This window comes from Hyperolius riggenbachi, chromosome 8 (genome assembly GCF_040937935.1).
Source record: "Hyperolius riggenbachi isolate aHypRig1 chromosome 8, aHypRig1.pri, whole genome shotgun sequence".
In the NCBI taxonomy this organism is placed as follows: domain Eukaryota; kingdom Metazoa; phylum Chordata; class Amphibia; order Anura; family Hyperoliidae; genus Hyperolius; species Hyperolius riggenbachi.
The window spans coordinates 29,514,006-29,586,094 of record NC_090653.1 but is presented as its reverse complement, the minus strand read 5'-3'; the positions used below and the strand labels follow the sequence as shown (position 1 = coordinate 29,586,094).

The 72,089-nt window shown below is 43.4% G+C and overlaps 2 protein-coding genes across 2 annotated transcripts in view; both read left to right on the top strand.

Moving 5' to 3' along the window:
• Nucleotides 1-8,237, top strand: part of PPP1R11 (protein phosphatase 1 regulatory inhibitor subunit 11) — a 15,024-nt gene extending 6,787 nt beyond the window's left edge. Inside the window, exon 3 of the mRNA XM_068250149.1 lies at nt 4,448-8,237. Coding sequence (XP_068106250.1) covers nt 4,448-4,623 — 176 coding nt within the window. The 3' untranslated portion in view covers nt 4,624-8,237. The remainder of the gene's footprint in view (nt 1-4,447) is intronic.
• Nucleotides 8,238-34,918: 26,681 nt separating this feature from the next.
• LOC137527256 (fap1 adhesin-like) lies at nt 34,919-51,520 on the top strand. The gene is made up of 3 exons (XM_068247762.1): nt 34,919-35,078; nt 39,086-51,459; nt 51,515-51,520. Exons 1-3 carry the CDS (start codon nt 34,919-34,921, stop codon nt 51,518-51,520), a joined length of 12,540 nt encoding a protein of 4,179 aa, XP_068103863.1.
• The last annotated feature ends 20,569 nt before the right edge of the window (nt 51,521-72,089 follow it).

Below are 72,089 nucleotides of genomic sequence, written 5' to 3'. Positions count from 1 at the left end.
CCAAAGAGCTAGCATGCGTCCTATTGGTCGTGTTGCAAGCCTTACTGGCGTACTTTCTCCTTCAAGCCGTAAAGGTGAAAACAAGCTCATCAGAAAAAGACTCTGTTTCCACCTGGGTTCAGCAATTGTAGCTCACTCAGATTTACATTTTGAAAATTATCACAGATGGCAGCATCTTTAACCTCCTGGGCGTTACGGACGAGCTCAGCTCGTCCAGTAACGCCGCAGTGCATTGCTCAGGCACTGGTGGCCCGATTTGCATAATTTTTTTTTCAAACACGCAGCTTGCTCTTTGCTAGCTGCGTGTTTGTTGCGATTGCCTCCGATCCGCCGCTACCCGCCGCGAAAGAGGTCCCCCCCGAGTAGACCCCTGGCGCAGCCTGGCCAATCACTGCCAGGCTGCGGTATGGTGTGGATAGGGACCCATAAATGGCTTTTAAAGCACAAGCAAGTAAACAAATACTCAAAATAATTTTGACAGTGATTTCTCACCTACTTTTTGCCTTTTTTTTTTTTTTTCCCATTGCGAAGTGCTAAGGAGAATTCTGCATAGCTAAACAGCCTAGGCTAAGCGTCTCTGGGAGGGCGTGGCTGCAGACCAATAAACCGCAATATATAACTATAGGAAGTGTTTCTGATGCTGAAACCAGGATAGTTGCTGTAAAAGTGGGTATTCTGAATCATTTACTGCATTCTTCTATGTCACTACAGGGCCTCTTTAATAACCGGCTTTTCCTCAGTCTTGTGTTGAAATCTGACTTTGTATGGATGGGCGTCCTTGAAGTAAAGTATGCTGCCTGATTTTCTTACTGATGCAGTGCTGGGTTTGGTCCGGTTGCCATAGAAATGGGCATTTGTCTAAATCAGGAGCGCTTTAGATCATGTTAACGCTTCCAAGCTCTTTGCAGCCTGATCGGCGAGCACCGAAGTCTGCGATTCACCGACTAAATGTGGAAGCTGGAGATTTGGGAACGCATTGGATGGTGGGCGGTAGTGACAGATCTCCAGGATATCGCCATGGTAACGTGTACCCTTCTCATCTGCTGCTCAGAGAACCAGCTTGTCACATTTACGTGACTGAACTCCTTTCATTCTCCTGGCAGCATCGTTCCCATGATGAGGCCCAGCTACTGCGCTTCCATCAGAGGACTGGCCACCCTTCTGTGATAAAGAGGGTCTTAAAGGGAATCTGAAGTGACAATAAATGTATATGATTTGTATGTGTAGTACAGCTAAGAAAGAAAACGTTAGGAGCAGAGAGATGAGTTTAATATTGTTTCCAGTACAGGAAGAGTTAAGAAACTCCAGTTGTTATCTATGCAAAAGAGCTATTGAGCTCCACAAAGTCGCAGAGAGCTCTGTCTTCTGAAGCTTGTTATCTCAACTGTCAGTCACTGTATTTTCTTTTTCTCTTCAGAGGACAGGTCAAAAGTTCACTGGCCTGCTCTGTAAAATCATTTAGAATGCTGAGTAGTGTGTAAACTGCAAATATATTAGAGAATGATGCAATGTTATAAAAAAAAACACAATAGAACTGAACATAAAAAAATATGAAAATATTTTCTTTGCTACTAATGTTCTAGTAGTTATCTGTACTACACAACCAATTCATTATACTATCTGCAAACAGCTAGTTTATGATGATTTATTCCTATGATACAATGAGGGCAGCTGTGTTCTGTTTGTCACAGGCCTGAGGGCTGGAGATGCTATCAGCTTGCCTGTGTGTAAATTCAGTGCCCTGTCCTCCTCCCTCCTCCCCTCTGCCTCTGAAATCAATGGCTAGTAACCTCCTTGTCCTCCTGCCCAGACTGAGCTCCCATAAGTCCCTGCAACTGTCTGAAAATGCCAAGGCACTGTGAAAAGCTGTGGGCAAGGCTTGTTTAATTTATAGGGAATTAGAGTATTAAAACAAAACGAACAAGGTAATTGGCTTGAGGAATGCCCTATAAACTATACAGTGTTCTCCCCAGGGCTAATTAAGTGGGCGGGCCGCCCGGCTGATTTGAAACCCCGCCCGCCTGTTTTAAAACCCCTCCGGCGCCAAGTATTTACCCTCTGCTGAGCACCGATCCTCGAGAAAATGGCGGCCGCGCAGCCTCGAGCCAGGGACACTTTTGACGAAGTTTCCTCACAGTGGAGTAAGCTTCTCTCCCAGCGATGAACTGGGCGGGATGAGTCGGCGTCCTCCACCAATCAACGCGCATCCGCCCTTCCCACCGGCCAATAGGAGACTGCCTTGCTGGGGACCCGCCCCTATGTGGTTGGCATGCACGCCGCTGGCAGAGACGGATGGTGGGATATCAGCCGGGAGAATCAGCAGGGATGAGTGCCGCAGCCTGCGCCCTGTCTGACAGCAAGGAGCGAGTGCTGCAGCTGGGGGACACGCTCAGGAAGCAGCCGAGGATAGGATTCTCACACCACACGATGTAAGGAGCAACCTGCTGCCATGCCACCCACCCACCCTACGGACCTAATTACCCACCCACCCTACGGACCTACCATCCACCAGCCTTACCTACTTTGCCACCCACCCCACTAGCCACCAGTCTGACCTACTTTGCCACCCACCCCACTAGCCTGACCTACTTACCCACCCACCCCACTAGCCACCAACCTGACCTACTTACCCACCCACCCCACTAGCCAACAACCTGACCTACTTACCCACCCACCCCACTAGCCACCAACCTGACCTACTTACCCACCCACCCCACTAGCCTGACCTACTTACCCACCCACCCCACTAGCCACCAACCTGACCTACTTACCCACCCACCCCACTAGCCAACAACCTGACCTACTTACCCACCCACCCCACTAGCCACCAACCTGACCTACTTACCCACCCACCCCACTAGCCACCAACCTGACCTACTTACCCACCCACCCCACTAGCCAACAACCTGACCTACTTACCCACCCACCCCACTAGCTAACAACCTGACCTACTTACCCACCCACCCCACTAGCCACCAGCCTGACCTACTTTGCCTCCCATCCACCTCACTAGCCACCAGACAGACGTACTTACCCACCCACCTACCCCACTAGCCAGACGTACTTACCCACCCACATACCCCACTAGCCACCGGCCTGACCTACCTGCCTACCCATACCACTAGCCAGCCGCCTGACCTATCTAACACACTAATCCACCTCACTAGCTACAAGCCTGACCTACCTGCCCACCCAACCAGCCTGACCTTTTTGAATTTCTGAGTAATGGTTTCCGCATTGGACATCTGGTGTAATGGAAATGCTGCCTTATATGTTGTTTTTGTGGGGGGAAACAATGTTTAATTTTTAAAACCTTTATGGACAATTTGCCTAACTGTATTTTGGGGGAAAAGCGCCCTTTTGAGTTACTGTTACAATACAGTTGGCTACGCAAATGTCATTGCCACACCCATTTTCCAGCAAGTCGTGGCCACGCCCATTTTACACCACCCGGCTACTTTTTCATGCCACCCGGCTGGAAAAAAACTCTGGGGAGAACACTGCTACATGAAAGGAACAATTATGCAATGAGTAAAAGTTTTTTTTTTTATCTCGGATCCACTTTAAATTTATCAGAGATGCCGGCAACCATAGTGCTGGCAAGGTGAATTACTAGGATTTTTCTTCCCCATGTAGTGAGCAGTTGATCTCCCAGAGTGCTCTGGGGCAGAAGACGGTGTGATATCATAGCCTACGCGAAACATCACTGAGAGGGTGGAGCTAGATATCAATACCAGAAATATTTGATAGTCCTTGAGATTGTATCGTTAATGGCTACCTTAACTATTCAATTTCCCTCCAACAGAGGGGAAAATAAGCAATCCAATAAAGGGTAAAATAATTGTTCTAAAATTTGAGTCAACGGAACGATTGCTAGTGCGATCACCAGCACCGTTAACGGCACCCAATCTGATCGCTTTTTTTTTTTTTTTTTTTTTTTTTATGGTTGATAATTTGGGGTTTGTATCTTAAATGGACAATTGTAAGAGGAAAAGGGTACTTAATTGATAAAAAACAAAACTGTACTATAGGGAGCAGATTTTGATGTTTGTTGTTGGGCAATCTTACTAAAGCTGCGTACCCACCTGGCGGTTTTCAAACTGTCGCAAGGTGGGTACAGGTGCACGATAGTGAACGTCACCTAGCCTTGCACTGATGATGCCGGACCGTCACGGCGGATCGGATCTTTGAGATCCTTTACGACACCGCACAAAGTACCGCGATCACAGAAGTCTCGCTCGGGCCACTGTGTATGTCGCATGACCTCGCACTTTAACCCACCGTCAGGAAGAGGCGTCGCTGACGGCCGTTGTCAAGGGGGCGGTGATTACGAAGCTTCATGTCACTGTAGAATCTTTAATCATTGTGTAAACTCCTAATATTTCTCCTCCCCGCACCATCGTAATACAAAATGATATCCTGACTGAATGTATGTCTTCCTCCGCAGGCTGTTGCATCTACGAGAAGCCCAGAGCATTTGGCGAAAGCTCCACGGAGAGCGAAGACGATGACGACGAAGGCTGCGACAGCGCCCACTGCATCAGAGGCCACAAGAAGAGGCACTCCGGCTCCAGGGGCGTCCAGCCACCAAACCACGACGGCTCAGGCGCCATGCAGCACTGAGGAGGCCGGGAGAGGGCGATGGTGCATTTCAAACATAGAAACATTGCTGTAACTTCCTGCACTGCTGCTGCTTCTCTTCCTGAGCGGCGGGGTGCCGGTTCTGCGTCAGTGTTGTTTATCGGGTTACCAGCGAGGGACACAGTGGGTGCGACACCAGGGAAGACAGTGTTTTGACCTCACGGCCAATGAGATTAGGTAGCGGTGGCAGCTGTCTTGCCGACAGTGCGGGCGTAACACTAAACATGTTTAATGCACAGTCTCTCTCCTCTTATTGGCTGGCGGCAAACCTCTCGTTTGCCAGGTAGCCTATCTCAGTGAATGTACGTGCTCGGAAGCCCCTCCCCCTCTTACGCCGCCGCTGTCTTTCGCTTGTCTAGTCACTGGTTACTCCCTGGTTCCATTATTATCGAACCCGATCGCCAATCACTTCTTCCCGTCACAGTCCCCGCCCCCTCTCCCTCCCACTCATAAAATATATAATCTAATGAATGTATTTGTCAACGAGATTTCCCAAGGAACAGCCTTATAAATGATGTATAGCTAATTCTCCTGCAAAACTAGTTTAATTTATTATAGCATACGGGAGGTCTGCTTGCATAGCTAAGTCATTGTGTCCTGCATCGCAGCCGACACGGAGGTACTGGGACCTACCGCTACTGAATATCTGGCAAAGTAGTATTGCCCATGGTGCAGCTTGGGTAAAGCAAGTGTGGTTACCAAGGGTTACATGCCTGTATTCTTAGTGCTGCCTGTATGTGTTTGGGTGTGGCTAAAAAGTGAAGCTGCCTCCAAGATGGGTTGCATTTCAGCATTGCTAAAGGTACGTACACACGTCTGATTTTTTCCAAACGACTTGTCGTTCAAACTGGGTGTTTGACAGTTAAATGTGTGTACGTTCGATTTTTAGACTGATCCACTTGTCGGATCTGTTGGACTGTCGTTCAGATGGTCCATACATGGTTCAAACGGTCCGTACATGTGTACAAACCACTTTATGTATTAAATGACTAATCAAACGACTTGTTGTTTGAATGTCTATTAGCTGGACACTAAAGGTACATACACAAGTTGGATTTTTCCAAACGACCGTTCGTTTAGACGTCCAATCGGGCATGTGTACAAATGGTCGTTCAACTGATAAGACTGGATTTGACCGATCCACCAAGCGGATCCGTCAAAACCAGCGTTATCAACTGAACGACCATTTGTACACAAGCCCGATTTTGACGTCCAAACGACCGGTCGTTTGGAAAAATCCGACTTGTGTACGCACCTTAATAGACATTTAAACAAGAAGTTGTTTGATCAGTCATTTACTGTAGTCCATTGCTTTATCCAGTCCATTATCAAGTTGGTTAAAGAGACTCTGTAACAACATTTTCAGCCTTATTTCTCCTATCCTGTAAGTTCCTATACCTGTTCTAATGTGGTCTGGCTTACTGCAGCTTTTTCTAGTTGCACTATCTCTGTATTATATCTAATTTTCCTTCCTTTATCGAGCCTTGTCAGCCTAGAGAGGAATGTGCTGTGATAGGGAGAAGTTATGCACACCTCCCCATGCCCCCTGCAGTGTGTGTGTGTGTCACAGACAGCTCTCTGCTCACAGACAAGCCTGTCTGTGACCTTGTGAACAGCTGTGAGTGCAGAAATATCAGTTCAAAGCCCAGACCAGCAGCCAAGGCAACAAGTGGGAGAAATATTACAGCATTAAAGTCACGTTTGAGAGGAGCCTCTGCAAACAGGCACCTGCTCTAGTGATATATTTCCTGTTTGGTGGCCATCTTCATTGTTTACAAAAATAATGAATAAAACTGATTTTTTTTATCACCAAGAAAGCAGCAGGAGCAGCGAAAATGTCAGAGGGGGCTAGGAGAAGACTACAAACAGGCTGGTACTTTTATTTATGTAAGATTTTCACAGTACAGATTCTCTTTAAACAACGTGTAAATTAGCATATCAGCCACTTTGTTGGTCAGTGTGTACATGAAGTCTGAACGACTTGTTGTTTGCACTACAAGTCGTTCAAACAACAAGTTGGTCGAAAAAGGTTGGACGTGTGTACGTGCCTTAAGAGGTAGGTGGAGCTTTCCTGCAAATAGTCTATTTAACTTCTAGCAGCTAGTCAGTATGCTCCTTATCATGTTGTTATCAGACTTGGTGACTGGTAAGAAAAAAAATAAAATAAAACTTAGGGCTACTTCACACTGAAAATCGTGGCAATTTTCTTTGAAAAATTTCTGTAATGGCTTTCAAAGTGCTGCAAGCAGAGCTTTTGCAACCACAAACGCTGCAGTTTTGTGCAGTACTGATCTGAAAATCGATCCCGTTTTCGATCGGGAGCAGATGGGACTTGATGGAAATTATTGATTCGACCTGATGGGAAATTGCATTGTGTGTACCAGCTAGAAAATCCTTGCAGTGAGCTGGTGGCACTAGGGAATGGTCAGTGGGATGCACATCATTTTGAGTTGATGCAGCATTATGCAAATTTAGTATGCAAATGTATATAGCTTGAAAATCAACCAATCAAACCTCCTGAGGTAAAATTCGATTGGTCAGTTTTCAATCTGCATACATTTGCATAACCCTGCATCAATTTCAAATGATTTGCATTTCATTGACCAGTCCTAGTGTTAGCACCACACGGGAGCAGCGGGTCAATGAAAGGACTCCAGCTTGTGTACAGGTTTTATGCAAACTGTATGTGATTTGGAATTGGGCCAGTCAAATGCACTGCCTGTTCTTTTAATTGATCTAATTCCAATAAATTGCATTATATTTGCATGCAAGTCATAATAATTAGCCTCCGATTGGTCGTCTTTAGTATTCTGTCAGGAGAAGTCTCCACCCACAAGCTCAGGTAAATGGCTTTCCTGTGAAAGCCACACTATCCTTTATGGAACAGAGCTGTGATTGGCTGCCCCAGGCTATGCCTACTTGCTAGTATTTCTCTCTCTTTAGGACCGACTGTTGCCAAACTTTAATTGCTACCTCTATAGACGACCGGCATCTGAAGATTGTCATTAGTTTAGCTGTCACTCTACTGCAGGTATGTTAGGCGCGACCGTCTGACGCGTCTCGTCACTGCTTCCAAGCTGCCCATGTGACATGACACTTAGCAATACTGAAGCTCACCTTGTAGGCGGAAGCCTGCTTTAACTAGCTTCTGTAGGTTACAGTGGCCGCAACCTCTCATGAACATTCCTGCAAATAACTGGTGTGCGTGGCAGCCAATCGGATTCATCCAGAGCGGGTTAGAGCAGGAGAAATTTGATTGGCTGGCTCTGCCCAGCCCATTCAGAAGCTGTCCTACATCCATATCGCCATTTATTGAGCCGTATAGTATGCTTCGTACCACCCGCTTGTAGAATGCCTCAGCCTAAACATTTCATACGTCTAGCTGAATGATTCCATTTGATCTGTGCAGTCCTGGCGCCCTCTGCAGGCGCTGTGTGGGATGTACGGCTGTCGTGAATTTGGGCTTTGACCTTAGTGACCCCGTTAGCATGGGTCCCCTCTATATATGATTGTTCAGTTGCTCTTCATAGAATCTGTATATTGTGATATTTTTTTGTTTTTTCTCTTCTTTCGGGAATTAAACTATTTTTGTTTGGTATCAGTGTCTGTGTTTTTTTTGCTGCAATAGGGGGCTTAAAATGGACCTGAACTCCAGTACAGGACCAAAGGAAAACAAAGAGAAATGCACCCTGTATGTATTTAGAGTTTAGTCTAATTCCCCCTCATCTCTGTCTAATCACAAGTTGTAATTTGATCCGTCAGCTGACTGTCATGGCAGAGCAGCTAATTTGAAAGCACAGGATGTTAACAATATGTCTGCTTCCATGAAAGCAGGAAGTAGACTCACTGCTGAAGTATTGGAGAATTTGTATCAGCTGTAACAAAAATGTTTTTCTTTAAAGGTTATGCTGATGCTTATCTATACATATAATGGTCCGCACCACATCCAAGTATAAATCCGCTTCTATTGAAGATCCATAAAGCCGCTCAGCGGCTTGTAAAAGGGCATGTAACCCGAAACAGCAGGCTGTAGCTGCTACACAGCATTTTAGGGATCTTCCATAAAGGTGATTGATATACTTGGATGTGGTGCGGACCATTCTCTCCAAACAAGACGGATCTTCACCTGGTTGGTACAAGGGGTTGGTTCCAGCACACCCACAGAGGATTGCCGAGGGGCTGTTCCACCTCTCTTGAATCACTTATCTATACATATATTAAATACACATGGTCACCTACTTTACAAACAGGTTCTGACATTGTAAGTTGAGCACTGTTATACATGGGGAGGCATGGATAAATGTTTTAGGCCCCATTTACAGTACTGTATATGCTCGACTATAAGTCTAGGCATTTAGGTCTGACTCACTTAGCAAAAGTATAGGGGAGACTTATCCATGAGTCACAGGCAATGCTAATGAGTGTATTACTAGTGACATTACAGCAAAAGTATAGGGGCGACTTATCCATGAGTCACAGGCAATGCTAATGAGTGTACTACTAGTGACATTACAGCAAAAGAATAGGGTCGACTTATCCAAGAGTCACAGGCAATGCTAATGAGTGTACTACTAGTGACATTACAGCAAAAGAATAGGGGCGACTTATCCATGAGTCACAGGCAATGCTAATGAGTGTACTACTAGTGTCATTCCCATGTGCAGCAATTTACTCAGTGGTAAGTTATACTTGATGTAGGAAATGCCAAGAAAGCACAGGTCTGAAAGTCCTGGCCACAACAATGAACAAGGAAAAGGGCGAGGAGAAAATGCTGGGCTGCAGGAAGGGGAGTGACTAATTGCTGCACTTGGGGGCCTGGAGGAGGTATTGGCTGCACTTAAGGGACAGGAGGGGTTCATAGCTGCAATACTGTATGCAGTACAGTCATTAATCCCTCCTGGTCCCCAAGTGCAGCCATTAACCACTGAGGGGTTTTACCCCCTGAGCACCAGAGCAATTTTCACCTTTCAGCGCTCCTTCCATTCATTCGTCTATAACTTTATCATTACTTATCGCAATGAAATGAACTATATCTTGTTTTTTCCGCCACCAATTAGGCTTTCTTTAGGTGGGACATTATGCCAAGAATTATTCTTTTCTAAATGTGTTTTAATGGGAAAATAGGAAAAATGTGGGGAAAAAAATAATTATTTTTCAGTTTTCGGCCATTATAGTTTTTAAATAATGCATGCTACTGTAATTAAAACCCATGAAATGTATTTGCCCTTTTGTCCCGGTTATAAAACCATTTAAATTATGTCCCTATCACCATGTTTGGCGCCAATATTTTATTTGGAAATAAAGGTGCATTTTTTTAATTTTTGCGTCCATCCCTAATTACAAGCCCATAGTTTATAAAGTAACAGTGTTATACCCTCTTGACATAAATATTTAAAAAGTTCAGTCCCTAAGGTAACTATTTATGTATTTTTTTTTTTTAATTGTAAATTTTTTAATTTTTTTTTAATTACAAAAAAAAAAAAAAAAAAATGGGGAGTGTGGGAGGTAATGAGTTAATTTTATGTGTAAAAGTCATTTATTTGTATGTGAAAAATGTGTAGGGTGTAGTTTACTATTTGGCCATAAGATGGCCACAGTAACTTTTTGTTTTAATGCGACCCCCAAGCTTCCTTCCGGAAGCTTGGAGGAAGTATAAGGAGGCTGGACACGTGAGTTTTTTCTCACAATAATCGCGCTGCCCATAGGAGAGCAGCGGATCATTGCGGGGCTTAGATCAACGAACGGGAATGGATTTTCCTGTTCATTGATCTCTGGGCGAGCGGGCGGCGGCGTGTTTACTAGCGGCGGGCGGCGTGTTTACGAGCGGGAGCGCGGACAGCGTCGGGAACGCGGAAAGTACGTATTTCTCCGTCCCTGGTTGTTAAAGGATGGGGCGGAGAAATACGTACGCGCGGGGGTAAAGTGGTTAAAGGATACCCAAAGTGACATGAGATAGACCTGTGTATACAGTGCCTAGCACACTAATAACTTTGCTGTGTTCCTTTTTTTTTTTCTCTGCCCGAAAGAGTTAAATATCAGGTATGTAAGTGGCTGACTCAGTCCTGACTCAGACAAGAAGTGACTACAGTGTGACCCTCACTGATAAGAAATTCCCTTACCTCTTTCCTTCTCTCAGAAGCCATTTTCTGCTAGGAAAGTGTTTTATGGTTTTGAATTTCTTATCAGTGAGGGTCACACTGTAGTCACTTCCTGTCTGAGTCAGGACTGAGTCAGCCACTTACATACCTGATATTTAACTCTTTCAGGCAGAGAAAGTAAAAAAGGAATATAGCCTAGTTATTTGTGTGCTTGGCACTGTACATACACATGTCTATCTCATCATGTCACATATCACCTTGGGTATCCTTTAACTTTGCTGGGTAAACAAAATTCCAGTTTAATAGGGTCAAGTATTGGAGTCGACTTATACACGAGGTCGACTTGTATTTGAGGATATACGGACTGCATTGAAGAATAGTTTTGCCTATAAAAGTCACTGGGGCTGTTCTCAGTGCTGCACTGTAACAGCTCACATTATTCTTACTTGCTGCATTCAGGCTTTGAATTACATCTTATGGCTAATTTTACCATCCCCACGTAGTATGAGGGGTTACCTGCACAATCTGTTCAAAGTCTGCTGGCCCTCCTATTACATGCGGGTGGTAAAATTAGTCAGTGATTGGCAAATAAACATTTGATGTGTGTATGTACCTTAAAGAGACTCTGAAGTGAGTGTTTTTTTTTTAAATATGTAGAAAGTGTTCAGCAATCCTATCCCCAGAAATCATCCGATCATCTAGTTGCCTAACAAGACCCATTAGGTTGCAGAAAAACCTACCAGGAAGAGGCTGAGCTGTTTAACCTAGCTCTGCCTCTTCAACAGTCAAACACCGCCTATCCCCCGCCCACTTGTAATCATTATGCCGCCCCTAATGCGTGTGCACTCAGCTGTACGTGCAACCAGACCACTGTATTCTGTGCACATCCATGCGCACACAAGCATGCACGTCCATGTGTGCACTAGTATCCTGACGAGCTGCGACCCGGAAGCAGTCACAGGGGTCATGACCATTTTATCCAAGATGTCCTGGGTTTTTTTTAACACTATAAAAACTGAGATGAAGAGGGGGCTGAGTGGAGGTAAGTGGATAGAAATAATCTATATTTTATTATCCACCATGTCATTTTTTTGGTAAATTTTCTGACTTCAGATTCTCTTTAAGACATGTAGGAAGAGTAGATGTGGCCCATGAGATGCCAATTACAGCTTCCTTGCAAATTAAATGCAGCTTGGAAATGGACCAATTAAATGCACTTCTCATTCTGATTGGCCCAATACCATGCTCCATAAAATTTGCATACAAATTGACCACTCCATTGATAAAAAGTTTATATTTTTTACTTTTATATAAATGTTGGACAGATTGGCTTTGCTTAACAGAAAAGTGCAGCGTTCTCCAACTGTGATGCATGTACTGAATAATAAGTGACCCAATCCAAAATGTCCTTTTCCCAAATTCCCTTGAAGGAAGTGAAGGAATATTGCCTGTGACCATTCTGGGAAATCATGCTTTCGTTTATCCTCACCCTTCGTGCCAGTCCTTGGCACCAGAGCCTGGAGCTTGTGTTTGCTCAATGACGATATTACGCCTTTATCAAAGAGTCCCTCCTTAAAATCACACTTAAAATATGCGGCAGGGTGGAGGTTATTGAGTCTTAATTATTAAAACTTTACTTCCTCACACTGGCAATTTCAGCAGCTTCTCGGTCTGCGGTGATTTTTTTTTTCTTTAATTTTAAATACATTTCCCAAGTAGAAGAGTCGCATAATTTCTGCCACGTTGCCATGGGATCATGTGCTGGTGCCAAGTTCTCCTGCGGATACCTACTGCTTTTCGGCATGTTCTGCTTCAACAATGCCTACGGTGAGTAAAATCAGTGGTGGCTAGGAGATACTGGGTGTGGTTAATAAGTCCTTCACAAGAATGATTAGAAAAAAAAATAGACCTTTTTAGGAATCCTTGGAAAGCACTGGAGAATGGGATACTTTTGGTATTCTAAACGGAGGAATGGAAAAGATGGGTTCTTTTTAGGACCCACAGGAAGTGACTGAAATGGTGATGATAGAACCTTTTCTGGATTTCAGACAAGTGACTGGAGATGTTCAATGAGATCCTAATTTTCCAAGGTTACTTTGTAGCACAATGGCCAGAGTCGTATCTAGAGGGGTGCAGGCATGACTCATGCCATGGGTGCCATGCCTACCCATGTGCTGCACCCCCATGTCTACCCTGGTGCCACCCCCTTACTCAGACCTCAGATCAAATTCTGTTATCTGGGGAACATAGCTACTTAACTTATGTATGTAGGGAGCACTTGGCTTAGTGTTAGAAAAGAGGACAGAGAGGGAATAAGAAGAGATATTTCCAAAAAAGTAACTTCAGCAATATCCTGTGCCCAAAAACACAAGCAACCATAACATGTACGCAAGAAGGGATGCTGTACTTAGAAGCAAAAGGGCTTTGACTGGGGGGGGGGGGGGGGGTTGGGGAGGCGGGCACAATTTCAGTGTTTGTCATAGGCTCTATGTTACCCTTGACACTTGCCCATATGTAATTAACTGTTTCACCCAAGTTTTCTCCCAGGAGATATTTTTTTCATCTTCTGTTTAAAATGACTTTCTACCACTTTCCAACTGAATGTACCGACAGTAGGTTAAAAAAGTACTATCAAAATTATGTTGAGTATTTTCTTGCTTTGCATAAAATGCATTGGCAAGTTTAAATATACGTATCACCTAGGAGAAAACTCAGGAGAAAAAGTTAATTGCATATCGGCCAAAAGCCCAGGGGATACATGAAATTACATCAACCGGTATCAAAAACACATTAAAACAACTGTGGAGCTCTTGTTCTGCATACCCCGCCAACATACATGCCTCAACCACGCTGGTAGCGGTACCACCAGTCTCTGATTTATCTTCAAAGTGGGGAGATAGAGTTTGCGAAGGTGTGAATGTACCCAAAAGTAGGTAAAAAGTAGTATCAACATTATTTTGAGTAATCTCTTGCTTTCTAGTGGCTTAAAAGGCAGTGCGTCTCCTCCGTCTCTGTCCGGCGGAGAATAGTATTGCGCCTGAAGTGATATCTATAAACACATCCACAGCATTCAAGGTTTTCATTTGCTGCCCATTTGATCCTTTTCTCATAATTCCCCCCCCCCAAAAAAAAAATCAGCCAGATAACGACCTAAGGAGAATTAAGGCTCTGGATCCTATATAGAATTTCCGCTCCAACCACTGTCCCCTCATTTAAGCGTTGGCTGCCCTGTTTGAATTCCCTGCACCAGGGGACTTAGGAAGTCTTTTGTTGCTGAGTGCTTCCGAAGACAGGCGGCTCTGTACTGCGCCTGTGTGAGCGCGTGGAGAGAGTGCTAGCGCAGGCACAACACGGAGCTGCTCAGCTCTGAAAGACTCCTGAAAGCCTCCTGCAGCGGCAGAGATAGCAGTATTTGACCAATTTGGTTGGATACTGCTACCGAGGGAGCCAGCGCTAGAAAGCGGGGACCGTGAGAGAAGCGGGAAGGCTCTATGGGACCCAGAGCCTTCTCTCTCCTCAGGTAAGTATCTGGCTGATTTATTTTTTTTTTTTTTGCTAGGTTACTACCGGTATTACCTGGGGCTTCTGCCAGCCCCTTGCAGTCTTCCTGTCCCGCGCCGGCCCAACATGATCCTCCATTCTCCCACCATCAGTTAGTTTCGGTGATGGGCCACTGCACCTGCGCAGCTCTGGCCACGCGTAGCTTCGCTCGCATTACCGTCCGCAATAGCACTGCGCAGGATGCTATTGCAGACGGGAACGTGAACAAGGCTATGTGTGGCGCAGTGGCCCATCGATTTGCAAGTCGACCGAAAAGAAACTAGCTGGCGGCAGGAGAACGGAGGATCGTGGAGGACCGGCGCGGGACAGGAAGGCTGCAAGGAGTTGGCAGAAGCCTCAGGTAAGCGAAACTATTTGTTTTTTTATTTATTTTCAGTTCCGCTTTAAGCAAATGATTATCAGGGCTTAAAAAAAAAAAATCTTGAATCAGATGCATATACTGTATACAATCATGACTGTCTTTTTTCAATACATTTTTGAGTACTGTAAAAAATGCTGATATTCTATTCACATTAATATTCGTAAAAAATAATGTTAAATTCGACTTTAAAGGCGTAAATGCCATCGAAAATCATGTTGTAATAAACTAAAAATTGTTTTTGCAGTTAAATTTATTTTTTTTTGCGCATTTTCGCCATATTGAGAAAATACAAGTTAGTTTTCCTCTACCAAGATTAAGTATCTGATGTTTTTGCCCTCAGGAACTCACAGGTTGATAAAGCAATTATCATACCGTACAGGTGAAACTCAAAAAATTTGAATATCGTGAAAAGACCATTAATTTCAGTTATTCAACCTGAAAGGTGAATCTAATATATGAAATAGACTCATTAACCACCTGAGCGGTCTGGACGAGCTCAGCTCGTCCAACACCGCCGGAGGTCGCCGCTCAGGCCCTGCTGGGCCGATTTTCATCAAATAAAAAGCAGCACACGCAGCCGGCACTTTGCCAGCCGCGTGTGCTGCCTGATCTCCGCCGCTCTGCGGCGATCCGCCGTGAGCAGCGGCGAAAGAGGGTCCCCCCAGCCGCCTGAGCCCAGCGTAGCCGGAACAAAAAGTTCCGGCCAGCGCTAAGGGCTGGATCGGAGGCAGCTGACGTCAGGACGTCGGCTGACGTCGATGACGTCACTCCGCTCGTCGCTATGGCGACGATATAAGCAAAACAAGGAAGGCCGCTCATTGCGGCCTTCCTTGTTTATTCTGGGCGCCGGAGGCGATCGGAAGATCGCCTCCGGAGCGCCCTCTAGTGGGCTTTCATGCAGCCAACTTTCAGTTGGCTGCATGAAATAGTTTTTTTTTTATTTAAAAAAAAACCCTCCCGCAGCCACCCTGGCGATTTAATCAGAACGCCAGGGTGGTTAAAAGCAAAGTGAGATATTTCAAGCCTTTATTTGTTATGATTTTGATGATTATGGCTTACAGCTTATGAGAACCCCAAAATCAAAATCTCAAACTGTTAGAATATTGTGAAAATGTTCCATATTCTAGGCTCCGGCCTCATTCACAGTGGGGCATTGGGGAGCTGGGTTATAAACTCTTATAACACAGCTTACCGCACTGCAATGATAAGACTATGGGACGTTCACAGTGCGACGTTAGAATCGCACTGTTTCGTGTAGCGTTATGGTAACACACTGCTTGCAGTGCATTACCTCTAAGCGCACACATTACCAGGTACAGGGAAGTATACTTTTCATTGCCTGTATGCTTTACTGTATCTACTGTATGCGACGGTAACACAGCATTAATGTTTGTTACAACTTTTTGTTGCATTGTAATGCTGCGTTGGGACTTTAACGTTGCATTACAACACAACATCTCACTGTGAATGAGGCCTGCAAGCGTCAGACTCTAATCAGCTAATTAATCCAAACCCAAAGGGTTCCTATTTCCGATATTAGTCTCATTTTTTAGGCTGGGATATGACATAGTGTGAAAAAGTAGCGTTTCCGGATGGTGCGTTTGTAATTTGCTATAGCGTTTTTACCGCGTTTGGGTTTGCTTTTTTTACGCAGATGCGGTTTGCGTGCGTTTTAATACTTTTGCGGTTTGCTAATGGAAAACGCAAATGCGTTTTATGTGCGTTTTTTTTTTTTGTTTTTATTTGCTTTCAATTTATGCAAGTCACTAGGAAGACAACAGGAAGCGGAAAAACATCACAGATCTTTACTTTTTATTTAAAGAGCATTTTAAAAAACGCATGACAAACGCAATGCATATGCGTTACCATAGACTTTCATTAAGTGTGTTTTGGCAGCCAGCCTGCATAATATGCTACACTACCAGCATTTGCGAAACGCATACTGTACAAATGCAGTGAAACGCAACTTCTGCGTCCCATAGACTAACAGTGCTGCATAATATTCAACGTTTCCTACTACACTAGCGTTTCTGCTTTGTGTGCAACCAGCCTCAAAGTGACACTGAAAGCGGAACTGAAATAAAGTAAAAAAAAAAATAAGTTTCACTTACCTGGGACATCTGCCAGCCCCCTGCAGCTGACCTGTTCCCACACAGCCACTAACTGATGCTCCGTCCCACCCCCCACCCCCACCCCAAATCTTTCACTTCACGCAGTTGGAGTGCACTGCGCCCGCACAGCCCTTTCCGTGCGCGTCCTCGTTCATGCTCCTGTGGCTGGGAGCGTACTGCGCAGGCGTAGTAGAGATTTTCTCGTACTGCACCTGCGCAGGACACTCCTGGCTACGGGAACGGGTATGCGAATATGCATGGCCAGGGCGCAGTGGAGACCGACTTAGAAGTCGGCATCCACTGCGTGAGAAAGTTGAGCCGCATCGGTGGAACGGAGCATCAGTCCAGGACGGCGTGGGCACAGGTTGGCTAAAGGGGACTGGCAAAAGGTAAGTGAAACTTTTTTTAATTTTTTTTTTTTTTTTACTTTATTTCAGTTCTGCTTGAAGCGAAAAAAACAAACCTTATGATATAATGCATTGTATGTGTAGTACAGATAATGAATGGAACATTAGTAGCGAAGAACAGAGTCTCATATTTTTATTTCCAGTTACAGTAGCTGTTTTTTATAACATTGCATCATTTTCTAATATTTGCTGTTTACACACTATACTCTGTATTTTAAATTATTAAGCAGAGCAGAGCTAACGAACCTTTGTACTTCCTGCAGTAAAAGCTTATCTGAAGTTGTCTTTCATGGTTTCTTTGATGTATAAGTGCTTTAGAAAACAGCACTGTGGCCGACCCTAAGTTGGGTCAGAGAAGCTCTTTTACATAGATAACTGAAGTTTCTTAAAGGTGCGTAGACATGCCTGATCTCTTCAAACGATGGTCGTTTGAAGAGATCATGCGTGTGTATGCACCTTAACTCTTCCTATACTGGAAACACTGGCTTCACTTCACTAAGCTTATCTCCTATCTTTAATAACGTTTCTGAGCTGTTTCTAGTGTTATCACCATGGTGATAAGGCATGTAGTATATAATTCTTCTGTCTTTAAGTTAAGGAGAAATCTCTAAAGTTAATTAACTGCATCTGAAAATAACTACAGAGGAGATAACTTAAAGTGAACCTCCAGACTAAAAATCTACTCAGCAGCACTAAAAAGGCTTGGTGTTTCTTTAATAGTTTCACAGCATCAAAACTTTGTTTTTCTTAACCCAAGCCTCATTTTTAGCTACACAGCAGCTAAGCTCCGCCCCATCAAAGAAATCTGCCTGAGCATTTTCCCCTGATGCTGTGCAAAGCATGACGTGATTTCTGATGTTGTTGTTCTCGGTCTGCTGTTTTGGCGCAGATTTGTTTTTTAAAATTTTGAGATTTGAACCCTAGCGCGCACAGGACAGTTGGAACTGTGTCTCATGCTCCCTGTCACTTCCTTTCAACCAAAAAGATGGCTGCCCCCATGAATCACAAACATTTGCCTGTTCTTTTAAAACGGTGGGTAAGAGATTATATTGCCTATCTATTTTAATATAACGTAATTTAATGAGAGTATGTTTGTTTAAGCTGAAGTTCCTCTAAAGCCCCATCTACACTATACAATTCCACGTGCGATCGATCGAATTTGATCAGATTGAATTTGGTTGGATCGATTAAATCCGACATGTCCGGTCGGGACTCGATCGATAGTTTGATCGATTTTGGTTAGTTATCAATGCAAAGGCGATCCCACTTTCTATCGAGTCACGATCGGACATGTCAGATTTAGGGCTCGTTTCCACTATTGCGGTGCGGAATCGCCTGGATTCCACCGCTGATGAAATCGCATGCGGATGCGATTCCCCATGCGTTTTTGCCGCGAATTCGCATAGGTGAGGGTATATGCGATTTTAACCATGTCGCTGCCTGCGTCAATTTACATTGGTACCTATGCGAATTCGCGGCAAAAACGCATGGGGAAAAGGCATGCGATTTCCCTATTAAATACATTGCATGCGATTCGCATGCATTCCACTCGCAGGCGAATTCTGCGGCTCTTTTGTGCGTTTTTTCACCGCTGAAAAAAACGCACCTCAACAACGCTACAGTGGAAACAGACCCGTTGGACGCATGCGGATTCGCAATAGTGGAAACGAGCCCTTAATTGATTAAATCGAATTTGATCGAATTCGACCGAATTCAATCGATTGCACATGGAATTGTATCGTGTAGATGGGGCTTTAAGGACAGAAATGATAAGATAACTCTCTCACTGTGAAAACGTATCTCTACACCTTAATAAGGCAAGATCGATGTGTGCTGGTAAGTTCTCTCTTGCCTTATTATCTCCAGCATGATCTTAGTGAATTGAGGCCATTGTGAGACTCATATCTTTGCTACTAATCTTCTATTTCTTAGCTGTACTACACATACAAATCATTATGTCATAAGTTTATTTTCACTTCAGATTTTCCTTAGGTTGAATTACTAAAATAAATGGACTTTGCATCATATTCTAATTGTTTAGGTTTCACCTGTATGTACAAGTGATTGATTATGGGGCGTAGATAACTTTATTCTTCCTGCAGTTGTTTATCTGCTCGGAGTGAAAGCACAGGCTGTTTTACCTACATAGATAAGATTTGGCTTCATTACCGGTGAGCGGGCGAAATTCATGGGTGAGCCGGTACTAATGACTAATTACTCACACTGCGGTCAGTCAAGGGAGAGGTGCAAACCCTTCCTCGCTCTCAGAGCCCTCAGCCCATACACTGGTTAATTTCAGCCATCGATCAGTCGATTCTATCAAATTCTCCATTTGATCGATTTGTGGCCGATTTCGATTGATTTTGATGGATTTGATCTATTTGACAGGATGGAAAATCTAGGTCCATCTGCTGCTGATAGCAGATTGATGGCCCGTAGAGTTGCATTGGATCTAATGGTCCAATAGATTTCATTCTGAAATTTATTGGAAATCTGTTCCTAGTGTGTGGAACATCAGATAGATTCCTATCAAATTTGACTTGACAGGCATCTGACAGAAATCTATCTGATGGTCGAATCTAAGATTAAGGAACTATGATTAAGGACCAGCAGGTCTGAAACATGTCAGCTGGAGATGCGTGATCATGTGTGTTGATTTTTGGATACGTCCATAATAAAGGATTTTGATTTTAGGACAATGGCCTCAATTCACGGAGCATTATCAAACGTTTATCAAACACTTTATCAAACGTTTAGTGAGATTTTACCCATGTGGTAAATTATCAAACGTTTGATAAAGTGTTTGATAAACGTTTGGTAATGCTCCGTGAATTGAGGCCAATGTGCGGGCCTTCCCTCTTTTTGCTGATGGTCGAATCTGCTGCAAATCTATCAGTGTATGGCCTCTTTAAGTTATCCAGTACAAACTACAAAGCTCTCCACAATCACTCTCCCCCTGTACATCTCCTCACTAGTTTCCAGGTACCAACCCAACCGCAATCTCAGATCTGCACATGATCTTCTGTTGTCCTCCTCTAGAATTACCTCCTCACATAGAGGTATACAAGACTTCTCACGTGCCTTACCCATCTTCTGGAATGCCCTTCCACAACACATCCGTCACTCTCCCACCTGTGCGATCTTTAAACGCTCCCACAAAACTCACCTTTTCCAGCAAGCATATTTTCTACCTTAGGCCATTTCCCCTTCAACCTCGCATCTAGTTTTATGCCTTACTAAATAACCTAATCACGCACTGCCTGTATACTTCCCCACCTCTTGAACACCCCCCCTATTCTCTCACCCTTTTGTGTCTTGGAATCTTTATTATAGTAATTTAACAGTTTGCACTCTGTAATACATTGTATTCATCGTGGTACATCTGTCATTGTAATCACCAGTTCTGTATTTTGTACCAGTGTCCATATCTGAGTTATATCATTGTCTGTATCATTATGCACCCTTTGTTTGTTTTCCTATTTTGTACAGCGCCACGGAATATGTTGGCGCTTTATAAATAAAAAAAAAATAATAATAATAATCATAGCCACTACGGATAGTCAGTGAGATGCTACGTTCAAACTGGTGCATTACATCGGACAATATAATCGCACTATCTGCATGGAGTCTGTATGTTCTCCCCGTGTCTGTGTGGGTTTCCTCTGGGCACTCTGGTTTCCTCCCACACCCCAAAAACATACAGAAGTTCATTGGCTTCCCCGTAAATTGGCCCTAGTCCAGTGATGGCTAACCTTGGCACTCCAACTGTGAGAATACTACAAATCCCATCATGCCTCTGCCTCCCCGAGTTATGCTTAGAGCTGTCAGAGTATTGCAATGCCTCATGGGACTTGTAGTTCCACCACAGCTGGAGGGCCAAGTTTGCCCATGCCTGCCCTAGACTATGATACATGCACTACACGATACATACATAGACATATGACTGTGATAGGGATCTGAGGGAGAGGCTGTAGCCACACTGTGAGCGCTTTCTGAGAATTTCTTTGACTATCAGCTTTCTGGGAGCTTTTAAAAAAACGCTGTTATTCACTTACATTAAAATTGTGGTAAAAACACTGTAAAATTGCTGCAAACACGATTTTTCAAAAATCGCGATTGCAGCAATTTTACTGGGATTTTAATGTAAGTGAATGGAAGCATTCTTTTTTTCAAGTTCTCAGAAAGCGCTGATAGTCATAAAAGCACTCAGAAAGCCTAAATCACTTCTGTAATTGAAACCTTGGCCAACATGCAATTCACGTTTTCTCCTGAGTTTTCTCCTTGGAGATATTTCCACACTCTGTCATAGAATGACAGAGCTCTTAACCACTTGAGGACCCACCCTTTACCCCCCCCCCCCTTAAGGACCAGCGCTGTTTGTTTGGATCTGTGCTGGGTGGGCTCTGCAGCCCCCAGCACAGATCCGCGGCCACACAGAGCGATCAGATCGCCCCCCTTTTTTCCCCACTAGGGGGATGATGTGCAGGGGGGGTCTGATCGCTCCTACCTGCAGGCATGTTGCGGGGGGGGCACCTCAAAGCCCCCCCCCCCCCGCGGCGACATTCTCCCCCCTCCCTCTCCTACCTGCTCCCCCGGGAGATCTGGGCTGCACAGGACGCTATCCGTCCTGTGCAGCCAGTGACAGGACGTCCCCTGTCACATGGCGGCGATCCCCGGCCGCTGATTGGCCGGGGATCGCCGATCTGCCTTACGGCGCTGCTACGCAGCAGCGCCGTACAAATGTAAACAAAGCGGATTATTTCCGCTTGTGTTTACATTTAGCCTGCGAGCCGCCATCGGCGGCCCGCAGGCTATTCACGGAGCCCCCCGCCGTGAATTGACAGGAAGCAGCCGCTCGCACGAGCGGCTGCTTCCTGATTAATCAGCCTGCAGCTGGCGACGCAGTACTGCGTCGCTGGTCCTGCAGCTGCCACTTTGCCGACGCACGGTATAAGCGTACGGTCGGCAAGTGGTTAAAGTGTACCAGAGGGGACATGTGACATTATGAGATAAACATGTGTATGTACAGTACTAAACATATTAATAACCAGGATGTTCTGTCTTGTCGGTAGCTTGTTAGGAATATAGTAAATATCACTGATAAGCAAATTACAGCCATAAAAGTTTTTGTGGCAAAATACATTTTCTACATATTTCTAAAAACAGAGGGAGAGAGAAAGGGTCACTATAGTTCATGTATTTTCATTTAGGGACACTTAATAGACTGCAACTGAGCAGAGACAACAAAACATTCAATCTACTTTCTAAATGTTTAAATATACAATAAAATCCTGGGATGTCTTAAAAAGTCATTTTTAGGAGTAGGAGGATAAATATAATTGTTTATCTCATCCGTTTATTTTCACCTCGGGTTCACTTTAAATTAAAAATATTTCATACATAGAGATGGCTCGAACCTCAGATTTTGGATTCGTGGGCCGCGGACGCAAACTTCCGCAAAAGTCTGCAGACCGGCGAACTCGGCAAACCGGAGAAGACTTCAATAGGCAGGCACATTTTAAAATTTACAAACACTGTTTCTGGCCACAAAAGTGATGGAAAATATGTTTCAATGGTTCTAACACCTAGAGGGAGGCATGGCGGAGTGGGATACATGCCTAAAGTTCCTGGGAAAATAACGTATTTGGCGCAGAGTAGGGTTATAATCCCTAAAGGGCAGAAATCACATTACATTCCTAAATAGGAGGCATAAAATGCTTGAAAACATCTTGCGTGTGTATACATGGATCAGGGAGTGTAATTAGTGTACTGCTTCACACCGACAGAACAAACTCACTGTTTAATGCACCACAGCTGTTTGTGTAGTGATGGCCGTGCTGGACTGGTGCGCACCATGGCGAGAGTGCAGGCGATGGCGGTTTTCTGGTCGGGCTGGGGTAGCTCAATGACAGAACAGTGACTGTCCAGCTGATCGAATTTGGTCTGTGTCACCCACAAAGACAACTATGCTTTAGTAAGTTAGATCACAAATACAGTGAAAAGATATGCAATGGTATAGTAATACAGTGTGGGACTACAAATCCCAGCTGGCCTGGCTGGCAACTGTCTGTGGGCTCTATGTATATGCAGTGTCACCCACAAAGTCAGCTATGCTTTAGTAAGTTAAATCACAAATACAGTGAAAAGATATGCAATGGTAATACAGAGTGTGGGCCTGGCACAGTACAGCAACTAGGCCCAGCTGCGACAGGGCTGTATCTATGCCTGTCTGTGGTCACACACACACACAAAAAAACAGATCAGAAGAATATTAGCTCTCAAAAGAGCTTTTTGTGGGGTGCTTTCAGCAACAAAGTTGAGCGAGGAGCAAGCTAAAACAACAGCCTAACTAACGCTTTCCTTAGCTCCAAATGTCTCTCCCTTCCTCTCACTATAGCAAGATCAGCAGACTGAGAAGATGGCCGACGCTGCAGCGTTCAACTCGCCTCCTATACCTCGTCATTGGGCTAAACCCGCTGCAGGTGCTAGTAGCTAATATCCGCACGAACCACCCGCGAACCATTTGGGCCATCTCTATTCATACATACCTGGGGCTTCCTCCAGCCCCATCCACTCTGATCACTCCCAGGCCATCGTCTTCCACTGCCCGCGAACAGGGCCCCGCCACTGTCAGTCACGGCCAGCTACGCAGGAGAGGTGCGCTGCTGGAGAGATACATAGAGGACGCACTTCTATTACGCCAGACTGGCACCGACTCATGGAAGCGCGGGGACCCGGTTCCCGAAGCTGCGGGCAGCAGAGGATGGCGGCGTGGGAACGGTCGAAGCAGATGGGGCTGAAGGAAGCCCCAGGTATGTATAAAATCTTTTTAAATTAAGAGCTCTGGTACACTTTAAGCTGCCAGCCAGCAAGAAAATACTCAAAATAATTTTGATAGTACCTTTTGACCTACTTTTTAGTACTTTTTCAGTTGCAAACTGCTGAAAAGTTATTTTAAATATAAAACATTATCTCCTAGGAGAAAACTCAGGAGAAAAAAGTTAATTGCATATCGGCAAAATGCTTTTTAGACCCTGTTCACATCTAAAATCGCTAATCTATATCTAATCGCTACAGTTTTGCTTGAGTGATTTACCGCGATTAGCATGGTAAAAATCACTAGACACTTCGCGATTTCAGAGTGATGGTGGTCAGTGCTTTATAAGCACTGTACCGTGATCGCTCTTGAATCGCTCCAAAAATGCTGCAGGTAACACGTTTGCAATTGGCGCTAATCGCAAACCGCCAGCGATCGGCGCCAATCGCAGTAGTAAGAACATTGACGTAGGAATAACACTAGCGTTTTTAAAAAGCTAATCACCCTATACAATACAATAACATTTCTATAGCGCTTTTCTCCCATAGGACTCAAAGCGCTTAGTGCAGTGATCTGCAAACTTGGCTCTCCAGCTGTTAAGGAACTACAAGTTCCACAATGCATTGGGGGAGTCTGACAGCCACAGTCATGTTTCATAAAGGCAGATGCATTGTAGGACTTGTAGTTCCTTAACCTCCTTAGCAGTAACCCCGTGTGTGACACGGGGTAAGCCGCCGGAGGGTGCCGCTCAGGCCCTGCTGGGCTGATTTAAATATTTTTTTTTTTTTGCTGGACGCAGCTAGCACTTTGCTAGCTGCGCCAGCACCCCGATCGCCGCCGCCCCGCGCCCGATCGCCGCTGTCCGGTGTGGCGTGCGCCCCCCCCCCCCCGTGCGCTGCCTGGCCAATCAGTGCCAGGCAGCGCCGAGGGGTGGATCGGGTTTCCCAATGACGTCCTGACGTCGGTGACCAATCAGAACCAGCGTTGTTGCACCAATGGGTTTGGCGTGCAGAGACCACCCCTGGAGTCACAGGGAATCCACAGCAATCATCAAAGGTCCGCACCATCCAATATTCAAGTTTCTTTATTTATAGCTCTTGTAAAAAGACATGATTAACCACTTTCGGATTTCCCAGACGCATAACTACGCCCCTATTGACTTAATGAGCGGATCAGGGGCGTTGATAAACGCCCCTGCCGCTATTGTGCTGTGCGGACACGATCGTGCGCGTGCACGCGCACGCTCCCGCGCGCCCCCGCTCCCGCGCGCTCCCGCCCGCGGGTGCGCGCCCCCGTGCGTGCACATGCGCGTGCACCAGCTTCATTTATCTCTGGGTGGCATTGATGAATGGGAGTAATTACTCCCATCACCAATCAGATGCCTGTAACCATGAATGAGCACTGCTATAAGCCAATAGCAGTGCTCATTCATTTGTGAGGTTTACAAACAATGTTGCCAGCACTTAAGAAGATACAGTTACCTTGTAATCACTCCTGAGAGGATTACAAGGTAACTGGATCTTCTTTTCTTGTAGTCTGACTGCCACCTAGAGGATTTTATAAATAAACCAGGACTTATCAATAAATATACCAGGACTATATACCCCTGATTAACCCTGATCAACCCTGATCTAATCCTAGCCTCCCTTGCTTTTTTTTTATGGTTGGAAATATAGAAATAGTGTATCTTTTCATTTTTTTCTCTTTTTTCTTTTTAAAATGCATAGAGAATAACATTATTACTAAAATAAAATATCACCCTTGAAAAGCCTAATTTGTGGCGAAAAAAACAACCTATAGATCATTCACATGTGATGAGTAGCAATAAAGTTATCAGTGAATGAATGGGAGGAGCGCTGAAATGTAAAAGTTGTTTTGGTTTTAAGGGAAGAAAACCTGTGATCCTGAAGTGGTTAAAAGCAAATCTGCATGATGATGACGCACAGGCGTTTCGATACTTCTTTCTCAAATCATTGCAGTGATTTGAGAAAGAAGTATCGAAACGCCTGTGCGTCATCATCATGCAGATTTGCTTTTAATCATGTCTTTTTACAAGAGCTATAAATAAAGAAACTTGAAACTTGAATATTGGATGGTGCGGACCTTTGATGATTGCTGTGGATTCCCTGTGACTCCAGGGGTGGTCTCTGCATGCCAAACCCATTGGTGCAACAACGCTGGTTCTGATTGGTCACCGACGTCAGGACGTCATTGGGAGACCCGATCCACCCCTCGGCGCTGCCTGGCACTGATTGGCCAGGCAGCGCACGGGGGGGGGGGGGGGGGGGGGGGGGCGCACGCCGCACGCCAGCCCTCGGCTCGCTACATGATTTAAAAAAAAAAAATTAAAAAAACTGCTGCGCTGCCCCCTGGTGGTATTTTTCATACCGCCCAGGGGGTTAACAGCTGGAGAGCCAAATTTTCAAATCACTACCCTAGTGGGAATGGGCCCTTAGGCCCCCAGCAAGCAAGCAAGGAAATACTCAGGATTATTTGACAGTACATTTTCACCTACTTTTAGTACTTTTTTAATTAAATATAAATATAAATCAATAATAATAATAATCTCCTAGGAGAAAACTCAGGAGAAAACATTAATTGCATAGGGGCCCTTGTGTGTGTAGGGAGGAGCGACTGACTAATTTTACCACCTCCATGTAGTATGAAAGTCAACACAGATATTGAATGTTATGAGCGGATTGTGTAGGTAACCCCACATACTACATGGAAATGGTACAATTGCTCAGTGATTGGCCAATCATAATTGAAAGTGTGTACAATGCACATTATGCAAATGTATGAAACTTGGAAATGGACCGGCTACTCTGTTTGATTGGTCTCTATCTAAGGTGCTTACATTTTTACAAAATGACATCTTAACGTCTCATCGGCCATCCCTAAAGCCGGGTCTACACGGCACGATGTGTCTTTTCAATCGAGCCGCTGATGCGGCTCGATTGATAAGATCCGACAGGTCCGATCTCGCCACGGCCGATTCCCCTCTTGTTCCCCGCGAGCGAACAATAGCGGGGAATCGAGCGGAAGATAAGCGGCGCCGGCGGGGACGAGGGGGGATCGAATCCGACGCACGCGCAGAAGAGCGAGGATGCGGCGGGTACGCGCGGAGATGCGGCAGAGTCGATTCGGCGGCTAATCGAGACGCCGGATCGCTCCATGTATATGTGGCTTAAAGAGACACTGAAGCGAAAAAAAATATATGATATAATAAATTGGTTGTGTACTATGAATAATTACTAGAAGATTAGCAGCAAAGAAAATATTCTCATATTTTTATTTTCAGGTATATAGTGTTTTTTCTAACATTGCATCATTCTATAAAATGTGCAGATTACACAACACTCAGCATTCAAAATGAGTCTTTCAGAGCAGTCTGTGAAGTAATGACCTCTCCTCTAGCAGAGGAAAAGAAAACAGTTGAGATAATAAAAGTCAGATAACAGCCTTCTCCACCACTAAGTTTAGTTGGAGAGTTAATGGCTTGTTTGCATAGAGATAACAACTGGAGTTTCTTAACTCTTCCTGTACTGGAAACAATTAGACTGATGTATCTGATCTTAATGTTTTATTTCTTAGCTGTACTACACATACAAATCATAATATCATCATTTTTTTTCGCTTCAGTGTCTCTTTAAGGACATGTACACACATCCAATTTTGATTGACCAATGATTCAATCCGACATGTCCGACATTTTGCAATGATTTAATCCGACATGTCCAACATTTTGCAATGGCAAAATGAATCAAATCGAATCGAATCCTGATCAGACATGTTGGATTGAATTGGATCGAATCAATGAATCGAATTAAACCGCACCAAAAATTGTATGGTGTAGATGGGGCTTAAGACGTAGGACCCAGAAGCCCATGACTGCCCGGCAGAACAGAGGGGCTGAAGAGGACAACGAAGGATGCCATGCTGTTCTTGGGGCTTGAGGAAGCCCCTGGAAAGTATAAATAGGGCTATTGAACCATCTCAGGTTCACTTAAATCCATTTAAAATGATTCATGTAAAAAAAAAAAATAGAAAAAAAACAAACAAACTTCCTAATCTTTTCTGATAGGGAAGTAAGCTGTCCATGGTGTTTATTTACATTTATAATCCCTGAGTTAGGACACTGCCCTTATGTAGACAGTTTTATCAGCAATATGTGATCAGTGATAAGAAATGGTCAGAGAGCTGTCACGTATCACAGCTGCCTGTCATGTCAGCTACTCCTCAGTACCAAACTAAAGGCTTTGCCGGGTGGCGATTACACGCAGCCTGCGCAGGCAAAGGGAATGCGCAGCAGAATAAAGTCTGGCAGCACAATATACGGCCTCAACGGGAGCTAAAATTAGTAAATAAAAAATAATACAATTAAAGGACCACTATTGCAAAGAATTTGAAAGATTTAACACTTTAGCAGCCAATTTATCTATATGTTACATTTCCTTGCTTCTCATTAGTACTGCCGTAATGGGCTCTATTCACAAAACCAGTGCTGCTCGGGTGCCCCTTTTCAAAATCCAAATCGAATTCCGATCCGGATACCCAGATATCCGAATCGGATATCCGAATCCCAACTTTTTGGTATCCGAGTGAACTTGGATATCCAAACCCAAATATCCTGGATATCCGGTCGGATTCGGATATCCGGATAGAAACCCGGAAGTGACCTGAAAATGGCATAAAATGCTTCCAAATGTCCCTTCAAATGGCAAAAACCCCTTTCGGAGGTAAAAAAAATATCTGAATTCCTATTCAAACTTCGGATAGTGGAAAACGTTCAGATTCTCTGGGTGGTTCGGATACCCAAATATAGGATGAGCTCCACTGCACAAAACTCTTCTCATAAATTAACTTATTTATCACCTAATTAATAAAAAATAACCTTTCAGCACATTTACAAGCAAAATAATCCCTTACTTTCCTTTCCTTAATTTTATTATACTAGTAAAAAAGCCGGCCCATTAAAAAAAATGGGCGCTAGGCAACAGGTGCTCATACCTGACTTCTGCTTTCAGTTTCTGTATTTTGTGCTAGTAGAGAGAGAGATCAAAGCATTCCAAGAGTTTACAGCACGAGTTCTGCCGACTGAAGTCAAAAACAGTGCACTTATCTCGAACGAGATACCTCCATTGAAGCTGCTAATGGGTTAAATACATGAGTATGCATACGTAGAAAAAGTACATTTGTTCCAGAGCAAAATGCACTATAAATTACTTTTATACCGTGCTACTGTCACATACAGTAGGTAGTACAAATCTGATAGGGTTGTGGACTAGTCAATTTCCTTATGGGGTATCCTCAGGGCTATTTTTATTTTCAAAAGCATGGAGGGCTTGTTCACACTATGACCGTTTGTGTATTTTTTTTAAGCGCTGGCTATTTTAGAAATCGCCTTAAAAGCGCTTGTGCAATGATTCCCTATGAGAGTGTTCACAGCTGAGCGGTTCCATTACGATCCGTTCAGCAAAGCGCTGCCTGTACCATTTTCTGAGCGCTTTGGCTCAATGGCAGGTATAGCGAAATCGCAAAGCGCTTGAAAAAGCGTTTTGTATAGAGATTTCCCCAGCGCTTCTATTGTATTTATTCTTTTCCGGGTCAAAGAGTTCACTTCCTGACTAACGTCAGGAAGTGAAAATCTCAATCGCTCATCAAAAGCGCTTTATACAAAATCACCCAATGCTCAGAAAACGCTGGGAATCACTTTAAAAAATTGCGCACAAAACCGCTCATTGCCTGCGATCGCGCTTGCGATTTATAATGTGAACATAGCCTTACTGAGCAGCAGTCGCTCAGTCCAACTGCAAATCTAGTGAGTGGGGGGCTGGACGGCATCTTCCAGGGAATGCTTTTGTAAAGAATATAGGAAACCCTGAGAATTCCCCATGAAAGTGGACTGGTTCAAAACCTGACAGATATTTACTACCTACTGTAAGTGACAGCAGCATAAGTAGTGATGAGCACAAATTTCGCATAATCGTAATTTCGCATTGAACTTGACAATTACGAAGCAAAATCTGAATGCGAAATTGCGGGAAAAATTGTAATCCATTTAGTTTGAAAATGTAATCAGGAACTGTAATTTTGCAGTTTCACATAATTTTTGCGAAATTTCTGCATGATTTTTGCTGTTAAAGTAGATCCAAGATAAACTTTTACTCACTGCATGATTGTGTTCCTTTCATATAGTTTATAGGGCATTCCTCAAGCCAAATACTCTAATTCCTTATAAACTAAACAAGCCTCGCCCACAGCTCCTTTTGTGCCTTGGCCTTGTAGCAAGGGCTTATGGGAGCTCAGTCTGGACAGGAGGAGGACAAGGAGGTTACTAGGCAGAGCTTTCAGAGGCAGAGGGGAGGAGGGAGGAGGAGAGGGGACTGAATTTACACACAGGCAAGCTGATAGCATCTCCAGCCCTCAGCCTGTGGTAATGTGACAAACAGAACATGGCTGCTCTCATTGTATCACAGGAAGAAATAATCATATTCTGTTAAAGCTGTTTGCAGCTACATTAGCTGTGTAAACTATCTACACGTTAGATAAGATATATAGACAAGTTACTTGTTATAGTTAGTATTTCATCTCGGATCTGCTTTAAGTATAGTGGGTAAAAGACAAAAAAAGTATTGATTTTAAAAACACAAAGGAAATTACTTGTTTTGTATGGTTAGTGAGGATCGCAATTTGCTAATTATGATTACATTCAATTTTGTATACATTTTCGCAATTACAGCTATACGTAATTAGGATTTGGACATTCAATTAATTTTGTATAGTCCAAAGGAAATTACTTGTTTTGTATGGTTAGTGAGGATCGCAATTTGCTAATTATGATTACATTCAATTTTGTATACATTTTCGCAATTACAGCTATACGTAATTAGGATTTGGACATTCAATTAATTTTGTATAGTCCATTCGTAATTTTGCGTAATGTTTGTGTAATTTTTGCATCATTTCTTGTTGACTTTAGCAGTTAATAGTAGATCCTATCATAACCAAAATTGCAATGTACTGTATATTAAGGAAAATGCAAAAAAATTCAAAAAGACCTTGTAGTTGTTGAGAGAAAATCTATTTTAAAAATACAAAGGAAAAATGTTTTTTAAACTTAGAAAAATTAGTTTAAAAACCAATTTTATAGCTCAATTTACTCTGGAACAGGTAGTCTCCAGTTAACAAACAAGATAGGGACTGTGGGGGACATTTATCAAGAGTGTCTGAGACAAAATTTTAGTAGTTTTTTAGAAATCCGTGCAGAACTGTCTCAGACATCTTAAAGAGGAACTCCAGTGAAAATAATGTATTAAAAAAAGTGCTTCATTTTTACAATAATTATGTATAAATGATTTAGTCAGTGCTTACCCATTGTAAAATCTTTTAAATCCCTGATTTACATTCTGATATTTATCACATGGTGACATTTTTACTGCTGGCAGGTGATGTAGCTGCTGCTTGCTTTTTTGGCAGTTGGAAACAGCTGTAAATAGCTATTTCCCACAATGCAACGAAGTTCACAGACAGGAAACTGCCAGGACCATGGTCCTCAGAGTTTCTTGTGGGAAGGGTTTCACCACAATATCAGCCATACAGAGCCCCCTGATGGTCTGTGAAAAGGAATAGATTTCTCATGTAAAAGGGGGTATCAGCTACTGATTGGGATGAAGTCCAGTTCTTGGTCATGGTTTCTCTTTAAGAAATAACTAGACAGTGCAGTTTCCTTCTAAAACTGTTGTAAAATAGGAGGAGTTCCTCCGACAGTGCAGTGTGTCAGCGACATAGCTGTTGCAGAGGTAACCAATACATCTGCTATATTGCATCAATGTCCAGCACTGGAAGGGTTAAGCACAGAACAGCTTCACAGGACACCTGGCAGCAGGGGGGAGGAGCCCTTCACAAATCATGTCTAGCCTGCACTGCTGCACTGTCTGTAGAACTTCTATTAAAGAGAACCCGAGGTGTGTTTAAAGAATGTTATCTGCATACAGAGGCTGGATCTGCCTATACAGCCCAGCCTCTGTTGCTATCCCAAACCCCACTAAGGTCCCCCTGCACTCTGCAATCCCTCATAAATCACAGTCATGCTGTGAGGCTGTGTTTTCATCTGTAGTGTCAGTCTCAGCTGTTCCCCTGCCTCCTGCATAGCTCCGGTCCCTGCCCCCGTCCCTTCCCTCCAATCAGCAGGGAGGGAAGGGATGCAGGCGGGGACTGGAGTTCTGCAGGAGGCGGGGAGAGCAGCAGACTGACGCTATAGAGATAAACACAGCCAGCTCTGACAAGCTGCTTGTCAGCAGCGTGGCTGTGATTTATGGAGGGATTGCAGAGTGCAGGGGGACCTTAGGGGGGTTTGGGATAGCAACAGAGGCTGGGCTGTATAGGCAGATCCAGCCTCTGTATGCAGATAATATTCTTCAAACCCACCTCGGGTTCTCTTTAAGCACTTTTTAATCTGCGATAGTTTAGGGATGGATTTGCACTTTTCTTAACTGTAGTGCAGTTCTGGAAATTCCCGCTAAACTGCAGCTATTAAGAAGGATTTAGGAATGTTCTTATTATCATGCAAAACTGTTCCTCCTGCTGGTTAGAACTGTTTAACCTCCCTGGCGGTCAATTAAATCCGCCAGGGAGGCAGTGCAGAACAATTTTTTTTTTTAAATCATGTAGCTAGCCTAGTGCTAGCTACATGATAGCCGCTGAACAATGGCATCCCCCCACCACGTTCTGAACGGGATTTCCTTTAGGGCTTCCCCCGTCGCCATGGCGTAATCGACGTTGTGATGTCAGAGGGAGTCCCGATTCACCCCTCAGCGCTGCCTGGCACTGATTGGCCAGGCAGCGCACAGGGTCTTGGGGGGGCACCCTCTAACGCGGCGGGTAGCGGCAAATCGGCGCGGAGCGGCGGCGGTTGTAGGTAACACGCAGCTAGCACTTGTGTATAAAAAAAAAGATTATGCAAATCGGCCCAGCGGGGCCTGAGAAATCCTCCGCAGCGGCTTACCCCATGTCCAGCACGGGGTTACCGCTAAGGAGGTTAAGAAGAAAAAACTGCTTTGATAAATCTGGTCCTGTAAGTTCATTTTTTATGCAAATCTGTTCATAAGTCAAAACACTACGCCATCTGTCTCCGTAACTTTTCTATGCCCCCTGCGCCTCCAGTGTCTCCTCTGTTCCACCTCTGCCCCACCACTGTGTCACGTCTGTCCCCCTGTGCCCTCAGTGTAACGCAGCAAAATGTCATTTTACCAGTTTAAAAAGCATTTTTTTCTTTGAAATGTTTGAAATCGATTTTCTCAAAAACTGCAAGGTCTTTTTGAAAAAAATTTTTTTTGACTTATTCCCACAGAATCAAATGTCAGAATCAAATTTTCTGGCTATTTGTACTTCTTATTAGTATGTGTTTACATGTATTTTACATTTTAAAATTGTTATTGATAACGGTTACTGAAACTTTATCTCAGTGACAGAAATCAGGCCCTATTGTTTGCCATGTGGTCAAGTTGAAGTCCAACAGACTATAAATATTATACATCGCTGTCATTAGCAGGCATTGAGTGGAAATGTTGCATTTTTGTAATCATAACACAAAATTTGCAATTACCGCACAAAATTGTAATTAGTAGAAAAATCATAATTCGTAATTTTGTGTTTCATTGGTCATAATGTAATTTATTGGAATTACGAAAAATGCGGAAAACTGAAATCGTGGTTTATTGCTTTTACACAAAATTACTGTTAACACGAAATCATGGAAATTGTTCTACACTGAAATCCTACACGAAAACAATTGTAATTATGGATCATAATTATGGAAAATTCATGTATGGTCATAATTACATGAAATTTTGCGTAATTTTTTTGTGATTATGATTTTTTCATTACAATCGTAATTAAGAAAATTACGCAAAATTTCAGAAAATCGTAATTACACACTTCGATCATCACTGGTAGGAGTATCGTCTATAAGGATTGAGCTCGATCCTTCTGGCCGAACTACGTTGCACAGCTAAGCAAACCTCCTGTTTCTATAGAGACGGGAGAAGTGAGGATGGACAATGGCAGAAGGCAGGGTAAGGAGGGGAACAATGGGCTCAGGCATTGCTCGGAAGTCACTATCAAAACCTCAAAGGAGACATGTCCACAAGCTAGATTCTGGGCCCAGATGGTCCTTAAAGTGGACCTGAACTCTTGCACAGAACAAAAGGAAAACAGAGAGACATGCACCCTGTATGTATTTAGAGAGTTTAGTCTGTCTAAAGGTGGCCATACATGGTACAATTTTTCATTTTTTTTTCGATTAGATAATTTAGTTAGATTTTTCCGTTAGATCGAATATAAAGATTTTTTTCAGCATGTCCGATCAGATTTTTCTAAAAAAAAAACGGGATAATCGTCGAAATTTCTTGATCGAAAAAAAAAATATTATCAACTTTCATTTGATTCGATCATTTAGATCGAATAAACGGGATAATCGAACGTTTCTATTGTACCATGTATGGCCACCATAATTCCTCCTCATTTGTGTCTAATCACAAGTTGTAATTTGATCTCTCCCCTTTGTCACATGACTGATATGCCAGAGATGGGCGATAAGCTCATTTGAAATCACAGGATGTTAACAATGTCTGCTAATTATGTTAATGTCTGCTTCCATGAAAGCAGGAAGTAGAAACAGTGCAGATTTATTGAAGGATTTGTATCAGCTGAATGATTCTGTAACAGAGAACGAAAAAAATGTTTGTCATTTAACCACTTAAAAGAAACATCCAGGCTTTAAAAAAAACCCAAAAGATCCACTTACCTGGGGCTTCCTCCAGCCCGTGGCAGCCGTCCTGTGCCCTCGCCGCAGCTCCAGCGGCTCCCGGTCTTCTCTGATGGCACAGCCAACCTCGGCAGGTCAGGTTCCGGGTCGGCAAATGACGTTGGAGAGACCACGTGACCCGCGCGGTGGAACGCAGAAGAAGACGACCCGGGACCTGACCTGGCGAGGTCGGCTGCGCCAGCGGAGAAAGCCGGGAGCCACCAGAGCTGGGGCGAGGGCACAGGACGGCTGCCATGGGCTGGAGGAAGCTCCAGGTAAGTGGATCTTTTTTTTTTTTATTTGCTTAGATCACTTCTTTAAGGACCACAGCCTTACACCCCCTAGTGACCAGGCTATTTTTACAATTCAGTGCTCTGCAGCCCAGCTTGCTGCAGAGCCATACAACTTAGCAGCAAAATGAATCTTGGCACCTTTTCTGCCCACCAACAGAGCTTTCTGTTGGTGGGCTCTGATTGCTGCTTTAGGCTTTATTTATTTATTTGTTTTTTTTTAAATTTTAATACATTTTTTTTTTGTATCCCTCCCCATGGGGTCCAATTAGGGCGATCCTCTTTTATAGGCATCAGCCTATGAGAGGGGATCGCTTTCAGAGCCACCCCAGGGGACAGACAAGTGACAGGGCTGTCCCAAGTACAGCACTGCTGTAGATCTCAGCGCTGTACATGTGAAAGAAATGTCAGTTTCTTTTTTTACAGCCTGCCAGCCGTGATCGCAGGCTGGCAGGCTGTTTACAGAGCGGCACTCCGTAACTCAGAGGGGATGCGCGCGCATCCGTGTGCGCATTCCCGCTAATCTCCACCCACCGCTCTTGATGCCAATCGGTGTAATTCTCCCTGCACACTGCAAATCTGTTTTGCGATTTCGATTCCGTTTCTGATTCCGATTTGCAATTCCGATTTTCCCTGAATACAATCAACAGAAATACGGAGGAAAAAACGCAGCATGCAGTAACGCAATCGGAATCGGATGTAAAAACCAATTAAAAATCGGAATAGCATGCAGTGTGCAGGGAGCCTTAGGCGGTCGTGGGGGAGCCACTTTGCGACCACCCATAGGCGTTATGCGGTCTCAAAAGCCGTGTATGCAAATACGAGACTTGTCATCTGGCAGGTATCTGGACTTGATCCCTTTGGCTACAGTTTGGGGGCTGAGGCTGTTCAGACTGTTGCTATGGAAGCAGGAGGAGGGACGATGCACTGCACATGGCAGAGTTGCCACAACTCGGAGCGGGAGAATGTGTTCAGGGGTCACTAGGATCACAAAACAACCAGAGACTTCACACTCTAGACTCTCACCCAACACAATCATTATTGTCCACCTTGGCTAAGTTGAATATAGTGTATGTAAGTAGCCTAAAGAGAAACTCCGACCAAGAATTGAACTTTATCCCAATCTGTAGCGGATACCCCCTTTTACATGAGAAATCTTTTCCTTTTCACAAACAGACCATCAGGGGGCGCTGTATGACTGATATTGTGGTGAAACCCCTCCCACAAGAAACTCTGAGGACCGTGGTACTCCTGGCAGTTTCCCATCTGTGAACCCTTGTTACATTGTGGGAAATAGCTGTTTACAGCGGTTTCCAACTGCCAAAACAGCAAGCAGCAGCTACATCACCTGCCAACAGTAAAAATGTCACCATGTGATAAATGTCAGAATGTACATCAGGGATTTAAAGGATTTTACAATGGGCAAACACTGACTAAATCATTTATACATAATTATTGTAAAAATGAAGCACTTTTTTTATTACATTATTTTCACTGGAGATCCTCTTTAAAGCCCACCTGAGGTGAGAGGTATATGGAGGCTGCCATATTTCCTTTTAAGCAATACCAGTTGCCTGGCAGTCCTGCTGATCTTTCAGGCATCAGAAGTTTCTAAATTACACACTTGAAACAAGCATGACGCTAATCCAGTCAGACTTGTCAGAAACACCTGATCGGCATGCTTGTCCCTGAACATGGGGAAGAGCATTAGAGGCAGAGGATCGGCAGGACAGCCAGGCAATGTGCATTATTTAAAAGGAAGTTAATATATCAGCATCTATAGCCATTTCACTCCAGGCGCGCTTTTAAGGACAACTGAACTGAGAGGGATATGAGGCTGCCATATTTGTTTCCTTTTAAACAATACCAGTTACCTTACAGAAGTAACCGAGGCGCCAACAGGATAAAATATCATAAATTTAAAACAAAATAAGATGGGGGGTAAGGGTGGACTTACTTTCCCAGGATAAACACGATTCTATATGATCAAAAGTTTTAATCCTTACTCTAAAAATATGCAACGCGTTTCACGGGTCTCAAGCCCGCTTCCTCGGGCAAAAATACAAAAGGAGTAACTTACAAGTGTGTGTATAAAGCACAGCGCCTCTGTTACTTCTGTACGCTATTGTGATCCACCTGGTGGATGGGTGTGTACACCCTTGCTTCCTTCTATGGAGAGCGACTTCTTAACCTGAGTGGGGACAGGTCTAATATCCCCTCATGTGCATATAGTGGTTGCCTGAACTTTGGCAACCCACACTTGTGAGTATATTTCAATTTGCTGCTACAATTTATCCACCATCATCAATAATACACTATGGGGGGCTCTCGATTTTGTTTTTCTTGTTTTCCAATACCAGTTACCTGACAGCCCTGCTAATCTGTCTGGCTGCAGTAGTGTCTGACTAACACCAGAAACAAGCATGCAGCTAATGTTGTCAGATCTGACTATATTACCAGAAACACCTTGGCCTCGATTCATCAAGACTTATCGAATCAATTACCGACAGCTCGGTAAAATACCGAACTCGATAAGTTGATTTCAGGATTCATCACAGTTATCTACAGCTTTTAGCGAGCATTCGGTAATCATTCGGTAATGATGCGGTAAAACGGAAGAAAGTGCAATTCATGAAAATGAAAGTGGGCGTGGTTTAGCGTTACATTTAGGATTAGTTATCTCCTTCACTGCTCTGTCGTTATTCCGGTCAGATCATTGCTGACAGAGAAGATGGAGCCATTAGAAGTGGTTATGTATCAGCTGAGAGTGATTCAAAGGTGCAGAAGGACAAGAATAAGGTCTAGAACCAGATCAATTTGCAAGAGAATGGATTTATTTGCTATACCAGGACATCGGCATTTCTCTTGAATCATCTTGTAAGGGAACACAGGCAGTGGCAGCTGGCAGGGTTAACTAATTTGCTAGCTGCACTATATTATTTCAGAAAAGGCTCCTATCAAACCATAGCTGGCAAAATTGTGGGATTGTCCCAAACCACTTCCATAATCCAGGTCCAGGTGTTAAGGCCTATTCAGAATGTTGCTACGTAGTGTTCAAAGGACTGCCTTTTTTACCCACAATTTCACGGGAGTCTTATGGCCTTGTGTTAAATTACCGCTGTAAAATGGAAATATCGACACGTTACCGAATGGTTACCACATTGTTATCAATATTTTATCGAAAGTCACATCGAATGCGGAAAAACCTTGATGAATACAACTAGAAATTGATAAGCTTCGAATTCGGTAATTTAACGAACTGGAAAAGGTTATCGCAAAGACAAAGATGAATCGAGGCCCTTATCTGCATATGCTTGTTCAAAGTCTATGGCTAAAAGTATTAGAGGCTGAGGATCAGCAGGGCAGCCAGGCAACTGGTATTGTTTAAAAGGAAATAAATATGGCAGCCTCCATATTCCTCTTAGTTCAGTTGTCCTTTAGAGGATCACTCCAGCGAAAAAGGAAGCAGTTAAAATATGACAGAACGGACAGGTTTTGGGCTAGTCCATCTCCTCATGGGGATGCTCAGGGTTGTCTTTGTTTTCAGAAGCATTTCCTGAATGGCAGATTAACTGCTAAAACAGTAAGATACCAGCCAGCCTCCTTAGTCACTTGCACACTATTTTGGCAGTTAGACTTGGCAGCTGCCATTCAGGAAATGCTTTTGAAATCAAAGAAAACCCCAAGAATCCCCCATGGGGAGATGGACTAGTCCAAAACCTGTCAGTTCTGTCAGGTTTTAACTGCTTAATTTTTTCGCTGCAGCAGTCCTTTAAGGATGTCAGAGGTATGCACTGCTACCTTCACCTCTGAGTGTTATCCCTTGGTGTTTAACCTTTCTATGGGCCAGATCCAATTCACTTTTTCTACTAGGAGATAATATTACTGCTGATTGATGAATGAACCTCTTAGTTCCTTAGAGCCTTCCGAAAAAAAGATATAAAGCTTCAGTCTTGACTTCAAAGTATTTTTTGATCTTTTCATTTTCTCAGGAATTGAGGCATCTAATCCGAGGGTAATTCAGAGTTCCAGCCACTTAAAGAATGAGGAATTTTCTCCAACAGTAACTGAGAATGTAAATCACACAGAAACTGAGGAATCTCCAACAGTAACTGAGAACTCCATCCACATAGAAACTGAGGAATCTCCTCCAACAGTAACTGAGAATGTAAATCACACAGAAACTGAGGAATCTTCTCCAACAGTAACTGAGAATTCCATCCACACAGAGCCTGAGGAATCCTCTCCAACAGTAACTGAGAACTCCATCCACACAGAAACTGAGGAATCTTCTGCAACAGTAACTGAGAACTCCATCCACACAGAAACTGAGGAATATTCTCCAACAGTAACCGAGAACTCCATCCACACAGAACCTGAGGAATCTTCTCCAACAGTAACTGAGAACTCCATTCACACAGAACCTGAGGAATCTTCTCCAACAGTAACTGAGAACTCCATCCACATAGAAACTGAGGAATCTTCTCCAACAGTAACTGAGAACACCATCCACCCAGAAACAGAGGAATCTCCTCCAACAGTAACTGAGAACTCCATTCACACAGAAACTGAGGAATCTACTCCAACAGTAACTGAGAATTCCATCCACACAGAAACAGAGGAATCTCCTCCAACAGTAACTGAGAATTCCATCCACACAGAACCTGAGGAATCTTCTCCAACAGTAACTGAGAATTCCATCCACACAGAAACTAAGGAATCTTCTCCGACAGTAACTGAGAACTCCATCCACACAGAAACTGAGGAATCTCCTCCAACAGTAACTGAAAACTCCATCCACATAGAAACTAAGGAATCTTCTCCAACAGTAACTGAGAACACCATCCACCCAGAAACTGAGGAATCTACTCCAACAGTAACTGAGAATTCCATCCACAAAGAAACAGAGGAATCTCCTCCAACAGTAACTGAGAATTCCATCCACACAGAAACTAAGGAATCTTCTCCAACAGTAACTGAGAACTCCATTCACACAGAAACTAAGGAATCCTCTCCAACAGTAACTGAGAACTCCATCCACACAGAAACGGAGGAATCTACTCCAACAGTAACTGAGAATTCCATCCACACAGAAACAGAGGAATCTCCTCCAACAGTAACTGAGAATTCCATCCACACAGAAACTGAGGAATCTTCTCCAACAGTAACTGAGAATTCCATCCACACAGAAACTGAGGAATCTTCTCCAACAGTAACTGAGAATTCCATCCACACAGAAACAGAGGAATCTCCTCCAACAGTAACTGAGAATTCCATCCACACAGAAACTGAGGAATCTTCTCCAACAGTAACTGAGAATTCCATCCACACAGAAACTGAGGAATCTCCTCCAACAGTAACTGAGAACACAATCCGCACAGAAAGTGAGGAATCTACTCCAACAGTAACTGAGAATTCCATCCACACAGAAACTAAGGAATCTTCTCCAACAGTAACTGAGAATTCCATCCACACAGAAACTGAGGAATCTTCTTTAACAGTAACTGAGAATTCCATCCACACAGAAACAGAGGAATATCCTCCAACAGTAACTGAGAATTCCATCCACACAGAACCTGAGGAATCTCCTCCAACAGTAACTGAGAATTCCATCCACACAGAAACTGAGGAATCTTCTCCAACAGTAACTGAGAATTCCATCCACACAGAAACAGAGGAATCTCCTCCAACAGTAACTGAGAATTCCATCCACACAGAAACTGAGGAATCTCCTCCAACAGTTACTGAGAATTTCATCCACACAGAAACTGAGGAATCTTCTCCAACAGTAACTGAGAACACCATCCACGCAGAAACTGAGGAATCTCCTCCAACAGTAACTGAGAATTCCATCCACACAGAAACTGAGGAATCTTCTCCAACAGTAACTGAGAATTCCATCCACACAGAAACAGAGGAATCTCCTCCAACAGTAACTGAGAACTCTATCCACACAGAAACAGAGGAATCTCCTCCAACAGTAACTGAGAATTCCATTCACACAGAAACTGAGAAATCTTCTCCAACAGTAACTGAGAACTCCATCCACACAGAAACTGAGGAATCTTCTCCAACAGTAACTGAGAACTCCATCCACACAGAAACAGAGGAATCTGCTACACCAGTAACTGAGAATTCCATCCACACACAAACAGAGGAATTTTCTCCAACAGCAACTGAGAATTCCATCCACACAGAAACTGAGGAATCTCATCCAATAGTAACTGAGAACTCCATCCACACAGAACCTGAGGAATCTGCTCCACCAGTAACTGAGAATTCCATCCACAAAGAAACAGAGGAATTTTCTCCAACAGCAAATGAGAATTCCATCCACACAGAAACTGAGGAATCTCACCCAATAGTAACTGAGAACTCCATCCACACTGAACCTGAGGAATCTGCTCCACCAGTAACTGAGAATTCCATCCACACAGAAACAGAGGAATCTCCTCCAACAGTAACTGAGAATTCCATCCACACAGAAACTGAGGAATCTCCTCCAATAGTAACTGAGAACTCCATCCACACAGAAACTGAGGAATCTGCTACACCAGTAACTGAGAATTCCATCCACACAGAAACAGAGGAATCTCCTCCAACAGTAACTGAGAATTCCATCCACACAGAAACAGAGGAATCTCCTCCAACAGTAACCGAGAACTCCATCCACACAGAAACTGAGGAATCTCCTCCAATAGTAACTGAGAACTCCATCCACACAGAAACTGAGGAATCTGCTACACCAGTAACTGAGAATTCCATCCACACAGAAACTGAGGAATCTCATCCAATAGTAACTGAGAACTCCATCAACACAGAACCAGAGGAATCTCCTCCAACAGTAACCGAGAACTCCATCCACACAGAAACTGAGGAATCTCCTCCAATAGTAACTGAGAACTCCATCCACACAGAAACTGAGGAATCTGCTACACCAGTAACTGAGAATTCCATCCACACAGAAACTGAGGAATCTCCTCCAACAGTAACTGAGAATTCCATCCACACAGAAACTGAGGAATATTCTCCAACAGTAACTGAGAATTCCATTCACAGAGAAACTGAGGAATCTTCTCCAACAGTAACTGAGAATTCCATTCACACAGAAACTGAGGAATCTTCTCCAACAGTAACTGAGAATTCCATCCACACAGAAACAGAGGAATCTCCTCTAACAGTAACTGAGAATTCCATCCACACAGAACCTGAGGAATCTTCTCCAACAGTAACTGGGAATTCATTTCACACAGAAACTGCAGAATCATCAACAGTAACTGAGAACTCCATCCACACAGAAACTGAGGAATCTTCTCCAACAGTAACTGAGAACTCCATCCACACAGAAACTGAGGAATCTCTTCCAACAGTAACTGAGAATTCCATTCACACAAAAACTGGGGAATCACCTCCAACAGAAACTGAGAATTCCATCCACACAGAAACTGAGGAATCTTCTCCAACAGTAACTGAGAATTCCATCCACACAGAAACTGCTTCCCCAGCAGTAACTGGGAGTACCTTCCATTCTACAATGAAGAAATCTAGTCCTATTTTAACTCAGAATACATTTCAGTTTACAATTGAAAAATCTATTCCTGCTATTACTTTCTCTTCTTCAACTGTGCCATCTACCCCTAATATATATCAGAGTACAATTTACTCTACAGTGGAGGGATCTAGACCTGCTTCTAGTAACACAACATCTCATCCTACCACAGAGAGATCTAGTCCTGCTCTAAGTAAGAGTACATTCCATTCTACCACAGTGAAATCTAGTCCTTTTTTAAGTGAAAGTACGTTGCACACTACACTGATAAAATCTAGTCCTACTCGCGAGAGTGCATTCCATTCTACAGCAGGGAAATCTAGCACTACTTCGAGTGAACATACATTTCATTCTACAACAGAGAAATCAATTCCTAGTATAACTGAGAGTGCATTGCCCCCTACAATGGAGAGATCTAGTCCTTCTTTACGTGAAAGTACATTTCATTCTACAACAGAGAGATCTAGTCCTACTCTGAGTAAGCATATATTCCATTCTACATTACAGAGGTCTAGTCCTACTCTGAGTGAGAGTACATTCCATTCTACAACAGTGAAGTATAGTCCTTCTTTACGTGAGAGTACATTCCATTCTACAACGGAGAGATCTAGTCCTACAATAAGTGAGAGTACATTCCATTCTAAAAAAGAGAGATCTAGTCCTACAATAAGTGAGAGTACATTCCATTTTACAACAGAGAGGGCTAGTCCTACTCTAAGTGAGAGTACATTCCATTCTACAACACAGAAGTCTAGTCCTAATCTAAGCGAGAGTACATTCCATTCTACAACAGAGAGATCTAGTCCTAATCTAAGCAAGATTACATTCCATTCAACAGCAGAGAGATCTAATCCTACCCTAAGTGAGAGTACATTCCATTCTACAACAGAGAGATCGAGTCCTACACTAAGTGAGATTACATTCCATTCTAAAACTGTGAAATCTAGTCCTTCTTTACATGAGAGTACATTCCATTCTACAACAGAGAGATTTAATCCTACCCTAAGTAAGAGTACATTCCATTCTACAACAGAGAGATCTAGTCCTACCCTAAGTGAGATTACATTCCATTCTACAACAGAGAGATCTAGTCCTTCTTTACATGAGAGTACATTCCATTCTACAACAGAGAGATCTAGTCCTACTCTAAGTGAGGGTACATTCCATTCCACAACAGAGAGATCTAGTCCTACCCTAACTGAGAGTACATTCCATTCTACAACACAGAAGTCTAGTCCTAATCTAAGTGATAGTACATCCCATTCTACAACAGAGAGATCTAGTCCTACCGTAAGTGAGAATACATTCCATTCTACAACAGAGAGATCTAGTTCTACTCTGAGTAAGATTCCATTCCATTCTACAACAGGGAAGTCTAGTCCTTCTTTACATGAGAGTACATTCCATTCTACAACAGAGAGATCTAGTTCTACTCTGAGTAAGATTCCATTCCATTCTACAACAGTGAAGTCTAGTCCTTCTTTACATGAGAGTACATTCCATTCTACAACAGAGAGATCTAATCCTACCCTAAGTGAGAGTACATTCCATTCTACAACAGAGAGCTCTAGTCCCACTCTAAGTGAGGGTACATTCCATTCCACAACAGAGAGATCTAGTCCTACCCTAAGTGAGAGTACATTCCATTCTACAACAGAGAGATCTAGTCCTACTCTGGGTGAGATTACATTCCATTCTACAACAGAGAGATCTAATCCTACCATAAGTGAGAGTACATTCCATTCTGCAACACAGAAGTCTAGTCCTAATCTAAGTGAAAGTACATTCCAATCTACAACAGAGAGATCTAGTTCTACTCCGAGTAAGATTCCATTCCATTCTACAACAGTGAAGTCTAGCTCTTCTTTACATGAGAGTACATTCTATTCTACAACAGAGAGATCTAATCCTACCCTAAGTGAGAGTACATTCTATTCTACAACAGAGATACCTAGTCTTACACTAAGTGAGAGTACATTCCATTCTACAATAGAGAGATCTAGTCCCACTGTAAGTGAGAGTACATTCCATTCTACAACAGAGAGATCTAGTCCTACCCTAAGTGAGATTCCATTCCATTCTACAACAGAGAGATCTAGTCCTTCTTTACATGAGAGTACATTCCATTCTACAACAGAAAAATCTAGTCCTACTCTAAGTGAGGGTACATTCCATTCTACAACAGAAAAATCTAGTCCTACTCTAAGTGAGGGTACATTCCATTCCACAACAGAGAGATCTAGTCCTACCCTAAGTGAGAGTACATTCCATTCTACAACAGAGAGATCTAGTCCTACTCTGGGTGAGATTACATTCCATTCTACAACAGAAAGATCTAATCCTACCGTAAGTGAGAGTACATTCCATTCTACAACACAGAAGTCTAGTCCTAATCTAAGTAAGAGTACATTCCATTCTACAACAGAGAGCTCTAGTCCTACTCTAAGTGAGAGTACATTCCATTCCACAACAGAGAGATCTAGTCCTACCCTAAGTGAGAGTACATTCCATTCTACAACAGAGAGATCTAGTCCTACTCTGGGTGAGATTACATTCCATTCTACAACAGAGAGATATAATCCTACCGTAAGCGAGAGTACATTCCATTCTACAACACAGAAGTCTAGTCCTAATTTAAGTGAGAGTACATTCCATTCTACAACAGAGAGATCTAGTCCTACCCAAAGTGAAAGTACATTCCATTCTACAACAGAGAGATCTAGTTCTACTCTGAGTAAGATTCCATTCCATTCTACAACAGTAAAGTCTAGTCCTTCTTTACATGAGAGTACATTCCATTCTACAACAGAGAGATCTAGTCTTACCCTAAGTGAGAGTACATTCCATTCTACAACAGAGAGACCTAGTCCTACACTAAGTGAGAGTACATTCCATTCTACAACAGAGAGATCTAGTCCTTCTTTACATGAGAGTACATTCCATTCTACAACAGGGAGCTCTAGTCCTACTCTAAGTGAGGGTACATTCCATTCCACAACAGAGAGATCTAGTCCTACCCTAAGTGAGAGTACATTCCATTCTACAGCAGAGAGATCTAGTCCTACTCTGGGTGAGATTACATTCCATTCTACAACAGAGAGATATAATCCTACCGTAAGTGAGAGTACATTCCATTCTGCAACACAGAAGTCTAGTCCTAATCTAAGTGAAAGTACATTTCATTCTACAACAGAGAGATCTAGTTCTACTCCGAGTAAGATTCCATTCCATTTTACAACAGTAAAGTCTAGTCCTTCTTTACATGAGAGTACATTTCATTCTACAACAGAGAGATCTAGTCCTACCCTAAGTGAGAGTACATTCCATTCTACAACAGAGAGAACAAGTCCTACCCTAAGTGAGAGTACATTCCATTCTATAACAGAGAAATCTAGTCCTACCCTAAGTGAGAGTACATTCCATTCTACAACAGAGAGATCTAGTCCTACCCTAAGTGAGAGTACATTCCATTCTACAACAGAGAGATCTAGTCCTAACCTAAGTGAGAGTACATTTCATTCTACAACAGAGAGAACTAGTCATAACCTAAGTGACAGTACATTTCATTCTACAACAGAGAGATCTAGTCCTAAACTAAGTGAGAGTACATTCCATTCTACAACAGAGAAAACAAGTCCTACCCTAAGTGAGAGTACCTTCCATTCTATAACAGAGAGATCTAGTCCTACCCTAAGTGAGAGTACATTCCATTCTACAACAGAGAGATCTAGTCCTACCCTAAGTGAGAATACATTCCATTCTACAACAGAGAGAACTAGTCATAACCTAAGTGACAGTACATTTCATTCTACAACAGAGAGATCTAGTCCTAACCTAAGTGAGAGTACATTCCATTCTACAACAGAGAGAACTAGTCCTAACCGAAGTGAGAGTACATTTCATTCTACAACAGAGAGATCTAGTCCTAACCTAAGTGAGAGTACATTTCATTCTACAACAGAGAGATCTAGTCCTAACCTAAGTGAGAGTACATTCCATTCTACAACAGAGAGAACTAGTCCTAACCGAAGTGAGAGTACATTTCATTCTACAACAGAGAGAACTAGTCCTAACCGAAGTGAGAGTACATTTCATTCTACAACAGAGAGATCTAGTCCTAACCTAAGTGAGAGTACATTTCATTCTACAACAGAGAGATCTAGTCCTAACCTAAGTGAGAGTACATTCCATTCTACAACAGAGAGATCTAGTCCTAACCTAAGTGAGAGTACATTCTATTCTATGACAGAGATATCTAGCCCTTCTTTACATGAGAGTACATTTTATTCCACAACAGAAACATTAGCTCCTACAATTAATGAGAGTACTTTGCCTCCTACAATGGAGAGATCTAGTCTTACCATGAGTGAGCGCCCATTTCATTCTACATTTGAGAAATCAAGTCCGACTTTAAGTGAAAGTACATTCCATTCAACAGTGGAGAAGTCTAGTCCAACTGTAAGTGAAAGTATATTTCATTCAACCATTGGGAAAGCAAGTCCTACTTTAAGTGAGAGTGCAATCCATTCTACAGCAGAGAGACCTAGTCCTACTCTAAGTGAAAGCACATTCCATTCTACAGCTGAGAAATCAAGTCCTACTCTAAGCGAGAATACATTCCATACTACAGCTGAGAAATCAAGTCCTACTCTAAGCGAGAATACATTCCATACTTCAGCTGAGAAATCAAGTCCTACTCTAAGCGAGAATACATTCAATACTACAGCTGAGAAATCAAGTCCTACTCTAAGCGAGAATACATTCCATACTACAGCTGAGAAATCAAGTCCTACTCTAAGCGAGAATACATTCCATACTACAGCTGAGAAATCAAGTCCTACTCTAAGCGAGAATACATTCCATACTACAGCTGAGAAATCAAGTCCTACTCTAAGCGAGAATACATTCCATACTACAGTTGAGAAATCAAGTCTTACTCTAAGCGAGAATACATTACATACTACAGCTGAGAAATCAAGTCCTACTCTAAGCGAGAATACATTCAATACTACAGTTGAGAAATCAAGTCCTACTCTAAGCGAGAATACATTCCATACTACAGCTGAGAAATCAAGTCCTACTCTAAGCGAGAATACATTCCACTCTACTAAGAAAATATCTAGTCCAGCTATTACTGAGAATACATTTCATTCTACAATGGAGAGGTCAATTTCTATTATCAGTGAGGGTACATTCTCTCCTACAATGGAGAGAACGGGTTTTACAGTGAGTGAGAGTACAGTCCATTCTACAACAGAGAAGTCTAGTCCTAGCCTAAGTGAAATCACATTCCATTCTACAGCCAAGAAATCAAGTCCTACTGTAAGCGAGAATACATTTACTAAGAAAGTATCAAATCCAACTAGTACTGAGAATGCATTTCATTCTAATCCTACTCTACATGAGAGTACACTCCATTTTACAACAGAGAAATTAAGTCCTACCTTCAGTGAGAGGACATCATATTCGATAGCAGAGGCATCTAGTTCTACTCTGAATAAGAATACATTCCATTCTACAATGGGGACACCTATTCCTCCTATTAGTGAGAGTGCATTGCCTTTTACAAAGGAGAGACCTAGTCCCACCATTAGTGAGAGTACTTCTCATTCTGCAATAGAGAAGTCTAGCCCTACCGTAAGTGAGAGTTCATTTTATTCTACATCAGAGAGATCTAGTTCTACCTTACATGAAAATGCATTCCATTCTACAGTCGAGAGATTGAGTCCTTCTGTAAGTGAGAATATAGTCCATTCAACAACTGAGAGATCTAGACCTACTATAACTGAAAATACATTTCATTCTACAACTGAGAGACCTACTCTGAGCAAAATTACATTTCATTCTAGAACAGAGAGCTTTAGTAGTGCTCCAAGCAAGAATACATTTCAGCCTACAACAGAGAAGTCTAGCTCTACTTTAAGTGAGAGTTCCTTCCGGTCTACATCAGAGGGCTCTAGTTCTACCCTAAATGAAAGTACATTTTATTCTACCATGGAGAGATCTAGTCCAACTCTAACTGAAAAAACAATTCATTCTACAATAGAGACATTACCTTCTACTTTGGAGATATCCATAAGTCCTATCATAAGTGAGCAAACATTCCATTCTACCACAGAAAGGTCTAGTCCTACCCTAAGTCAAAGTACATTCTATTCTACAGTGGAAAGATCTGGTCCTGCTGTAAGTGAGAATACATTCCATTCTACTACAGAAATATCTATTCCAACTAAAGCTGAAAATACATTTCATCCTACTGTGGCGAGATCTAGTCCAACTCTAACTGAGAACACATTCAATTCTACTGTGGAGAGATCTAGTCCTACTCTAACTGAGGATACACTCCATTCTACTACAGAAATATCTAGTCCAACTAAAACTGAGAACACATTCCATTCTACCGTGGGGAGATCTAGTCTTACTCTAAGTGAGAATACATTCCATTCTACTGTGGAGAGATCTAGTCCTACTCTAAGTGAGGATACATTCCATTCTACTACAGAAATATCTAGTCCAACTAAAACTGAGAATACATTCCATTCTACTGTGGAGAGATCTAGTCCTACTCTTAGTGAGAATACATTCCGTTCTACTGTGGAGAGATCTAGTTCTACTCTAAGTGAGAATACATTCTATTCTACTGTGGCGAGATCTAATCCAACTCTAACTGAGGATACATTCCATTCTACTACAGAAATATCTAGTCCAACTAAAACTGAGAATTCATTCCATTCTACTGTGGAGAGATCTAGTCCAACTCTAACTGAGAATACATTCCATTCTACTGTGGGGAGATCTAGTCCTACTCTAAGTGAGAACACATTCCATTCTACTGTGGAGAGATCTAGTCCTACTCTAAGTGAGAATACATTCCATTCTACTACAGAAATATCTAGTCCAACTAAAACTGAGAATACATTCCATTCTACTGTGGGGATATCTAGTCCTACTCTTAGTGAGAATACATTCCATTCTACTGTGGAGAGATCTAGTCCTACTGTAAGTGAGAATACATTCCATTCTACTGTGAAGACATCTAGTCCTACACTAAGTGAGAGTACATTCCATTCTACTGTGGGGAGATCTAGTCCTACTCTAAGTGAGAATACATTCCATTCTGCTATGGAGCCATATAGTGCTACTCTAAGTGAGGATACATTCCATTCTACTACAGAAATATCTAGTCCAACTAAAACTGAGAATACATTCCATTTTACTGTGGAGAGATCTAGTCCTACTCTAAGTGAGAATACATTCCATTCTACTACAGAAATATCTAGTCCAACTAAAACTGAGAATTCATTTCATTCTACTGTGGGGAGATCTAGTCCTACTCTAAGTGAGAATACATTGCATTCTACTACAGAAATGTCTAGTCCAACTAAAACTGATAATACATTTAATTCTACAATTGGTAGATCAATTCCTACTGTAAGTAAGGGTACATTGTCTACTGTAATGGAGAGATCTAGTCTTACAATGAGCGAGAGTACATTCCATTCTACAATAGAACAGTCTAGTCCTACTTTAAGTAAAAGTACATTACATTCTACAACAGAGAGATCTAGCCCTACCCTAAGTGAAAGCACATTGCATTCTACAATGGAGAGATCTAGTCCTACTCTAACTGATGATACATTCCATTCTACTATTAGTGAGAAAACACTACTTTCCACATTGGAGATATCCATAAGTCCTATCATAAGTGAGCAAACATTCCATTCTACAACAGAAAGAGCTAGTCCTACGCCAAGTCAAAGTACAGTGGAAAAATCTAGTCATAGTCTAACTGAGAATACTTTCCGACCTACAATCGAGAGATCTAGTCAGGGTTTAACTGAAAATACATTTCAGTCTACAACTGAGAGACCTACTCTAAGCAAGATTACCATTCATTCTATAGCAGAGAGCGTTAGTGGTACTCCAAGCAAGAATACATTTCAGTCTACAACAGAGAAGTCTAGTTCTACTTTAAGTGAGAGTTCCTTCCTTTTAAGTTCTACTATAAATGAAGCTCCATTCCTTTCCACGTTGGGTAAATCTAGTCCCACTCTAACTGAGGATATAATTCATTCTACAATGGAGAGATCTATACCTACTATTAGTGAGAACACATTACCTTCTACGTTGGAGATATCAAGTCCTACCATGAATGAGCAAACTTTCCATTCTACCCTAAAAGAAAGTACATTCCATTCTACAACAGAAATGTCTAGTCCTCTTCTAACTGATGATACATTTCATTCTACAATGAAGATATCTATTCCTACTATTAGTGAGAATACGTTACCATCTACATTGGTGACATCCTCCATAAGTGAGCAAACATTCCATTCTACCACAGAAAGAGCTAGTCCTACATTAAGTCAAAGTACAGTGGAAAAATCTAGTCATGGTCTAACTGAAAATACGTTCCATTCTACAATGGAGAGATCTAGTCCAACCATTCATGAGAATACATTCAATTCAACAACTGAAAGATCTCATACTACTTTTAGTGAAAGCACTTTAGGTGAGAATACACACCACCCTTCATCTGAGAGATCTAGTCCTACTACCATTGAAAATACTTTCCACACTTCATTTGACAGATCTTCTTCTAGCATGACTAACAAGACCTTCCACACAACAATGAAGAAAAAAAACACAACGCTGAGTGAGATCACATTCCGTACAACAGAAGGTCCTACGATAAGTGATCATGGGTTTCATACCTCCAATGAGAGTTCTGTCTCTACTACAAGTGAAAAAACGCTGCATACCACAACTCAGAACTCTAGTCCTGCTAAGAATGAAAGTTCATTAATGACCACAGCTGTAAGCAGATCTACAGTGACTGAATTGAGAACGTTGTCTGAGAAAACATCTTCAGGTTTAATTTCGGAATCTTCACACATGACAACAGGTCGTACTACATCTTCTGAGACCGAGAGGACGACAGGACCCACAACTGTGCCACTAACAACATCTGCACCTCAGACAACAGAAAGTGAGTAGAAGACTATTATTTTTTATTACTCAAATGCAATGGAGGACTTGCCAAGTTGGTCGCAAAAAATGCAATTAACTGCAAAAAACATAGGGGCCTATTTGGATAAAGTGGCAATCTATTCATGGATTGCTTTTTTTTCTCCCTATTTGAATAGTGTTTGCTAGTTTTTTGTTGTTTTGTTTTTAACATGGATTCCCTTAAAGAGAATCTGCACTCTAAAATTTTTACAGCAAAAAGCATACCATTCTATTCCTTATTTTCTCCTGGGCCCCTCTGTGCTGTTTCTGCCACTCCCTGCTGCAATCCTGGCTTGTAATTGCCAGTTTTAGGCAGTGTTTACAAACAAACTAACCAGCTTGTGATAGGCTCACGTAAGCAGAGTGTGTGAGTCATACAGAGTGTGCAGGGGGCCTGCAGAGGGTATGTATCGCTTCTACCAATCACAAGCAGCCCTGCACATTCCACACATTCCAGCCTTAGCCTGACTGTGCCGACAGAAGAAAACAGATTAGATCACATAACAGAGATAACACAGCCACTGTGCAATTAGGAAAAGCTGCAGTAAGCCAGAGCATATTAGAACAGCTATAGGAACTTATAGGATAGAAGAACTAAGGCTGAAAATGTTGTTACAGAGTCTCTTTAAAAGTTAAAACAGCATCCAATCCCTTTTTAACTGCAAATATAGAATTTGCCATAGCTACTACCTGTAGTAAGATATTCCATATTTTAACCAGTCGTAAAGCAAACCTGAAGTGAAAATAAACTTATGATATAATGAATTGTACATGTAGTACAGCTAAGAAATAGAACATTAGTACCAAAGAAAAGAGTCTCAGATTTTTTTCCAGTACAGGAAGATTTCAGAAACTTCAGTTGCAAAAGAGCTTCTCTGAGCTTTTTGACTCAACTTGGGTGGAAGATAGTCCTGTTTTCTGAAGCACTTACACATCAAAGAAAGAGTGAGAGACAGGTTTAGATAAGGTTTTACTGCAGGAAAGTTCAAAGGGTCATTTGTTTATAGTTTAAAATACAGAGTGTGGTTTGTAAACTGCAAATATAACCGAATGATGCAACGTTATAAAAAAAAAAAAAAGCTATATAACTGAAAATAAAAATATGAGACTTTTTTTTGCTACTAATGTTCAATTCCTTCTTCGTACTACACACATACAAGTCATTATATCATACGTTTTTTTTTTGCTTCAGGTTTGCTTTGAGGTGGCCATACATTAGGCGATTATGCAGGAGAACAGAGGCGCCAAAGGATAAAAGGAGGCTAGATGAGCTTAAAGACCAAATTCTTGGTAAATAGAGGAGGTAGTGGTGGACTTACCTCCTCCAAGTAGACACACAACGATTGTAGTAAAGACAGTCAATATATTGTATTTATGAACTCCAAATATGCAACGCGTTTCGCAGGTTTGATCCCGCTTCATCACCTCCTCTATTTACCAAGAATTTGGTTTTTAAGCTCATTTAGCTTCCTTTTATCCTCTTGGTGCCTCTGTTCTCCTGCATAATATTGAGTCCACCCTGGGTGGAGGGTTGAACCCGTTTTTTCTCATCTACAGAGAGCGACTTCTTATTCCTGAGTGGGGTCAGGAAAATCTCCCCACCTGCCTTTACAGTGGTTGCCTAATGGTAACCCTGGTTTGTGAGTATTAATATTTACTCTATCTAGTAACCATTTACCAGTACATATTACACTATTGGGGCTCTTGGTGTTCCTTGTTTTTATACATTAGGCGACGTTCACCAGATCGACCATCTGCTAGATCCCTTTCTGATGGAATCTGATCAGAGAGGGATCTATTGCCTGCGCCCACTGCACACCAATTTCCAACAGATCTTCCTCCATAATACATACATAAACACATATATAACACCCCCATACATGGGGGGTGAGAGCAGCAAGGACAAGACATTTAGCAGTAGTAGACTGAGTACAATTTTGCATGCTCACATACCCCAGTAGCCAGGCCCGGATTTACATCACAGGAGCTTATAGGCACCGATGTCCTGGAAGCCTAGACTCCGCCCTCCAGGAACCTACAAACTCCCACCGAACCGCACTGCAAGTGTGCTGGCTGTCCCAGCTGTCGCTTCTTCCTTACTTCCCTTGCCTGTCATAGCTACAGATGTCTCATAGCATTAGTAGCCAGAGATACGTCTTGTCAGTGGAATGCCGAGAGCTGGGTGAGGGACCTCTCATTTACACTCTGCTCGGAACTCTGCATAGGGAAGGAGGGAGGCACTAGGGGAGGGAGCCACCTTTCCATCATCTGGCACCTGTAGGCAAGAGCCTACAGTGCCTAATGATAAATCTGGCCCTGCCAGTAGCCTATCCACTATATTGTGCCTATGTACAGTATGTGTTATTTGGACATTAGGCTTTTCAGATGAGTACCAATTTTCCATTTCAAGGATTAAAATAGGGTAGTCACTATTTTGTGTTTGTTTTTATTTTGATCACTATTTTGTGTTTGTTCTTTTGTAAAACCGATTGTTTCTATATCAGTAGTTTTCTGTGTTGCATGATACGCAGAAATAAGACGATCTAACACAGGGAACAAAATGGGAGCCCAACAGTGGCGTAGATAAGGAGCTGTGGGCCCCGATGCAAGTTTTACATTGGGGCCCCCCAAGCACTCTGTACATAATAATTGATACGGAGCACCAAAACCTGCCAATGGCAACTACAGTGTCAGAGGTGCAAGAAGGGGATGGGGAACAGCTTGTTAATGATCACCACTATTCCAAGTATCTATAGAAGTGATTATTATGAGCACAGGACCAATAGAGAGCTAATACTGCAGTTGAGGGAGGACCCTTTGGGGCCCCTCTGGCCCAAGGGCCCCGATGAAGTCGCTACCTCTGCACCCCCTATTGCTACGCCACTGGAGCCCAACTTGATTTAGTATCTGAAGTGTTTAAGTCAGTGTAAATGAACAAGAAAATGGGTACTGACACTCTTCTGGCTGCACAACCTGCAACCAGTATATTGGCATGTGGGAAGTTACCATCTCCATTCAACCTTTGTAGTACAAGTGTAGTTGCTTCGCCCCCCCCCCCCCCCCCCCCCCCCCCCCCCGAAAAATATAAATTTTTTTGTATTTTAAAACAAAACCTAAAATTTCAGACCCTCCTCCCACCACGCAGTGGAAACACCAGAATCTAGTAGCTGAAGGCACCCAAGAAAAGCATAACCCCCCCCGCCCAAAAAAAAAAGTTTGCTTAAACGGAAGGTAAATACTGTATAGGCTTATTTTCAATGATGACAAACGTTCAAAGGTAATGTTTATTGATAAGGACAAAGCAGCACATTTCGTGGCCTGTAGCCACTTTCTCGGGTAAATAAACCTTGTCTGTGGCTATATTTAGCCCAAAGCGCCTTTAAGCTCCTCCCTAAAATGCCCCCTGGGATAAATACCTCTGTGGACAAGGATTATTTACCCGAGGATGTGGCTTTAGGCCACGAAACGCGTTGTTATGACCTTATTAATAAATTATCTAAACCTACGAAAGTTTGTCATTATATTTACCTTATTTTAAGCAGTTTTAATTTTTTTTACTTTTTTTTTTGGACACCTCCAACTACCAGATACACACGTTTTCTTTAAATTTGAGTGTCTAAGACCATATGGGCCATATGCAATTCCCTTTTCCTCCTGAGTTTTCTTCTGGTTAACACTTTCACACCGTATCAATAAAATGTAAGCCCCCAGAAAGCAAGAAAATACTCCTAATTATTTGACAGTACTTTTTCAATGTACTTTTTAGTATTTTTAAATTTCAGAGTGCTAAAAGGGTATTTTAAACCAAAAATTTAAAATTATCTTCTAGGCGAAAACGTGGGAGAAAAAGGGAATTGAATAAGGCCATTTGGCCCATAGGCAATTAACTTTCTCCTTTGAGTTTTCTCCTGGGAGATAATTTTTCTACATCTTTTTAAAATAACTTTTCAGCACTTTACAAATGAAAAGGTACCAAAACATGGATGAACAAATACTACCAAAATTAGTTTGAGTATTTTCTTACTTGCTGGTGGTTTAAAGGGCATTTTATGACGAGGTGTCAAAATATCACCTGGGAGAAAAACTCAGGAGAAAAAGTTGATGGCATATGGGCCTTTGGATCTACAGAAAGCTCATTATCATAAAGTTTTAAGGATATTTTTGTCTCTGTTGTTTGATTTTCCCCTTCTTTATTGCAGCATGTTTAAATGGAGGTCACCATAACGGAAGCCATTGTGTCTGCCCAGCATACTATGCAGGTCCCCGCTGTGAGCATTCCACATCACCCTGCCAAAATGGAGGCACATTCAACGGCACAGCTTGTATCTGCCCGGATAAGTTTAACGGTGCAGAATGTCAGTATGCCAGCCCATCTTTCAGCAACATCAGTAAGTGGATATCTTCTGCGGCTACATGTATGTCTGCTGATGGGGCAAGAAGGGGCACTTACCCCTATCCTTGTGTTGCCATGCCTCCTCCTTCCAGCCTGCACCTATCAGTGTCCTGTGCTGCCATGCCTCCTCCTACCAGCCTGCCACTATCAGTGTCCCTGTGCTGCCATGTCTCCTCCCTCCAGCCTGCACCTATCAGTGTCATGTGCTGCCATGTCTCCTCCCTCCAGCCTGCACCTATCAGTGTCCTGTGCTGCCATACCTCCTCCTACCAGCCTGCCACTATCAGTGTCCCTGTGCTGCCATGTCTCCTCCCTCCAGCCTGCACCTATCAGTGTCATGTGCTGCCATGTCTCCTCCCTCCAGCCTGCACCTATCAGTGTCCTGTGCTGCCATGACTCCTCCTTCCAGCCTGCACCTATCAGTGTCCTGTGCTGCCATGCCTCCTCCTTCCAGCCTGCACGTATCAGTGTCCCGTGCTGCCATACCTCTTCCTTTCAGCCTGCACCTATCAGTGTCCTGTGCTGCCATGGACCCTCCTTCCAGCCTGCACCTATCAGTGTCATGTGCTGCCATGCCTCCTCCTTCCGGCCTGCACCTATCAGTGTCCTGTGCTGCCATGCCTCCTCCCTCCAGCCTGCACCTATCAGTGTCCTGTGCTGCCATGTCTCCTCTTTTCAGCCTGCACCTATCAGTATCCTTGTGTTGCCAAGCCTCCTCCTTCCAGCCTGCACCTATCACTGTCCTGTACTGCCATGCCCCCTCCTTCCAGCCTGCACCTATCAGTGTCCTGTGCTGCCATGCTTCCTCCTTCCAGCCTGCACCTATCACTGTCCTGTACTGCCATGCCCCCTCCTTCCAGCCTGCACCTATCAGTGTCTCTGTGCTGCCATGCACTCTCCTTCCAGCCTGCACCTATCAGTGTCTTGTGCTGCCATGCCCCCTCCTTCCAGCCTGCACCTATCAGTGTCCTGTACTGCCATGCCCCCTCTTTCCAGCCTGCACCTATCAGTGTCCTGTGCTGCCATGCTTCCTCCTTCCAGCCTGCACCTATCAGTGTCATGTGCTGCCATGTCTCCTCCCTCCAGCCTGCACCTATCAGTGTCCTGTGCTGCCATGACTCCTCCCTCCAGCCTGCACCTATCAGTGTCATGTGCTGCCATGTCTCCTCCCTCCAGCCTGCACCTATCAGTGTCCTGTGCTGCCATGCCTCCTCCTACCAGCCTGCCACTATCAGTGTCCCTGTGCTGCCATGTCTCCTCCCTCCAGCCTGCACCTATCAGTGTCATGTGCTGCCATGCCTCTTCCTACCAGCCTACACCTATCAGTGTCCTGTGCTGCCATGCCTCCTCCTTCCAGCCTGCACCTATCAGTGTACTGTGCTGCCATGTCTCCTCCTTCCAGCTTGCAACTATCAGTGTCCTGTGCTGCCATGCCTCCTCCTTCCAGCCTGCACCTATCACTGTCCTGTACTGCCATGCCCCCTCCTTCCAGCCTGCACCTATCAGTGTCTCTGTGCTGCCATGCACTCTCCTTCCAGCCTGCACCTATCAGTGTCTTGTGCTGCCATGCCCCCTCCTTCCAGCCTGCACCTATCAGTGTCCTGTACTGCCATGCCCCCTCCTTCCAGCCTGCACCTATCAGTGTCCTGTAACTGCCATGCCCCCTCCTTCCAGCCTGCACCTATCAGTGTCTCTGTGCTGCCATGCACTCTCCTTCCAGCCTGCACCTATCAGTGTCTTGTGCTGCCATGCCCCCTCCTTCCAGCCTGCACCTATCAGTGTTTTGTGCTGCCATGCCTCTTCCTTTCAGCCTGCACCTATCAGTGTCCTTGTGCTGCCATGCCTCCTCCCTCCAGCCTGCACCTATCAGTGTCCTGTGCTGCCATGCCTCTTCCTACCAGCCTACACCTAGCAGTGTCCTGTGCTGCCATGCCTCCTCCTTCCAGCCTGCACCTATCAGTGTACTGTGCCGCCATGTCTCCTCCTTCCAGCCTGCACCTATCAGTGTCCTGTGCTGCCATGCCTCTTCCTTCCAGCCTACATCTATCAGTGTCCTGTGCTGCCATGTCTCCTCCTTCCAGTCTCCACCTATCAGTGTCCTGTGCTGCCTTGCCTGTACCTATCAGTGTCCTGTGCTGCCATGCCTCTTCCTTTCAGCCTGCACCTATCAGTGTCCTTGTGCTGCCATGCCTCCTGCTTCCAGCCTGCACCTATCAGTGTCCTGTGCTGCCATGCCCTCTCCTTCCAGCCTGCACCTATCAGTGTCCTGTGCTGCCATGCCTCTTCCTTCCAGTCTCCACCTATCACTGTCCTGTGCTGCCATGTCTCCTCCTTCCAGTCTCCACCTATCAGTGTCCTGTGCTGCCATGTCTCCTCCTTCCAGTCTCCACCTATCAGTGTCCTGTGCTGCCATGTCTCCTCCCTCCAGCCTGCACCTATCAGTGTCTCTGTGCTGCCATGCCTCCTCCTTCCAGTTTCCACCTGTAAGTGTGTTTGTGTTGCCATGGCTCCTCCTTCCAGCTTGCACCTATCAGTGTCCTGTGCTGCCATGTCTCCTCCCTCCAGCCTGCACCTATCAGTGTCTCTGTGCTGCTATGTCACCTCCTTCCAGCTTGCACCTATCAGTGTCCTGTGCTGCCATGTCTCCTCCCTCCAGCCTGCACCTATCAGTGTCTCTGTGCTGCCATGCCTCCTCCTTCCAACCAGCACCTATCAGTGTCCTGTGCTACCATGCCTCCTCCTTCCAGTTTCCACCTGTAAGTGTGCTTGTGTTGCCATGGCTCCTCCTTCCAGCTTGCACCTATCAGTGTCCTGTGCTGCCATGCCTCCTTTATCCAGCCTGCACCTATCAGTGTCCTGTGCTGCCATGTCTCCTCCTTCCAGTCTCCATCTATCTGTATCCCTGTGTGGCTATGGCTCCTCCTTCCAGCTTGTACCATGCCTGTGTTGTCTCTAATCAGCAGCATTAAAATTGGCAAAGGGATATTCTCAGGGGCCTGCCACATAAAACCACTCTTGTAATTGCTGCTTGCTCCTAAGTCATGATACTTTCCATCTCACCCGACCTCACCCACCGTGCTTTCCACCTCACCCACTCGTAGTACTTTCTTTTTGTACCAGACCCACAGCCCATTAACATGTAATAGCAGGCTTTCCAAACCTAACTCACAAACTGGGCAACTTTCAGATGGCCAACCTGGTGCAGGTCTTTACCTAGATGTCCACTTTAAGATAAGAGTCATGAGTACACTTTCATGTACCTGGGCCAACTGTGTTCTTTAGAGGAGTCACAGACAAATGTTCCCTTCCCTGGATGTTTTCCTAAGTATGTGCACCTACAGAATGAGAAATTGCAGTCCTGTATGTTGTAACTATTACCAGTATGGAGGGGTCTTCATCTATTTTTCCGGCATGAGCTGTGCTTATATTAGGGACAATGTTCATCGACGTTGCTAAACTAAGGCACTGCCTCCCCCCCCCCTTCCGGGAATCACTGTGCCCCTCCCCCCTGAGTGCCCCCCTGCTCAGTAACATGCAGTTAACTGTTTCCAGGCTCCAGCAGTGCACAGTGAACAGGATAGGGTCTGTAAAAAACTCTCCATGTCAGCTGGAGTCTTTGTAGATGTTAAGTAAACCAAGGGTCTTATCTATTTGCCATAAATACCTCACAATCCTTGCAAGATCCTTTGTAATTAATGTATCTGGATGACATTTATACTTACATTGTCAGTCAAGAGGAATAAAGTCTAAAGAAGGCTTACAAACTGAAAGCGTATTGTTTTTCTTTTAAATTAGCCGATAAACTAGAGCTTGTTTTTTATGGACAGGAAATTTTGAATCAGGATAATAATAATCCTAATTCAAAACTTCCTGTCTGTAAAATACAAGCTCTAATCTCCAGCAATGCTTAGCTACTAAGATAAGGAATTACACACACAATGTTTCTCTCCCTCCTGCCTCATCCTTCTCCCATTGCTTGTAGTCATGAGACACAGGCTGGGGACTGGAATGATTTGTCTGTGATCTGTCCACACAGGAGCAGCTTGCTAGCAAGTAAGGATTAAAGCACGCCAGCCAACTAGCCAAGTACATCTGTAGATAACTTTTCTTCAATAATAGCACCATCATTTGGTTCCTATCATTGCTGAACTAGTTAGCTTTCATTTTATCATTTGAGTTAGGCAAAAACTATCTAAATCTCGCCATACAAACATTGATTTTGATCATCCAAATGGGCCCCACCAGCCAGGCATTTTCCCCCCCCCCCACCAAAAAAAAAAAGTTTGAAGCAGGAGCTGCCACTGACAGTGTTGCGTGAGCAGCATCCCGCTATGTAGGTAAGTGGAAGACAACGAGCTCATTTGTCACTTATTGTTCACCAATCTTCTCTGGCAGATGGTTAAAGTGGAACTGTCGCGAATATCTTAAAATTTGAAACCCATACAAATAAGAAGTACATTTCTTCCAGAGTAAAATGAGCCATAAATTACTTTTCTCCTATGTTGCTGTCACTTACAGTAGGTAGTAGAAATCTGACAGAAGTGACAGGTTTTGGGCTAGTCCATCTCTCTATAGGGGATCCTCAGCATGGTTTTTATTCTTTATAGAGACATTCCCCGAAAAAGATTTCTACAAAGATGCTGGCCAGTCTCCCTGCTCACTGTACACTATTTTGGCAGTTGGACGGAGCAACTGCCATTCACTAAGTGCTTTTAAAAATAAAGAAAACCCTGAGAACCTCCTATGAGGAAATGGGGTAGTCCAAAATCTGTCGGTAATGTCAGATTTCTACTACTTACTGTAAGTGACAGCAACATAGGAGAAAAGTCATTTATGGCTCATTTTACTGTAGGAGAAATGTACTTCTTAATTGTATGTGTTTTATATTTTATGATTTTCGCGACCCTTTTCGCGACCCTTCCTCTTTAAATGGGCATTGGGCCATACACACTTTAGATTGTCGGCCAATCATCTCATCTGACGGAAGGTCATCCAGTGTGTGTGCCAAGCTTAGCATTTTTATGTCCTGCCTAGATATTTACATACTTGTCCACTGTGTATAAATGCAAAGCTGCCGTGCAAAAAAGGTCATCCATTGACATCCCCTCTTACTTGTCTTTCTCCAGCTGAAATTAAGGTGACTGTAAACTTTACTTTGAAAGTTACCAATCGTAATTTCACTGAAGACCTCAACAACTCGAGCTCCCGGGAGTATCAAGACCTGCTTCAGGAAGTCATCACACAGGTAAGCAACTAGTCTTATAGTGCTTGCAACGCTACAATGTTTTTCAAACTGTTAAAGCACTACTACCGTATTGAGAAACATTGCAAAATTTAAAAAAGCATGTTTCTTCCGGATTACAATGCACTGTAAATTATTCTTCCCTTATGTTACTGTTGCTTAACCTCCTTAGCGGTAACCCCGTGCTGGACACGGGTAAGCCGCCGGAGGGTGCCGCTCAGGCCCTGCTGGGCCGATTTAAATAATTTTTTTTTTGCTGGACGCAGCTAACACTTTGCTGCGCACCCGATCGCCGCTATCCGGTGCGGCGCGCCCCCCCCCCCAGACCCCTGCGCTGCCTGGCCAATCAGTGCCAGGCAGCGCCAAGGGGTGGATCGGGTCTCCCAATGACGTCCCGACGTCGGTGACGTCATCCCGCCCCGTCGCCATGGCGACGGGGGAAGCCCTCCAGGAAATCCCGTTCTTTGAACGGGATTTCCTGATCGCCTATCGCCGGAGGCGATCGGCGGGGCTGGGGGGATGCCGCTGAGCAGCGGCTATCATGTAGCGAGCCCTGGGCTCGCTACATGATTTAAAAAAAAAAAAATTTAAAAAAACTGCTGTGCTTCCCCCTGGCTTTATTTTTTATACCGCCAAGGGGGTTAAAGAGAATCTGTACTCTAACATTTTTACAGCAAAAAGCATACCATTCTATTCATTATGTTCTCCTGGGCCCCTCTGTGCTGTTTCTGCCACTCTCTGCTGCAAACCTGGCTTGTAATTAACAGTTTTAGGCAGTGTTTACAAACAAACTAACCAGCTTCTGATAGGTTCACATAAGCAGAGTGTGTGAGTCATACAGAGCCTGCAGGGGGCCTGGAGGGGGTGTGTATAGCTTCTACCAATCACAAGCAGCCCTGCACATTCCACACATTCCAGCTTTAGCCCGACTGTGCCGACAGAAGGAAACAGATTAGATCATATAACAGAGATAACACAGCCACTGTGCAATTAGGAAAAGCTGCAGTAAGCCAGAGCACATTAGAACAGGCAAAGGAACTTATTGGATAGAAGAACTACGGCTGAAAAATTTGTTACAGAGTCTCTTTAAAGCAGACAGTAGAAGACGGACAGATCTGACCGATGTTGGAATAGTCCCTCTCCTTATGGGGGATTTCAGAGTTCTCTTTATTTTCAAAAAACAGTTGCTTAACGGCAGGTGGCCAGTGAAACAGCCAAAATAGTGTGCAGACAAATACACAGGCTGGCATTATCTTTGAATAGGTTCTTTCCAAGGAGTGCTGAATAAAGAAGATATTGAGAATACCCCATGAGGAGATGGACTAGCTCAAAACAGATTTGGAGGTATCTAGAACATGGCACATGTGCCATGGGTGCCATATTACCAGGGGGAACAGATTAGCTGCTCCAGGGCTGATAGTGGGGCTATGATTGGCAGGGCCGGATATCTGGAAAGGCCACGAAAGCCCGGTCCTTGGGCTACAGTTGGTCAAGGGGCGGCTGGACATGGAAGAGGGATTGCCATATATGGAAGAAGAGGCTTCAAATGGAATACAGAGGCTGCAAATAAAGAGGAACACATGGAAATAGGGAGCAGCTGCCCAAAGAATCTGTATATAACTGACGGGGGCTGCCATTCATGAAGATTAGACATGGAAGAGGGGGCTACACAAGGAATAGGAGGAGGATGGGGGGGTGCTGCACATGGATGGGGAGGCGCAAGAAAATTGGCATAGGGGTGGAAAAAGTATAAATCCGGCCTTGATGAATGGTGACTTGGCTGAGTCGGGACACGTGACTGCTGTTGCCCCAGCCATGGTGACCGGGGGGTGAGGGGGGGGGGGGGAGTACAGAGCAGTCATGTTTTTTTATTTGTAGATAAAATAAGTTGTACTGATATTTATTGTATAAAACAGACCCGACCTCTTGTGCAGCACACAATGAACAGTTTTCATTCCACATATACATGCTGTTGAACTCCACTGCTCTGAGCTGTGTGTTTTTGTTTAGCTATAGCAGAGTGTGATTTGCCTTATCAGTAGCTCTGAATAAGAGCGCAGCAGTTCTGCCTGTACAGGAAAAGACTGATGGTTAACCCTTTCTGTGCTCCCTGACAACTAATCCAGTTAAAAATTCAAGGTTTTTTGGATCGGTGTTGTAATGAAGATTTTTTTCCCCTCAACATGATCATGCTGTGCCTAATCTATTGGAGCAGAGAGGAAGTTCTTAGTTCAGATCCACTTTAAGGGGGGGAAGGGGTCACTTGTTATGGGATTAGTCATTGCGGTTGCACCTTTTTTTTTTGTTTTTTTGTTGAGAAGATAGAATGATAGTAAAGGGAAGGGGTGTGGTGGGGGGAGGGGGGGATTGTTGATAACCACACTTGTAGGGCCGCCCTTGTTTTGAGGGTGGGGGGTTAGATGGTAACTGCCCTGGTTAGTATGTTTGAAGTGTGGTTTCTGCTGCGGTGAGGTAGAGGGGATTGAGGAGAGCGCACCTGTAATGGGGGAGGGGATAGTATGATCACTACTGGTACACTACCTTTAATGTCACTGGGGGTCACTACATGGGGGAGGGGATAGTAATTAGTATTTATGGTTACACTTTAGGGAAGGGGAGGGATCATGGAGGAAAAGATAAACAGAATTGGGCGTTAAGCATTGTCTGTCAGTGTCACCGGTGGGAAGAATGAACAGGTACATGGTAGTATTTATTTTCTCTCATATTGGACTTCTCCATCCAATAACTTTAACCTCCTTAGCGGTATGCCCGACACTGTGTCGGGCATACCGCTCTCTGTCCTCAGGAGTGCCCCAGGATTAATGAATTTGCTGTAATGGCTGCAAACACTCTAGCTAGCACTAGGCTAGCTAGTAAAGGTGTCCGGCACCCCCCGATCTCCTGCTATCCTTCCGTTTATACATTACCCAGCCTGGATCCAGTGATCTCGCAGCCTCCCCGCACAGCTCCGGTCTCTCTATGGGGAGGATCGGGTTTGCGCATGACGTCGGCGATGTCATGTGCGTTCCTCCCCATAGTGAAGACTGGAGCTGTGCGGGGAGGCTGCGCGATCGCTGGATCCAGGCTGGGTAATGTATAAATGGGGGGGGATCGCAGGGGATCAGGGGGTGCCGGTCACATGTACTAGCTATCCTAGTGCTAGCTAGAGGTTTTGCACCCATTACAGCAAATTCATTAATCCTGGGGGCACAAAGTAACAAAACTTCCTGAGCGGCGTGACGCTCAGGAGGTTAAACAGTGGCCTCTATTCACTAACCTTAACTCCTGTCTGTAATAACTCTTCTGAGCTGTTTTACAGTTATCACCATGGTGATATAATTGTGATAACTGTAAAACAGCTCAGAAGAGTTATTAAAGACTTTACCCCCAGCGGTGCGGATTTCTCCGTCCCTTTTTCCACCCTGTTAACACCAAGGGATGGAGAAATCCGCACCTGACGCCGCTCCCGCCGCTGTCCGCGCTCCCGCTCGCTCGTCTGCGCGCCCCTGCGCTCATGCATGCCGCTGCCCGCTCTCCCCTGGAGATCAGTGAACAGGAAAAACCCTTCCCGTTCGTTGATCTAAGCCCCCCGCAATGATCAGCTGCTTCTACGAGAAGCAGCGCGATCATTGTGAAAAAAAAAGTTTCCCAGCCTCCCTGAACTTCCTGCAAGCGTACTTCATGTACGCTTGCAGGTCGCATAAACAAAAACTTACTGTGGCCATCTTGTGGCCAAATAGTAAAACTACACCCTAAAGCATTTTTCATATACAAATATATTAGTTATACACTAAAAATTAACTCATTACCTCCCACACTCCCGAATTTTTTGTAATTTTTTTTTGTAATTAAAAAAAAATTACAATTAAAATAAATACATAAATAGTTACCTTAGGGACTGAACTTTTTATAAAATAAAAATAAAATATTGGCGCCAAACATTGTGATAGGGACATAATTTAAACTGTTTTATAACCGGGACAAAAGGGCAAATAAATTTCATGGGTTTTAATTACAGTAGCATACATTATTTAAAAACTATAAAGGCCGAAAACTGAAAGATAATAAATTTTTTCCCACATTTTTTCCTATTTTCCCATTAAAACACATTTAGAATAAAATCATTCTTGGCATAATGTCCCACCTAAAGAAAGCCTAATTGGTGGCGAAAAGAACAAGATATATGTAAGGAAACGCGGAAAGGCCGCCGTCTCTCGAGGTGAGGCAGCTGTTTCCGCGTCCAGCATGGCGTCACAACGTGGAAAAAAATGCCGCATGCCGCATAGGCAGTGCGGCGGAATCCGCATTGGTAACGGCGGAGTCCGCATTGGTAACGGCGGAATCCGCATCAGAGGCGGCCCCCGCTCTAGATACATTGCATGACAGTACTGGTGTGGCTGGGACTGATAGTCCACCAAGATTCAGACTTACACGCGCGCGAGCACAGAGGCAGAATTTAAATAGCAGTTAGAAGGGAGTCGGCTGACCAGTTGGGTCAGCTGACAAATTCCACTGCTCTCATTGAACCAGCAATTAGGGAGGTCCTGGAAAGGTCCTAGAGTATATATACTGCTGGTTGTTCACTTGCTCTTTGTCTGGCGTGCGATCACACATGTGGGAGCACCCAGATCCGTAGTCAGATCCGCAAGTGTGCCGGGACCAGCTGGAGCTGTAATCCTACACTTAGCTAGATTCTGTTGATAGCTAAAGTACTAGTTTGATTGTGATTATCTGTTATGACCTATTTGCCTGCTCGACTATCCTCCTGAACTCTGATCTTGTACCTCGATATTTCTGATACTCTGTTGCCGAACCCGGGCTCGTTCCTTGACTCTGCTTCTGCCTCCTGATTTTGTACCCCGATATATCTGATACCCCGTTGCTGAACCCTGCCAGTACTTTGACTCCGCCTTTGCCTCCTGATCTTTTTATCTGTCCGTGTGTGTACGACCTGGCTTGTCCGACCTCGAGAACCGACCTTACTGTTAGAGGCGGTTCCTCGCTCTGTTAGTGATCCTTCCTCCTGAAGGTTACTTTCAGTCTATCCTTCCAACTGTCAGTCTGACTCCTCCCGTCTTGGAGAGCTCAGGTCTGCGGAAGGAATCTGTGCAGTACTCCTTGCTGCACTGAGGCCTAGACCTCTAAGTGTTACTGTTACACCTAACACTACACATCTACTCAGGTGAACAGAGGTTAGCTAGTATATCGGATTATCAGTGATACTGCAGATCACGTATAATCTGGTATACATCCGTATTCCCAGTGATTCTGCAGATCACTGGTAATCAGATCCTCTCTGTGCTTCACCGATCGTTACAATATAGTTCATTTCATTGTGATAAGTAATGATAAAGTTATAGATGAATGAATGGAAGGAGTGCTGAAAGGTGAAAATTGCTCTGGTGCTCAAGGGGTAAAACCCCTCAGTGGTGAAGTGGTCAAAGACAGGAGTTAAGCTTAGTGAATTGAGGCCTTTAAAGTGTAAATAAAGGTGAATTTTCCGTGGAGTGAGCAAAAAATGACCATGACTATGTTTCTTTCATTTCAGATAGTGGATATCTGTCATGACATTCCAGGATTTGATGGCATTTCGAACATCGTTTTTTCGTGAGTACATTCTCATCAGGGTTGTACAATAAACTGTTGGTCACATTGCAGTAAGTATACAGAAGCGCCAAAAGAATAAATGTATCTAAAATGTTTAAAAATAGAGGAAGTAGTGGTGGACTTACCTCCTCTAAGCAGACTCAAGATAATGGTGATGTAGTAAAGTCCATTATTACCTCCTCTATTTTAAACATTTTAGATACTTTTATTCTTTTGGCGCCTCTATATACTTACTGCGTTGTACAACTCCACCCCTGGTGGGGAGGTGGTGCCCCTCCCGACTTCTTAACCCTGATACAAAACGGATATGCAAAAAAATGCAAACGCAAAAATTCAGTAAAGCGCAATAGAAAATAACAAACGCACCATCCAAAAACGCCATTTTTCACGCTATGTCATATGTAAACCCACCTTGATCTACCAGTACATACTATACTATATTAGGCTCTGCATGTCCCTCTTTTGTTGGCCACATTGTTATTTAAAAGTAACCTGATCTTTCCTGCTTAAAGAATAGTGATGAGCAAAAATTTCACATAATTGAAATTCTGCATTTTAATTCACAATACGATGATAAATCGTAATGCGAAATTTTGGGTAAAATCATAATAATTCCGTTTGTAAACGTAATCTGGTTTAGTGTATTTGTTTTTGCATAATTTTGTGCCAATTTAAGAGATTAATAGCATTAACCATACATGCTATCATCGCAAAGGGGATAGTGGGAATAAGACAAAAAAAAGTTCTTGTTTTTTTTAAAAAGACCTTGTAGTTTTTGAGCAAGTCAATTTGTAAAGTGCAAAGGAAAAATCATTTTTAAACAGTCATTTTTTTTCCTGAATTTAAAAATTATTTTTCCTTTTTATTTTTAAAATCGATTTTCTCAAAAACTACTAGGTCTTTTTGAAATTTTTTTTGCCTTGTTTCCAGTCCCACCTTTCTTAACATAAATAGCAATTCTGATGACTATAGCATATATGGGGCCTTTGCTATTATCGACTTAAGTCAGCAAAATTACAAATGGATTACACAAAATCAGTTGAATGTCCAAATCATAATTACGTATGGCCGTAAATTCCTAAATTATATACAAAATTTTGCGTAATCATAATTAGCAGATTACAATTATTACTATTAACCAGTTCACCACTAAGGGTTTTTTTCCCCTTATGGATCAGAGCAATTTTCATATTTCAGCTTTCCTCCAATGTATTTGCCAAAAACTTTATCACTACTTATCACAATGAAGTGATCTATAAATTAGGCTTTCTTTGGGTGGTATGTTTTGCTATGAATTATTTTATTCTAAATCCATTTTAACAGGAATAATAAGAAAAAAATGGGAAAAAATAATTAGTGTTTGGCCATTATAGTTTTAAAATAAAACTGTTACTATGGATAAAACCCACACATTATATTTGCCAATTTGTCCCGGGTATTAGAATTTTCTGTATTTTTGGTTTTTATTTACAAGTTTAATGTTTAAAATAGGCCCCTAGTACAATGTATGGTGACAATATTTATTTGGAAATAAAGGTGTATTTTTTCCGTTTTATATCTGCCACTAATTACATGGACTTATTTGCAAAAATTACAGTAGTATACCCTCATGACAAACATATTTTAAAAAAGTAACTATTTATGTATTTTTTTTAAATATTACTTTTTAAATGTTTTATAAAAGGTTTTTATTTTGCTAACTATGGGAGGAGATGTAAGGGGTTAATTTTAAAGGAGGATTTATATATTTGCATTGAATGACTGTGTTAGGGTGGAATTCACTATATGGCCACTAGATGCCCCCCCCCCCCCCCCCCCCGTCTATTCCCCCTGGGTAAACTGTGTACACAGTAGGAAGTAATGTGTGTATGTGTTACTTTCACTTTATTCAATTACCACTGGCATCTCATTGATGCTGGTGATCTTTGATCACAGGCATTTAGATCAGTGAATGGGAACTGTGTTCCTATTCACTGATCTGTGTACTAACGAGCGGTGACGCTTGGGACCGATCGGGAGTGCTCACACCGGCTATCATGACAAGATACGCATATCTGCGCCCTCTGGAGCTAAGATGATTTCTCCAGAGGCGTAGATACGTATACTGTCTACAAAACTATAAACTACTATACAAAAATATTAAGTGGATGAAGGAGATCTAGCATGTGTAGACATCGCGAGACTTCTGTACTGCCAGATCATCTTGTCCAAATACCAAATATCTCCCCGGCTCTGATATGTTACTGCTGGACTATTTATTATTATTATTATTATTATTATTATTATCAATGTTTTCTTAGCAAGTTTGTTTGACACTGTTTATTTCAATACTTTTTACATTTTATTTTTGTTTCTGTACACCATTCTAATAAACTCTTTGAACCTATTTCTGTATTTAAAGAGACTCTGTAACAACATTTTCAGCCTTATTTCTTCTATCCTATAAGTTCCTATACCTGTTCTAATGTGGTCTGGATTACTGCAGCCTTTTCTAGTTGCACTGTCTCTGTAATATATCTAATCTTCTTTTCTTTGTCAAGCTTTGTCAACCCAGAGAGGGATCCACTGCTTCTGCTGTGATAGGGAGAAGTTATGCACGTCCCCTGCAGGCTCTGTGTGTGTGCTTTGTTTATACCTCACATACAGGTCTCTGCTCTCAATTTCAGCTTGTCTGAGGGGGGAGGGAGCTGCCCATGCTGAGAAACTGTGAGAATCACTGACTGGAGTGCAGATAATTCACTATGTAATAAAAACTTGTAGTATATACTGTAACATGATATATATATATATATATATATATATATATATATATATATATATATATATATATATATATATATATATATATATATACATACACAAAAATCACTTCCTGGTTAACGGCCATGTTTTGTAAACACTGCCTAAAACTGGCGATTACAAGTCAGGATCGTGGCGGGGAATGGCGGAAACGACAAAGAGAGATCCAGGAGATCACAGTGACTCGATTAGTATGTTTTTTATTGTACAAATCGGTCATGTACAGATTCTCTGTAAAAGCACAGCTGAAGAGAGAGGGATATAGAGACTGACACATTTTCTTCCTTTTACATAATGCACATTGCCCGGCTGTCCTGCTGATCCTTTGCTTCTGATACATTTTGCCATACACACTGTACAAGCACGCAGATATTTCTGACTGAAGTATGACTAGATTTTCTGCATGTTTGCTTCAGGAGTGTGATTCAGACACTACTGATATATGAAATATCGGATGCCAGGCAACTGGTATTGTTTAAAAGGTAATAAATATGGCTCCCTTCAAGCTCCCTTTAAGTCTCAGTATATGCTGAAATGTGATGTAACCTGTCGCCTGAGTCTACTCTCTCATTTTCCTTGGTGACAGGAAAGGAAGTGTGATTGTAAGCTTCAAGGCTCTTATCAAACTACAGAACGGGCCAAAGGAACACCTAGATGATCAGTTCAACACGACAGTGAGCAGCATGGTGGAGGAACTGAAACAATCCGAGCAGTCCCAGTCCCGCTGCCAGGAACTAGGTAACGTTACTGAAGTCATAATGGTATCATTGTTTGCTGCACATTCCACCACGGCAGTCAGCGTCAGCCAGGAGGTGCAAAGGTTCCTTGTGACGCCACTGTAGGGATGGTCAGAAATGCCAATTTCCGATTTAGCGGAAAAGCCGCATTCCGCCATTGCCACTTACCGCTACTGCTACGGATTCCGCTTTCTGCTACCAATTTCCGCATTCTGATGTGGATTTCCGCCGGAGATCGCGGAAATTTCTGCCGACTTTAGCAGTTAATAGCAAAGCCCCCATCAAACCTAGACACACCACATTTTCAGGGTTTATTAAACAGAATCTTGTGAACAAGAGGAAAAAAAAGTTTTCAAAAAGACCTTATCGTTTTTGAGAAAATCGATGTTAAAGTCAGTGGAAATTTCCGCGATTTCCGACGGAAATCCGCCTACCGCACTTGTATTACCGATTTCCGCATTCCGATGCGGAAATCCAATTTCCGATCGTAAATGCGGAAATTGCATTTCCGCGGAATCCGAATGAGCATCCCTACGCCACTGTACTTTTTCCAATAAGTGTATTGAAAGTGCCTGCCTGGCCGATACCCACGTGTCACCTGTCCCCCCGCCCAGGGCCGGGTTTGGACATTTTACCGTCCAAGGCCCACTGTCACCAACCCCGCCTCCTCCCACCTGTGCACCACTTGATCTTTGTGCTTTCCCATCCCATTTGGTCTCCTGGTCTTGTGCTCTCGTCTTGTATTCCAGTCTTGTATTCCACTCATCCAGCGTATTTCCTGGTCCTGTACTCCCCCCATTCTGTGCTTGGGGAGGGGGGTGCTCCACTGCTTCGAATCAGTTCATTGCGGCGCGCGGCTCTCAGAGCCGAGTGCCGAAGCTGGGTGCCGTCATAGCACTAATGCTCTGATGTGCACCCCGCGTAGTGGTAATACGGGGCTCCGATGGCTGCCAGACCCCGAATTACATCCCCCTCCGAGTTGCGACAACTCGAAGGGGGAATAGTATTTAACGCCGCCTCGGAGTTTAGCGGCAGCGGGGAGAGCTGTCATTCAGCTCTCTCCATGCCGAACTGAGCGGCTCCAAAATAATATGCACCCCCACTGCTTTCCCGCGGACTGGGGGTTGTGACTGCTGTGGTTTACATGTTTGGCACTAACTGCCTTAGTGTGCCAGCCCACTGCTTGCTGGTGCCCTAGGGCATGGCCTTTGAGGCCTTGCCTCAAATCCAGCCATGCCCCCCCACCAACCCCCCCCCCCCTCCCGGTGCCCATGCTCTGAAAATTCTGACCTATCTGTGCTGGTGTGACTCCTGGCCACTACTCTGCTGTCACCCCAGTGTTTGCTGAACCACATAGCAAGTGTACCACGTGGTAACATCACACACATGCGCCTGATGCCACATGGTACAGACACTCGTGGTAATGGCTTGGGTGACAGTGGAGGAGTGGCCAGGAGTCACACTGGAGGACAGGTGACAATTTTCAGAGCATGAGCACTGGGGGGGGGGGGGAGGGGGCGCATTTACATTTGGGGGTAGAGCAGTCAGAGGTTCCTTACATACCCATTAATGTCGCGCACCCAATCAACCACATGCAACCGAGATTTTCCACCATGTCCGATCAATGCTTTTGCGTGATTTGGGATTAAAATAGATAAAA

What these genes read in the sequence shown, in the direction of transcription:
- LOC137527256 (XM_068247762.1), top strand. Translation starts at nt 34,919, where the DNA reads ATGACGTTGGAGAGACCACGTGACCCGCGCGGTGGAACGCAGAAGAAG. An exon ending in TGGGCTGGAGGAAGCTCCAG is followed by an intron (nt 35,079 to 39,085) that starts GTAAGTGGATCT and finishes TCATTTTCTCAG; the next exon opens with GAATTGAGGCATCTAATCCG.